This window comes from Heteronotia binoei, chromosome 1 (genome assembly GCF_032191835.1).
Source record: "Heteronotia binoei isolate CCM8104 ecotype False Entrance Well chromosome 1, APGP_CSIRO_Hbin_v1, whole genome shotgun sequence".
Classification (NCBI taxonomy): Eukaryota; Metazoa; Chordata; class Lepidosauria; order Squamata; family Gekkonidae; genus Heteronotia; species Heteronotia binoei.
Genome location: NC_083223.1, coordinates 31960254 through 32031982, shown reverse-complemented (window position 1 = coordinate 32031982; position 71729 = coordinate 31960254). Strand labels below are relative to the sequence as shown.

At 46.4% G+C, this 71729-nt stretch overlaps 1 protein-coding gene across 1 annotated transcript; it reads left to right on the top strand.

Moving 5' to 3' along the window:
• The first annotated feature begins 16844 nt into the window (after positions 1 to 16844).
• LOC132586058 (2-Hydroxyacid oxidase 1-like) lies at positions 16845 to 56493 on the top strand. Its single transcript, XM_060257999.1, has 8 exons — positions 16845 to 17086; positions 18821 to 18972; positions 25939 to 26194; positions 28073 to 28248; positions 33350 to 33441; positions 50149 to 50307; positions 54031 to 54100; positions 56312 to 56493. The coding sequence occupies exons 1-8, from the start codon at positions 16878 to 16880 to the stop codon at positions 56380 to 56382; spliced, it is 1185 nt and encodes a 394-aa protein (XP_060113982.1). The 5' UTR covers positions 16845 to 16877; the 3' UTR covers positions 56383 to 56493.
• The last annotated feature ends 15236 nt before the right edge of the window (positions 56494 to 71729 follow it).

Here is a 71729-nt window from a genome sequence, read left to right as displayed (position 1 = left end):
GTTAAGTTTTTGAACATGCGGTCCTTTGCAGTATCGTGGTGCACCTTTTTAAAAAGAAAATTTTATGTCCTGCTGTTCAGCCCTCATGAGGGACAGCAGGGAGGCTAGGGCCACCAAGTAGAAAATGCCACTCTTTACTTATATATTCCTTAGTTTTTAAAAACTGCTCATTGAAGTGATTCCTACACTGCTTAATCCTAATGACCAAAAGGCTCATTTGATCTCAGCAGGGTTCAAGAAAGCTGTTGTAGCAGTCTGATGGTTCATCATAGAATGTTCCCTAATTCATTCATGCTCCCCATGTTATCCAGTATAATATAGCTATGTCGTTGTATCTTAAGCATGGTGATAGTTCTTGGCACCTTAAATAAATGCTGTTTGCAAATGCATTGGTGTGAAATGAAGCTTACAGTGTATGAAACATTAGCACAGAAAGCTATTTCAATATTTCCATCTATTTTTGATAGCATCATTAGATAGCGAGGAGTGCAGCTTATCCAGAGTTGCAAATTAATGGCAGATCATTGTCAAGACAGTATTCATCTGTTGTAGTGGGAGTTGGTTCCACTGTATAAGCGATTGACTTAAAAAGACCCATCTCTTAAATGTTAAAGCAAACATAATTGTAGTGCTTTGTATAATGAACTTCCAGTGGCAGACACTCAACTCCTTAGCAATTCTGTTCCTTTGCAGCTAGTTACAGTAATGTTATAGACTAGGTTTTGTCGCAGTAGTTATATGCACTTGACTCCATATAAAAAAGCTTGAAACAAGCTAAACTTGCTTGCATCTTGTCAGTATTGCTCTGACTTTTGATATAAAACAGTTTTCCATGTAGAGCAAGTACATGCAATCAAATATGGAGGATCTTCTTAATGCATGTTGTGTTGCATAAATATGGACATTTGGATTGGTGATACTTGAAAGTGTTAACCAGACTTCACAATTATAACAGCACATGATTGAGAAGTCTAATTGTTAAGTGCCACGAATGCTTCAGTTGAAAATGTGTTTCACTTCCTAATTTGGTCCTGAAATTACTGAAGCAAAATGCCTTAATGCCTTGTGACTGAACTTATTTTTCAGTTCCAAGGTGGAAGATTCAAATCCTACTGTTTGATCTGTCTGTCTTTCCAACTGTCTGCTGTCCTTTGTTTTGACATATACTGTTTGTTTTAACCTGACAGTTCACGGTTGAACACAGGATTCACATCTAATTAGGGACTGTCCATGGCTGCAGCCTTTTGTGTGCATACTTGGAAGTAAGCCCCATTAAATTCAGTGGGATTCAATTCCAAGTAGACTAGTCTGTCATTGTACTGACATGTTCTAAAAGGAGGATCTGTGCACTGAACAGTTGTTGAACTTCTCATAGATGCATCTTCAGAACATTCATAACATCTTGGCTGCATCATCGGACTGCAACTTTCAGTCATTCATGGTTTCAGCTGTGTTTAGTTTCCTGCAAGTACTAGATGGCAGACATGTTGCAGATATATATATAGATTCATGCATTAGTTAGGGTTGCCAAGTCCAATTAAAGAAAAATCTGGGGACTTTGGGGGCGGAGCCAGGAGACTTTGGGGGTGGAGCCAGGAGACATTGGGGGTGGAGCCAGGAACAAGGATGTGACAAGCATAGTTGAACTCCAAGAGAGTTCTGGCCATCACATTTAAAGGGACAGCACACCTTTTAAAATGTCTTCCTTCCAAAGGAAATAATGAAGGATAGGGGCACCATCTTTTGGGGCTCATAGAATTGGACCCCCTGGTCCAATCGTTTTGAAACGTGGGGGGTATTTTGGGGAGAGGCACTAGATGCTGTACTGAAAATCTGGTGCCTCTACCTCAAAAAATAGCCCCCCCAGAGCCCCCAATACCCATGGATCAATTCCCTATTATTCCCTATGGGAATAGTTCTCCACAGGGAATAATAGAGTGCCCAGTAGACATTTCTCTCCCCCCCACGCTTTCTAAAAGGGGGGAGGGCCTCCAAACCAGGTAATCCCCTGCCCCCTCCCTCTCACACACACAAATACTTACTAGATCTTCTTCCGGAGAACTCTACTTGCTGTGAAAACGAAAGGAAAAAAAGGGAGGGGCTGTTCTCCGAAGCCCTTCCTGTTTCCTGCTTCCTGCCAGCCTTAAAGGGGCACACATTTTACAAATGACTCAGGAGCTCTACAACAATATGAAGCCTACACGTATGTTCTCCCCCCTCCCCCCCACTTCCTGATTTTTAAAAAGCGGGAGATGAGGCTGCGAACCCAAGAGTCCCCCGCCAGGGCGGGGGGGTTGGGAAGCCTAGCATTAGTGCTTAGCTGAATGACAGAAGATGACAGTCAGGCACTCTTAGGGAGATGAGGGTTGAGTTGGTGTTTAAACGTTACTGAAAATGGTAAATGCTGTGGAAAGCATTGTCATGTTATACTGAACTGTTGACCACACAGAAGTTTCCAAAATTTCTTTAGGGGTTTTACTTGCAAAGCTGCTCAATTTTTCAAGGTGCCAAGTTTTCATGGGGCAGGGCCAAGTAATTTACTTTAGAAACAGATAGCTTTTAAAAAGTTGGCTTTGGGTAATGAAGTCTTGTCCACTCTAAAGCAATGGTTGCTGTGTAATAAATTACTCTGGAAGAATACATTATATTTTATGCTTCTGGTTTAGTCAAAGTGGTTGCTTTAGCTTATGTAACTTGCAAAATGGTGATATGTTTTAAGTTAAATATGCAAAAGAATTTATACTAAAAATGCCGCTAATGTTAATTTCCTTGTTAACTATAAAGTTTTTATTTATTTCATTTTTCTGTGTCGTTTATGAAATGGTGGTATAAAATACACTGGGAAATGAGTGGGTTACTCAGTGCCTCCGTGTGTGTGTGTTTACATCTCTCGTTTAAAAATTTGAGGGAAAGCAGGTGTGGCAGTTATGAGGTGAGCTGAGTAAGGCAACTTCCTTCTATCCAACCCTCCCACTCTGGCCTCTCCTATAGATTGTGGGTGTGGGTGGGTGGGTGGTGTAGAAACAGTCTAATAAAAAAGGGACACAGGCTTTAACTTAAGTATTGGTAGTTTGTAAGCTGTGTATTCCCTAAAGGTCTCTTATTTGGAAACCTACTAGACTAAGGCTGTACTTATATGTGAGATAAACAGAGATCACTGCTTCTTAGGCTTTTGACTTGATACAAGACACAGATGACCAAAGGGTTATTTAACAGAAAATACATTATTTGTTCAGGTAAATATATATGGATAACTGAAATATATTAAGTAATGTAGGCGATCTAATAAAATAAATAATCCCTGAGAGAAGTTTTGATTCCCTTTTGTTCAGATGGGGAACCGCAACTGGTTCAAGGTTGCTCTTTTCTCTCACAGAGCATCTTACCATAGAACCTACACATATCAGGTAGGAACAATGGGCCCTTAACAGGATGCTTATTTGTCGCACAAAAATAAGCTTCCCTAACCCCACCCCAAGCCCTTACTGAAAAGCCAAATAAAAGCCTGGCTAAGCTAGTGTCCCTTCCCAGAGTGAAAAATTCCTAGTCCAAAAGAGGAAAAAACTTCTTCAGTGCTCTTAAACTGAGTCTGTCACATCCTGTCCCATCTAGTAGAGTTCCAAGGGCACTGTTTGGCTGACAGTCACTTGGATTTGCATGAGGCCTAAATTACAAGGCTTGGTTCAGAGACCTAAAGGAGAAATGGGACTTTTAAGGATAATTGCCACAATAGGTGTTGGGAGGAAATATCTGTTTCTTGTTTGAGGTCGCAGACCTTCTGCCAGTATTAATAGAGCATCCTGAACAATGTGGCAGTGCAGGGCTTTTTTTGTAGCAGGAACTCCTTTGCATATTAGACCACAGATGTAGCCAATCCTGGAGCTTACCATAGGCCCTGTACTAAGAGCCCTGTAAGCTCTTGGAGGATTGGCTACATGGGGGGGGGGTGGCCTAATATGCAAAGGAACCCCTGCTACAAAAAAGCCCTGTGGAAGTATATGATTTGATACACTTACGTTTGCTTTATGGGGACCCAGAGAGGGAGGATTCTGAGGCAACTGCCCACTGGACTGAAGAATGTCCAAACACCCCCCCTCCTATGGATTATTTAAACCCCAACCACCCACAATCAGGTAAAAAGGGGGATGCAAGCTTTGATCAAAAGATTGGTAGCATGTAAAGTATGTGATCACCTAAACCCAGGGGTGTCAAACTCATCTGTTACCTGGGCTGGATCTCACATAAATGGGACTTTTTGGGGCTGGGCCACGCATGTCATAAAATGTAATGTCAGGTAGCAGAGATATAAACTTTATACAGACAAACACAATTACTGTTCTACTTAAAATACAGACATGCTTTAAACTCTTATAATATTTTGTTTAAAATGGAAAGGTGGAATAGTTTGGCAATGCAATTTTAAAAATAAAACATCAAGAAAAAGCACAAGAATCAGCAGAAACGTAAAATATAAAATGCTCTAAGCATAGGAAAACATGAAATGGCTGGGCATTGTAAGCTTCTCCCCATCCCCTGGGCCTACTCAAATTGACAGTTACTTTCCAGTGTAATATCCCCCTTCGGTTGTGGATTCCCAGGTTAGAGTACTCACTAGGCACCAGTTCTCAGGTCCATTCAGCAGAAATAAGCTGCCTCAAAGCATCAAGCCTTTATTTGCAAGGATACAACTCCAGCAAACAACGGCTTCAACTGGCCATACAAATACAGGAAATGTGAAACAAGCTCCACTCCATTGAAATGCTTTGCAGCACAGACAGAGTTGCAAAGAAAACGGAATGGATTTTCTATTAAGGTCTCGGGGCCCTTAATGGAAAATCCATTCTGCATTTTCTTTGCAGCTTTGCAAGCCCAGAAGAGCTTCCTGCTGAATCCAGCAAAGACAAGGCAGAATGAGCTGAGGACTTTAGCAACCTTGGAGCCTTAGAGAAGGGGGGAGAAAAGAGCTATGGACCTGATTAAAGCCCTAGACGGGCTGTATGCAGCCAACAGGATGCACTTTTGACACCCCTGCCCTAAAGTCCTCCTGTCTGAAATCCTGCTAGACCAATGGGGTAAACAGACATTGCTTTTTCATACATACTTGGCAGACCAAGACAAAGCAGATAGATGTGAACAACAACAACAAAGATTTATTTAACAGGAAATAAGGTATTTAACAGGGTAAGTTCTTTGTGTCGATGGCTTTAGTTTATAGAACCTGACTTTCAACTTCACCCTTGTAGGATAGAAGCTTTCTTCAAAGAGTAACCACTTTGTAGCTGAGTCTCAGTTAATTTAAATATATCTTGAGAGATTTGATTCCCCTTTTCCAGACAGCATCCAAGGTTTCACTCAAATGTCTCCATAACAGGCAGGATCCTCTCCAGGTTCAAGATTGCTGTCTTGACATACAGAGCTGGCCACAGAACCTGTATAAATACGTTAGGAATGTCAGGCCCTTAACAGGATGCTTATTTGTCTCATTAAAACAAGATTTCTTCCCTAAATTGTCTCCAAAAGCCAAACAAAATCTTGGCTAAACTGGCACTCTTACCCCAAGCCACCAAGATCCCATCTCAGATGAAAACTTTCTCCCCCTTCTCTCTTAAACTGAGGCTGGCTCATCCCCTCCCATTCCAGTGACGTTTCATGAGCTTCCACAAAGGGAAGTCCTGCCTCACCAACCTTTTGGAGTTCTTTGAGAAAGTGGCAGGGTGGCCAGATCGTCCCGGGCTCCCGGGATTGTCCCTCCCCCGCGCCCCAAATCCCGCCTCCCGGCTTAGCTATCCCGGGACCATTAAAAGTCCCGGTTTAGCTAAAATGGATCCAATGGTGAGGGCTCACGTTAGCTGCCAGCCTGCCCAGCCACTGGGGAGCCGTCTTGAAGTGGTCTGGGGGCGTGGCAGGCAGCTAGGGGCCCTCACCATTGGTCCATGGAACGTGGCTGGCTGCCCACCCCCGCTTCCCGGCCGCGCTGCTTCTAGTAGTTTCTCTTTTTACTTTGATCTGGGCAGCAGGCAGCAGTCGAGCTGTTCGATTTGCTTTCCTTGCCCATTTCAGAGAGAGAGAGAAAGAGAGAGAAGAAGAAGAAAGAGAGAGAGGAGAGAAAGAGATTCCCCGAGACTACAGTAAGTGTGGCCCCCTTCCGCCGAAGCGCATTCTCACCTTTCTTTTCTGTGGCTCCAGTCCCGAGCCGCAGTTTGGCGCCTTCCCTCGCCACCGCAGCCGGCCTCTTCCCGGCCGCCTGTTGGCTGGCTGGGCCGGGTGGGCCCGCGCGGCGGCAGCACGGCCTCCCCTCCTCTTCCCGGCCCGCCTGCTGGCTGGCTGGGCCGGGTGAGCCCGCGCGCGGCGGCAGCGTGGCGATCCGCGGCCTCCCCTCCTCTTCCCGGCCCGCCTGCTGGCTGGCTGGGCCGGGTGGGCCCGTGCGGCGGCAGCGCGGCGGCAGCACGGCCTCCCCTCCTCTTCCCGGCCCGCCTGCTGGCTGGCTGGGCCGGGTGGGCCCGCGCACGGCGGCAGCGCGGCGATCCGCGGCCTCCCCTCCTCTTCCCGGCCCGCCTGCTGGCTGGCTGGGCCGGGTGGGCCCGCGCACGGCGGCAGCGCGGCGATCCGCGGCCTCCCCTCCTCTTCCCGGCCCGCCTGCTGGCTGGCTGGGCCGGGTGGGCCCGCACGCGGCGGCAGCGCGGCCTCCCCTCCTCTTCCCGGCCCGCCTGTTGGCTGGCTGGGCCGGGTGGGCCCGCGCGGCGGCAGCGCGGCGGCAGCACGGCCTCCCCTCCTCTTCCCGGCCCGCCTGCTGGCTGGCTGGGCCGGGTGGGCCCGCGCGCGGCGGCAGCGCGGCGATCCGCGGCCTCCCCTCCTCTTCCCGGCCCGCCTGCTGGCTGGCTGGGCCGGGTGGGCCCGCGCGCGGCGGCAGCGCGGCGATCCGCGGCCTCCCCTCCTCTTCCCGGCCCGCCTGCTGGCTGGCTGGGCCGGGTGGGCCCGCGCGGCGGCAGCGCGGCCTCCCCTCCTCTTCCCGGCCCGCGGCTGGCTGGCTGGGCCGGGTGGGCCCGCGCGGCGGCAGCGCGGCCTCCCCTCCTCTTCCCGGCCCGCCTGCTGGCTGGCTGGGCCGGGTGGGCCCGCGCGCGGCGGCAGCGCGGCGATCCGCGGCCTCCCCTCCTCTTCCCGGCCCGCCTGCTGGCTGGCTGGGCCGGGTGGGCCCGCGCGGCGGCAGCGCGGCCTCCCCTCCTCTTCCCGGCCCGCGGCTGGCTGGCTGGGCCCGCGCGGCGGCGGCCCAGCAATCCGCCGGCCTGCCCTGGCCTGAGACCATCATAGCCTGGAGCAGCTTACCATTCTGTGCCACGGGGCTCCCGAACTTTTCGTAAGGAGCTTTAGATTATCATGGAGTGTATCCCTCACTGTGAGTCACAGTACTAATTACTTCTGTTGTTATTTATACTGGTTTTTGATTTACATAAATGCACAACTCTCTCATAATATATTATTTGTTTTTTAAATTACTTGATCAATTTTCTTCTTCATACAAAATAATGTTGCTATGTTTTTCTTAATCTATCTCTTGTTTACAACCGCTTATTACTTGGTTATATTCAATAGTCTTTACAGCACTATTAATTTATTATTGTTTCTTTGTATTACTGTTTATTTTTATATTGAAAAAGTTCAATAAAAAGTTAATTACTAAAACTGCCAAAAAAATGTGGCATAGTCCAAATAGCATGAAAGTACACACCATTTCTGCACTTTCTGATAGAAAGGGAGAAGGGATTGTAAAATGTCTGAATTGCCTGCACAATCTTACCCCAATCTGTGTGTTTTGTTTTGGAATAGAAACTGGAAATTTAGCAAGGACTAGAGGTTTTGTGATATTTTCACTCTGGTAGGAATTGAGAGTATTTTTTTTTTAGTGTGCTAAGGCAAAAAAAAACGCATAGCTTAATGGGAGGAAAAAGTGCAGTCAGGGGAAGATGGCTAAATATTTAATTCAGGAAAAAGCAAAGCAGGGACATTTGGAGATTCTGCAAGGGTCCCTGAGGAACTAATGAAACAAGAGGAAGAGAAAGAGGCATTTTGGATGCAATGGGAAGCAAGTGATAAAAGGCGTACTCCATAAGCTCATTGCATAACCTAAGGAGGTAATATTTAAGGAGGATAACACATATTTTCCTGTGCTGAAATAGTTCTGTGGGGGTAGCCATTTCCCTGCTTTTGCCACTCCTTGTGTACAGGAATACTCCACATGGAGCAGCAAAACTGGAGAACTAATTCTCCACAAGTGACAGAGTTTTTATTCTGCCATAAACTTTTGGGGACTAGACCACGCTTTGTAGGCCAGAAAAGCTCACAGCAGAATAAAAACTTGCTAAGTCTCCTGTTGATTTAAATAAAGGGGTTGTTGTCCCTGCTGAAGCCAAGAGACCAAGATCTAGTTTTCTGGAAACTTTGCTTTCTGTGCTTGTTCAACATTATCAACTGTTATTTTATGTAAGTATAACGCAAGAGGAACAATCCTACTGATCTCTCATCAGGCAAGATCAGCACCAGGGCCATCATCCAAGATGGTTTTTTAAAGTAAAACATGCTTTGCTACCTCTTTTCTGCTCTGAAATCAAATGTGGCTTGTATGTTTCTGACACAACAGCGAGGGAAGCCACTGTGGTTATGCATGGCATACATTCTGGACGTAGCTGCAAACTCTTCCCCCTCCCTCCCTCCTGTGCTGTGGTAATGATTACCACAGCTGCAAGCACATTTCCTTTGTCCATCTTCTGTAAAAAGGGTAAGCACTTTGTGCTATCAAGCATGATAAATAAGATTCCTTCATTGTTTCTAAAGTAGCCATCATGCTGGGTGGCTAGAATTTTTAAGTTACCTCATGTTATTGTCCCTTTTGGTTAAACAGGTTTGTTAGTTTTTGTGTATATGTGTGTGTGTGAAAGATTACAAAAACCCTGCAAAACCAGTGAACAGAAAGATATGGTCTGAGTGTGCATAACATGGACACATTGATGCCTCTTGTTGTATCATTGGAGTAGCTAACTTTTAATTTCAAAGCGACAAGACTTTTGGGATGCAGCCAGGTTAAAACCTGACTGGGCTTTGACCTCTATAGCACTAAAGAATATAGGTCCAAAGTACACCTCCCTCTCCCTGCTGCATGCAACTTTCTCTGCCATTTCCTCCCTGGCAAAAGGAGGAGGGACCAATTTATGCCCCCATTTCTCCTGCTTTCTGTGTGGTGTATGGCATTTTATGTACCATGCTTCCTTCTCTCATTTCACAAACTATATCGGGGTGGTCAAACTTGATTAACATAACAGCTACATGGAATAAGTGTCAGATGTTTGGAGAACTGCAAGACATGAACATTAGATGTTTGAGAGCTGCAAGGGAAGGAAGGAAGGCAAATAGATGGTGGGAGGGAGATAGAGGTAGAAAGCAAGCAATTTTAAATCATTCTCCAAGCTGGCTTGGTTTGAAGAAGTTATTTAAAGAGATAAATGCCTTCTCCAAGCCAGCCAGCAAGGCATTGGGGACTTTGAGAGACACACAATTTGTGCGAAAGAGCTACAAGTGGCTCCTGAGCTGAAGTTTGGTCATCCCTGAACTGCATAAAATAGAATCGTTCAGGAGGGCATTTCTGTAAAGGTAATAAAACTGTACTATGATGAAGAACATATGAAGCTGCCTTATACTGAATCAGACCTTTGGTCCATCTAAGTCAGTATTGTCTTCTCAGACTGGCAGCGGCTCTCCAGGGTCTCAAGCTGAGGTTTTTCACACCTATTTGCCTGGACCCTTTTTTGGAGATGCCAGGGATTGAACCTGGGACCTTCTGCTTCCCAGGCAGATGCTCTACCACTGAGCCACCATCCCGATGGAATGGTTTAGGAAGGCAGTTTATAAAGGGAAAGGGGTAGTGAACTATAGAATTGTGGGTGGTAGCCTTTGCTCCCTTAGCTTGGTTGGGGGTGTGAGTGAAGTTCTGAAGAGTGGGCTGGTAAGGAAACCAGTGACTAAAATAAAGATCAATATTGAAATGTAAGCACGTGTGCTGTCCCTTTAAATGTGATGGCCAGAACTCTTATGAATAACTTTTTTTAAAAAAAATTGAAGCCTCTTAGCTCACTAATATTTGCATATTAAGGATGTCTGGCCCAATGGGAAGCTCTCCTGTTTTGCACATGGTGCTCATAGACAGATTTGACTGTACTCAGACTTTTTTTGGTGTGTGTGTGTGCGCTTCAGATCTTGCAAACTGCACTGTAGGCTTCTTTCATGCCACTGAAATCTCAGGGCCTGCAAGTATCTTTGCCTTTCTGCCCAGCACTGAGTTCTGTAGACCATTTGTCTGTGGGACCTGTAAATATCAGTTCAGTGTACTTCCTTCGCTAGACAGTTTTTACTATGTTCCCATTCTCAAAGTCCATAAATACTTGCCTGTTCCCTTTTTTGTGTTATTTTCAGCTTTGGCTTTGTGGTAATTCAAACAGTATGTTATATCCTAAGTCTTTGACAAACAAACATGCACCAGTTTTTCTTTAGCAACAACATCTTTTATTTGGCTTTGTTTCTTGCAGCACTGTGGAATCGCCCCCTGCCATTGACTGTGCACTTCTGGCTCTTTCTGTGTTATCCAAAGCTCATGAGATAGGGTTGCCAATCCCCAGGTGGGGGCAGGGGATCCCCCGTTTTGGAGGCCCTCTCCCCCGCTTCAGGGTCATCAGAAAGCGGGGGAGGCAAAGGTCTGCTGGGCTCTCCATTATTCCCTATGGTGACCGATTCCTATACGCTATAATGAAGAGCTGATATGCAGGTCTCTGGGGAGGGCGCCTGTTTTTTGAGGTAGAGGAGGTCTAATTCTATGCACCCCAAAAGGAGGTGTCCCTATCCTTCATTATTTCCAGTGGAGGGATGGCCTAACCGGGACTCGATCTGCTTTGCTTGCCCATTGCAGAGAGAGAGAGAGAGAGAGAGAGAGAGAGAAGAAGAGAGAGGGGAGAAGAGAGAGGGGAGAAGAAGAGAAAAGGATTCCCCTACAGACTACAGTAAGTGGCCTTCCCCCCTTCCCCCCATTTGCCGAGGTGCAGTGGCATCTGACCTGACCCTGAATCCCAGGCCTGCTTCCACGCGCCGGCAGCAGCACCAGGTTCCATGTGAACGTGTGAACGGGGCTCCCATTGGGCAGCCGCCCCCCCCCCCTTTACCTCTTCCATTGCACAAACACTGCCATTACACGTGTGTGTATGCCTATTGCATCAATACCCTTCATTGCAGTCTTGCATGCAGGGCTGGATTAACACATAGGCCAAGTAGGCACCGTCCCATGGGCCCCCACGCCTTTAGATGCCCCAGGCTGCCTCACCCCCCATTCCCCCCCCCCCCGCTTGCTGCCCTCCCAGCCTCCATGCATTAGGACTGGAGATAATTTGCGAGAGGAGACCCCAAGATTTCAGTTGCCTATGGGCCTCTACGGGTTTAATCCTGCCCCCGGCTGAACAAGCCCTCTCTCCCCAGCTTGGAGTCCAAGGCCCACGTCTTCCAGAAGTGGCGAGGACTTAATTATGATTCTTCTGCCCTCTTCATCTAGGCCCTTACAGCAGACCATGGCTTCAACATCAGGCGCTGGAGGTGGCAAAGGTCACCAGCCCCAGGAACCACCAAAAAAGAAGCCCAAACGTTTGGTTGTGTTCAATCCTGAATGGAAAAACACCTACCCCTGGCTAAAAGAGACAAAGGACAAGAACAAAGCATTCTGCACGATGTGTTCTAAGGAGATAGGAATTGGTCACGGTGGAGTGAATGATGTGAAAGCTCATAAGGACACCGACTCTCACAGGAGTGCGGCAAGCCAAGCTGGAACTTCAAAATCCATCACAACTTTTTTCGCCTACCAAAAAGACACCGCTGCTCAGGCCAGAATTTCGGCTGCTGAACTAGCCTTGGCATACCACAATAACAGGCATGCGTTATCATACCGGTCTCTTGATTGCGGTGTCAAATTGTGCAAAGCCGCATTTTCCGATTCCGAGACTGTGACCAAGATGACCCTTGGGAAAACAAAGGGTGCAGCTTTGATAAGCGATGTCTTGGCACCTTACTCTGTAGAACTGATTCTGTTAGATCTTGACACAGCACATTGTTTCTACAGCGTTTCCAGCGACGCATCAAATCATGGCAACAGGAAAATGTTCCCCCTATGCCTTAAATACTTCACTTTGAAGGACGGCATTTCAAATCGTCTTCTTGATTTCTATGAAGATGCCAATGAAACGGCTGAGAATGTCACACGAAGGATTTTGGATGTCTTGGCAAAATACCAGCTGGACTTAGCTCGTCTGTCTGCATACTCAGCAGACAGCGCGAATGTAAACTTTGGAAAATACCATTCTGTGTACACACTTCTGAGTAGAGGCCGTGAAGACATCGTGCCCGCCAGGTGCCCTGCACACATTGTGCACAATGCTGCCAAAAAAGGATGTGATATGCTCACCTGCGACATCGAGTCTCTCATACTGAAGGCTTTTGGTCATTTTTCTGTTTCTGCCAAACGCTCAGAGGAACTTCAGGAGATGTTTGATTTTTTGGAGATGGAGGGTGATCACCTGCTTCGACATGTACGCACAAGATGGCTATCTTTCTTGCCTGCCATAAACAAGATGTTGAAGTGTTGGCCAGCCGTTAAAGCATACTTTCAAAAGCTGGGAGAAGATCACTGTCCTACTCTGATATGGCGCCACATTGACGATGAGTCTGGAGAAAAGGACTACAGTACATCGCAAACTTACATGATGTTTCTCCAGACCACTCTGACGCCTATTGAGGAGACTGTACTGATTCTGGAGCGGGATGCACTGACAGCACCTGAATTGTTTGAGACCATGCTCAGGTTGCTAAACAGCCTTAAGCAACGCGAAGCTGACTCCTTTTTTGGAACGGAGACAGATAAGGCGCTGCGCAAAATGCCACCTTCGAAGGCAAGGAAAGCGAAGCAGGACTTCCTCAAGTTCTTTGAAAGAACCACCACCTATCTGGAAGAAAAGTTTGATTTCTCTGAGAAAAATCACCTGTGTGCTTTGACACCATTTTCTCTTAAAAAAAGTGTGACTTATGACCACCTGCGGTGTGCTGCTGAGCAGCTGAAAATGGAGAAAATAATAAACCTGGATCACCTATACAGTGAATACACTGATGCCAAGAGCCTGCTGGATGAGCAAGTGGCCTGTGTTGACCCAGAAATCACTGTGGATAAAAAGTGGGTGGCCATATTCTCTGAGATGGGAACTCGGTCTCAGAAGTGCGAAAACCTCTTGCTTCTTGTAAGCAAGATCCTGAGTATCCCATGCTCAAACGCTTTTGTGGAGAGGGTATTCAGCCTCATGTCAGCTCACTGGACGGACACCAGGAATCGTTGTAGCATAGACCTGGTGAAAGCAGAGCTGCAAGTCAGATTGAATTTTAATATGGATTGTGATCAATTTTATCACTTTATTAAGGAGAAGAAAGATATCCTCAAGGCTTCAGGGAAATCAGAGAAGTATAAATTCAGTAAAAAAGCGAAAGACTGAAACCTGTGTCGCTCCTTCCACACCACAGCCCTTCGTCCAGCGTGGGAGTCGGGATGGCCCACACCTGCGGGCCCACCGCCTGGGCCCACAGCACGCAAGTCCCATCCTACCAGCCGTGTTCTTTGTCCAGGGAGAAGTCGAGGTCCAAGAAGCTCCACTGTGCGGGCGTATGTTAATGTAAGACCAGAATTTAATAGTAATTATAAAAGGAATACAAAACAAAACTGGGGATTAGGGCTAATGGCGATACCCCCAAAAAAAAAAACGACACTAGGCAGCCACCTCCTGGGTGTGTTGGAAGAGCTGCCAAGATGCAAAGTAATTTTAAACTGCTGACAGTGTGTTTCTTTTTTTTCCAGATAAGCTCCATTCAGGAAACTAACAACCACAGACAACAGTAGATCACTTCCATCACACAACAGAAGGTAAGGAACAAATTGGCAGCTCGTTCCATCACTTTAATAATATGAAGAGAACTTGGTTTCCTTTCTCTTTTGCAATTTTTAGTATTTTGGTGACACCTTTTTCTTTTTGTGTGCTGCTTGGGGAGGACCTGCTTTTCTAGACCTGTATCCGCCTGCCTTCAGGCTGGGCTACGGGGCACAGACTGGCAGTGGTGGTTTTAGTTCTGATCTCAGTTTGATTGTACATAAGGGTTGCTTTGTTGCTTTTACTAGGCTGATCAAGACCCTTTGATATTGTGGACAGTCTTGTTGAAATGTTTGTGAGCACAAGAAGGTATCAAGGATAGTGGATTGTTTTCCTGTGAATCTGACTCAAGAGGGATTGCTGTTGGAGCCTTTTTTTCTTTAGCAGGGAACATCGTGAAGTTTCTCTTCTTTTTTAAAGTTGTATATTTTGGGGGTGGTAATATTTGGGGGAAATGACATCACAGGAAGTGCTGTCAAAGGAAGTGATGTCACTTCCTGCTTCCGGCAGGTGGCGCGGGGGAAATGATGTCACAGGAAGTGACGTCACTTCCTGCTTCCGGCAGGTGGCGCGGGGGAAATGATGTCACAGGAAGTGATGTCACTTCCTGCTTCCGGCAGGTGGCGCGGGGGAAATGATGTCACAGGAAGTGACGTCACTTCCTGCTTCCGGCAGGTGGCGCGGGGGAAATGATGTCACAGGAAGTGATGTCACTTCCTGCTTCCGGCAGGTGGCATGATGTCACCGGAAGTGACGTCACCGGAAGTGACGTCACTTCCTGTTTCCGGCGGCGCACGCGCGCTTCGCGCGCGCGCACCCCTACCTCCCCCCCCAAAAGTGTCCCTGGCTGGCCTTCAGACATTATGGCCACCCTAGAAAGTGAAGAAAAGAAAGAGAAGAAGAAGAGATTGGGTTTATACTCCACCCTTCACTCAGAATCTCAGAGCATCTCCTTTCCCTTCTCCTCCCCACAACAGACACCCTGTGAGGTAAATGGGGCTGAGAGAGCTCTCAGAGAACTGCTCTTGAGCAGAACAGTTCTGAGAGAGATGACTGACCCAAGGTCACTCAGAAGGTGCATGTGGAGGAATGGGGAATCAAACCCGGTTCTCCCAGGTAAGAGTCCGTGCATTTCACTGCTACACCAAATTGGCAGTGGTGATCCTGGCCTTTCCTGGCCTTTCAAAAGGCTTTTGACAGGTATACTGAGGACTCCTGAGTAAACTTTGCAGTCCTGGGCTAAAAGCTCTTGGAGGATTGGCTACATCAGAGGTGTCTGGCTGAATATACAAAGGAGTATATACAAAAAAGCCCTGGGGATACCATAACACAACCAGGCCAGGCCAAAAACCACAGTTTACGCCATAAGCTCATGCTGATGCTAAATGCAGGAAGCCTGAACATGACAGGAAAAGGCGGCAACAATGCACTGCAAACAAAAAGAATGCTGAGCTTCAGCATCTATGTGATCGTTGTCATGCCCTCCCTCCCGCACCTCCCCATAATTATTATTCTGACTGGCATGACTTAACTAGGCCTGGCTGCTTGCTTCTGTTCAGCAGTAGCCCCACTATGACAGCCAGTGTGATTTAGCTACCAACTCCAGGTTGGGAAATACTTAGAGATTTGAGGGGTGGAGCCTGGGAAGGGAAGGGTTTGAAGAGGGGTGGGACCTCAGGTACAATGCCATAGACTCCACCCTCCAATTCAGCCATTTCCTCCTGAATAACCATTGTGAGGTCTGGAGATCACTCAGAATTACAGCAGCTCTACAGATGGCAGAGATAAGCTCTCTCCTTGAGGTGGAGGGAAGTGAATGCCTTCACTTGGGTGGGTGGAAAAACAGCAATAGGGGAGCACTCACCCAGAATCTCTTTCTAGAGCCTGTGTATTTTTCTTCCCAATGGGCCTTATTCTTAGTATTTTAAATATATATTTTTTCATCCTTAACAGAATTCCTTTTTTGGTCCTATAACAACTTGCTTACTACCTGTTGATTGTAACAGGAACCTGTATCTACCTTACATTATTTGAGGAAGTCAAGAGTGCCTCTTGCCATTTAGCCAAAACGTTACTTTCACTTCTTGCTTAGTCAGCTCTCCTATCTCAGTGTAACAAGTGAAGCAGATTTTCAGCTTGTTCTCAGAGACAGTCAAGGTCAGGAGCTGTCTATGTTTGGTTATGTGTGCACCTGTAAGGGGCCTGGGAACTGAACTTTGGAGGGAGGGATGGCTTGCTTTGCACCTTGGGTTTGAATGCATAACGGTTTTAACATAAGTTATAAGCAGAGGGCATTTGCCCACCAAAGTCAGTTTAAGCAAGAACCATCTTGCCATGATCTATTATGTATCAAACAGCTATTCTGGCAACGGACTGTCATTGATCATTGAACTGTTGGGAACTTGACAGGCCCAATTGGGCCAAGATGCATTTGATCATAAATGTTTCCTCTTATGCATATGTCACTTTTATGATGTTTTGAGACTTGAGTTGGGCCCTTATATGTTTTTAAATGTGTCTGTAATAAATACATGCATTTTTACTTATAATAATTCTATATTGTTAATTTTGTATTGATTTTATAATGCTACTGTCTTTTAGCCTGTTATAAAGTGCCTTGAGGATCTTTGGGTAGAAAGAGAAAATGTCTTCCCTGGAGAATTGCTTAAGCTTAGGTTCTAGTAAAGCACCCCAACTTCAGATATCCTGAAGTGCATGTTCATATATTTTTTTGCTTTCTGAATTGATTGACATGCATGAGAGTTGCATCCTGATTGGGTAAATGAAAATTACATCTCAAAGTTCGAAGTAGGAGTCCAGAATGTCAATAAGTGGTTGACTCATTAATCGGGTTAATTTAAACAGTCTAAACTTTGCTGAGATTTAATGATTCACAGGCAGAAGAACCAACCTTTTCAAACAGTCCGAGAAGCAAAATTCAACAGAGGAATCCGCACCATGTCGGGAAGACCAATTTGTATTGCTGACTTTGAACTGCATGCTAAGGAAGTTCTTCCAAAATCAGTGTATGATTATTACAGGTCTGGGGCAGACGATCAGCAGACATTAGCCGAAAATGTAGATGCATTTTCCAGGTGAGCAGTGGGACAGAAATTAGTAACGGAAATTATCTATTTCAGGCACTGAGCCAGACCTATGATTGGGGTGGTAGAAGGAAGAAGCAAATTGTCCATGGGAGCTCAAATGGCTACAAAATCTGTAAATAATCATGGCCAATGAAGCTATGTCCTTTTTTCCCTGCTGTGGCAGAAAAGGGGGGTGGGGATGGTGGCTCAGTGGTAAAGCATCTGCTTGGTAAGCAGAAGGTCCCAGGTTCAATCCCCGGCATCTCCGACTAAAAAGGGTCCAGGCAAATAGGTATGAAAAACCTCAGCTTGAGACCCTGGAGAGCTGCTGCCAGTCTGAGTAGACAATACTGACTCTGATGGACTGAGGGTCTGATTCAGTATAAGGTAGCTTCATATGTTCTTATGTACCTTGGTATTCTGAGAGTTGCTATGAAATGGGATTCTGATCAAAAATTACTTTCATCTGGAACCTTGTACTGGGTCCTGTCAGCCTAACAGAAGTGTTGGTGCAAAAAGTTCTGACCATGCCCGTGAAGAGGTAACTGTACCATGAAGCTGATGCTGACTGAGCTGTGTCTTCTAGGTCCCTTTTGCTAAACAACTTTTGCTAAAAAGTTTGCAAAAAACAAGCTGTGGTTCTGAGAAACAAAAAGAAGTTTAAACTTGTTTTTGTTGTTGTTCTGTGGAGTTGGGCATTTTTCCTCACTGCCAGTAGAGTTGCCAGCCTCCAGGTGAGTCCTGAAGATCTTCCAGAATCACCAACTGATCTCTATAGATTCCTGGAGAAATTCCTGGAGATAATGACAGCTTTGGAGGGCGGGCTCCATGGCATTATACCCCACTAAGATCCCTCCATTCTCCAAACCCTCCTCAAGCTGCACCCCCAAGTCTCCAGGAATTTCTCAACTTGGAATCAGCAATCCTAGCTGCTCGCTTAGCCTATAAAATGACTTAGGGCCAATTCACATGAATCAAATTCCCACGACTGCTTTAAGGACTTTCTGTCAGACATACAACAAGAGTTCTGGTAAAAGTGGACCTGATTTTGGTCACAATTGCAATAGATGTGTAGGAGTATCAGCCTTGCATGTGAACACCCACCCACACCCTGCACAATTAATTCGTTTTTGCAATGGTGCACCTAGTAAATGATAAAATAGTGCATGGGCCGGGGCTGATGCCGGTTTTTCACATGTGCCACAATTGTGACCAAAATCAGGGCTACTTGCTTCTGGGAGGCACAGAACTGTCTGATAACAACTCCTCAGGGTGGCCACAAGGACTTTGTACCTTGTGAGTTTGTTAAAGTTACATTAGGGCATTAGGGCCCCTAGTTTGAGTTTGTTAAAGTTACATTAGGGCATTAACAGTATATTTGCAGAGCAGGAACTCTGAGTTGAGACACAGTTTATTTTCATTTTGTGTATTAGTAGGGTAGGATCCCTCTGCCCTAATGTGGATGGCCTGAGCTAGTCAGAAACTAAGCAGAGTCAGCCATGGTTAGTATTTTGGTGGGAGACCACCAAGGAAGTCCAGGATGGCTATACAGAGGCATATGGATGTCTGAGTGTCTCTAGTCTTGAAAACAATATGGAATCACCAAAGTTAAAACTGGTTTTAGCTGAACACTTGGGGCCATCACATGGTTTTGCATCATGCCTCTCACATACTGAGCAAATGTCTAATATGGTGGTCAATGGTCATCCTTTGACAGCATGGCCCCATTTCCATTTATGCCAGATTAAAACTGTATCCCCGGATGCTGAGGGACGTGTCTGCTGTGGACCTGTCAACTTCCATCTTAGGGCAACGAGTCAGCATGCCAATATGTGTTGGAGCAACTGCCATGCAGCGCCTGGCTCATGCAGATGGTGAGACAGCTACTGCCAGAGGTAAGCCGCAACAATAGAGTGTTCCTTTGAAAGGCAGAATGTGAGTCAACAATGTGTCCTTCTTGACTATTGAAATTTTATTTTCTGTGGGGTCAAGTCCATGACAAGTTTTGTCATCACTTCTTTCTGAAACATAAAAAGGAAACAAAATTGGGGGGGAATCACTCATCAAGGGCTTAGTTCAGGGGTAGCCAAACTGTGGCTCGGGAGCCACATGTGGCTCTTTTACATATATTGTGTGGCTCCCAGAGGTCGAGGAGGAACTTAATGCAGGCTTATTCTCAAGTCAGCGTGCTTAGCATTGGAACCTTAGTCAGCCTCTGAGTGGTGACCCATAGGTTGGCAACTATTTTTTCCATGTTTGAAGTGGGAAGGAGGGGGAAATAGGCAGGCTTGCAAGCTCTTCTCCTCCACCACAGAGATTGCCCAGAGACCTAGAGCAGGGAAAGAGAGCACAAGAGCCAAGGGAGCCACTGAAAGGAGGGACAGAATTAAAGAGGGCAGTGCAGAGTTCCCCCTTAGTTTCATAGCTCTTGTACAAGTTGTATTTACTAACTTTGGTATCAAGGCAAAGATAGATGCATAATGTTGCAAATAATGATCAGTGATTTATATGGTACATGTGTATCTCCTTCTCCCACTGGTGCCAAAAAACAATTCCCTAACTTTTCCCTATGCTGGTCTTATGGGGACTCTTATTCCCAGCTTTTGTTTTTTTAAAAGTCTCCTAGCATGGTTGTGTTGTAAAGCACATAGATATGTATTTTATCTTTCTGTGCAAAGAAAGCACTAAGAGTTCTAATAAAGAAGTGTGTGTAATATTTGTTCATGTCTTCTGGCTCTCAAACATCTGAAGTTTATTCTATGTGGCTCTTACATTAAGCATGTTTGGCCACCCCGGTTTAGTTACTAATAAGAAATAACATTTATTTTCTTTGTACATTCGGGGTGACAAATGGGAGGACTCACAAGAACACACTGGGTTGGGGGGCAGAAATCTCATCTTCCCATAGCTGATAGTTCTCAGGGTTTCTTCTCCCTCACAGCCTTGAGAGCATCTTCCCTTCCTCTGGTTCCTTCCTTCTCTCAAGCATCTTTCCCATGCCCTCTTTTCCATTTTTTTCTTCCTCCCCCCTTTTGCTCTGTCTTTGCTTCCCCCCCCCCCCCCCAGTATTCCTTCTTGTCTTTCCTACTTGCCTGTTCCTTCTCTACCTGCCTGTTGATAGAACACAGGACATTTTCACAGAGCATGTACAGAGAGTAATTCATAATTAGTTGTTGATATTAAGACAACCAAACCAATTTTAACATATATGCAGGGGTGGAATTCTAACAGGAGCACCTTTGCATATTAGGCCACACCCCATGATGTAGCCAATCCTCCAAGAGCTTACAAAGCTCTTTTTTGTAAGCTCTTGGAGGATTGGCTACTTCAGGGGTGTGTGACCTAATATGCAAAGGAGCTCCTGCTAGAATTCCACCCCTGCATATATGATTACATATTTACAAAGGAATTACAATTTAAATTATTTGTTAATTTGGACACTAAAAAAAGTCATACTAACCTTTCAAACCTTTTCCCTTTTTTTCTCTGACCATCTTAGTAAATATAATTTGCAAGTGGTACCTAATAAGCTGCTTTCTCATGGTCCCTCTGGTGGTCAACTGAAGCCATTGCACCAGCATTTGAGAGAGGTTTTGGGATGCTTTGAGATGCAGTTTTAAAATGAGCATAGAGTAATACCTTTTTTTTGAAATTGTAGAAGAAACTGAGAATGCTGGAGAGCAAATATTATAGCTAGTCCGTTAGAAAGTGATGTTGCTGGGAAAAAGATGGCTATTAGATTTTAAAGTACACCCCTAGATACTGATGTCAATGAGCAAGTATAATACTTTGCTACATTTGTTTCCACATTTGTGGCAGGGAGCTCCAAAGGGCAGCACACCATAGACCTGCAAGAGCTATGGCTGACCCAAGTTCATTCCAGCAGCTGCAAGTGGAGGAATGGGGAATCAAACCCAGTTCTCCCAGATAAGAGTCCGTGCACTTAACCACTACACCAAACTGGCTCTTGACTATGGCTGAATGGCAGGACCATGACTGAATGGCAGAGGACCTTGCAGGGAGAAAGTCCATTCAGTTCCTAGTATCTCCATTTAAAATGCCCAGGTAGTAGGTGGTGTGCCCTGAATTGGAGAATTACTGTAAGTCAGTCAAAATAGGCGATGCTGGGCTTGGTGGATGACCAATAGGCTGGTTCAGTCTCAAGCAGCTTCATGGACATTTTAGGAGCAGTTTATCACACAGCATGGGATGCTTCTGTTAGGAACAAATCACAAGCACTGCCCAAGTATGCAAATGGAATGCCAGTGGAATTCTTCATATTGTTGGCATAATTTCCAAACTTCCTCCTTTAGCATCATACTTGTTTAATATTAATTCCCCACATGGGAGAACATTCTACCTGGTAACCCACCCCGAAGAAGAAGATTATTATGATATTGGATTTATACCTCGCCCTATACTCTGAATCTCAGAGTCTGAGTGCCTTGCAATCTCCTTTACCTTCCTCCCCCTGTGAGGTAGGTGGGGCTGAGGGAGCTCTCCCAGAAGCTGCCCTTTCAAGGACAGCTCTGTGAGAGCTATGGCTGACACAAGGTCATTCCAGCTGCTGCAAGTGGAGGAGTGGGGAATCAAACCCGGTTCTCCCAGATAAGAGTCTGAGCACTTAACCACTGTACCAAACTGGCTCTCCCATGCCCTGACTACATAGAGCCACCCCCCTGAACCAAGCGGCTATCTAGAATGTATTTGTTAACTCTGTGCTTGGAGTTGTTTGTCTGGTGAGAAATTTTCATGTATTTTCCCTGTTTGGAGCCGTTGTCACATGGAATTATTTCTAAAGACAATCCATGTGAAGGCTGCTAGAAAAGACAGACAAAGCAACATCCATAACATATTGAGAAATGTCAAGGAGGGAAATCCATGGTCCTTCCGCAAGAGCATATATTAGGAGAAGGTTGCTATTATTGTTGATGTTCCACATGGTGGAGCTCTAAGACTTCAAGTGTCCAACACAGGGGCCCTTATAGAGGTAGAGAGATCTGATGTAATCAGCATAGCTAGATATTTTTTCCACCGTCAAAGAGGATTAAGATTCATTTTAAAATAAAAAGTATATAACTGGGAAAGTTGAAATTACTAGTAATAATGCAAGACTGGAAGAAAGTCACGGTCCCACCATCACTATGTGCATCATGTCATCATGGCAGTGGAGTGTATTGGTCAGACTTGGATCTGGGACACCCAGGTTCTAATCCTGGCTCTGCTATGGAAGGTTGCTGGGCGACCTTTGTCCAGTCCCATGGTCTTAGCACAACCTACCTCACAGGGCTGTTGTGAGGATAAAATGGACGAGAAGATTACAATGTAAACTGCTGGGGGAATAGGTGGGGTATAATGATGCAAATAAGTAGGCTTGCATATTGATAGTGCTACATTTTTAAAAAGAGGCAGCCCTGAATTAGGGGATATAGAATTCTGCGCTGAAACCTGAATGTAACTACCTGATCCTAGTGGAAAATGACTATTTAAAAAGCGGAATCCCAGGGCTTTGACTGGGATATAAAGCTTTATAAATATTTTGAAGATAAATCTAGATTTACCAATCTGAAGGCAGGAGATGGAGTTGTCCTGATTTCCTGACTATAGAGATAAGAACATAAAAGCCATTTTGGATCCAGTCCAACACTCTGTGTCACACAGTGGCCAAAAAACCAGGTGCCATCAGGAGGTCCACCAGTGAGGCCAGGACACTAGAAGCCCTCCCACTGTTGCCCCTTCCAGACAGAGAGTTCCATCTATACCTTGTAGCTAATAGCCACTGATGGACCTCCGCTCCATATGTTTATCCAATCCCCTCTTGAGGCTATCTATGCTTGTAGCTGCCACCACCTCCTGTGGCAGTGAATTCCATGTGTTAATCACCCTTTGGGTGAAGAAGTAATTCCTTTTATCCTTTCTAACCTGACTGCTCAGCAATTTCATTGAGTGCCCACAAGTTCTGCATCACCATCATCTGAGAACAAGAGAGAGCTACTTTGGCATAGTGATTAAATGCACAGACTCTAATCTGAGAGAAACAGGTTTGATTTCCCATTTTTCCACATGAAGCCAGGTGGGTGACTGTGGGTCAGCTAAAGTTCTGCAAGAACTTCTCTTGGGAGCAGTTCTCTGAGAGCTCTCTCAGCCCCACCTACCTCACAAGGGAGTCTGTTGTGGGGAAGGGAAGGAGATTTTAAGATCTTCCGAATGAAGGGAGGGGAGTATATCCAATCTCCTCCTCTGCTTTTTCTTTTTCTTCTGCTCTTTGTTTTTCTTCTTCCCCCATCTGCTGTAGCATGGTTCAGAAGGTTACTTGTTCTCCCTTTTGTGCCATCAGTGGCTGGAAACGAACTGAGACCTCACAGTATGTCAGTGCAGTCATATTGTGCTCAGGGCTTTTTTTGTAGCATGAACTCCTTTGCATTTTAGGCCACACACCCGATGAAGCCAATCCTCCTGGAGCTTACAGGGCTCTTTGTACAGGGCCTACTGTAAGCTCCAGGGGGATTGACTACATCAGGGGTGTGTGGCCTAATATGCAAAGGAGTTCCTGCTACTAAAAAAGCCCTGAATTGTGCTATCAGCACAGAGAATCCAGACTTCCCTTGGGCCCTATTTGTAGGCTTGTTAGGGAGGCAGGATTAAGGTATGGAAAGGCAGGAATAGTGGCCATTACTGCCTGAAGGATGATGAGAGGGCCTTCCTGAGGCTGTTGGTGGCAGCATTGGCCTTGGGTGCTTTGCCTGTCTGGCCAGCTTTGGCAGGCAGAACTTGGAGAAAGATTCTTCCCTTTGGTCTGCCCGGCCTGTATTTGAGGACCCTCAATACGCCATAGACCTTAAGTCAGCCTTCAGCTTTCCCCACCTCCTTCTCCCTCTGTCTGTTGTGCTCATTTATGCTTTAGGTTGTCATGGTGATTTTCCATTGCCACAATTGCATCCTGGCAGTATAAGCACTGGGCTGGATCCCTTTTGAGGGCTGAACACAGCCTGAGTGCCTGTTCCCCTCCCCCTCCAATTTAAGGGATTTGGGGGTGAGGCCTTGCTGGGAACATGCCCAGCCTTGGGGGTGTTTGCAATGGAGTCACCACCTGAAGAGCACTAAAAATAAGTAATGTATTGTTAAATTGTAAGGAAATATTTTACAGGTGTGAGATCACTACTAGTACTTGACAAGAATATGGTAGGTAGCATGAGCCATCAAGCTGGTGCTGACTTTAGGCAACCCCATGCAGTTTCCAAGGCAAGAAACATTCAGAGGTTTGCCATTGCCTGCCTCTGCATAGCAACCCTGGACTTTGTTGGTGGTTTCCAAGGAACCAGGGCTGACTTTGCTTAGCTTCTGAGATCTGATGAGATCAGTCTAGCCAGGACTATGGGGATGGTTAGAATATACTGTCCTGGTAATGCATTACATTTAAGTTGTTGTTGTTTGCAGTCAGGAAGCATCTCATTTGCTTGAATTCTGAAATAAAGAACCATTTCTTATGATAAGGAACAGATGGTACACCTGATTTACAGGCAGGGGAAATGTTGAGCCCAGAGGACTTGGCATATGTTTTCCGATTTCTCTGATGAAATGAATGCATTTAGTTTGTGACAAACAAGCAACGAAATATTGCACTAATGGTAGAAGGGAAGTTGTAAAAGAAAAGAGGAAATACCCAAAGGGGCTTTTAAAAAAAGAGAATGCCACATATTTGAGCAGACATGGTCTACTTATGACTCCTGCATTAGCAATATTTATTAACATGGAGGCAGTGTAGTGTAGTGGTTAAAGTGTCAGACTAGGATCTAGGAAACCTGAGTTTGAATCCCGTCTCTGCCATGGAAGCTTGCTGGGAGACCTTGGACACATCACACACTCCTAACCTAATCTACCTCACAGGGGAGGAAAGCAACATAAGCTGCATGTCCCCTTTGGGGAGAAAGGTGGGATATAAATAAAGTTTAAAATAATGCTAACAAATGGCTAAAAACAAGGTAAGATCAACCTGTGAGTGAGCAGTCAGTTATAGTTGTGATACCATCCCATAGCCTACACAAGAGGAACTGGCTAAACTCCCTTAACTCAGGTATGACTGTGTTTCAACGATTACAATGAGAAAGAAAGGTAGAAGCATTAAGGGATTTCTTCCATGTAATAAAACATCTGTATACCCTCTTTATTTATATATATTATATAGAAAATGTTGTTGCTGCCTCTCCAGGACATCAGCAGGTTACAAAATAAAATATAAATTAAAACTTACAACATTAAAAGTTATTAATTAAAACCCGCCATTAAAAAAAAAAAGTATGGAATGCTTCTGAGAGGTCCATGAGAACCAGCACATTGTCTGAGCAAAGGCGACCAAGGCAATTTCTGCCCCAAACCCAGGCCTGATTCTGGATGGAAATGGAAATAGACCAGGGTCCCCAATATGGCGTCCATGAGCATGATGGTGCCCACTGACACCTTTTCTGCTGCTCACTAAGAGTTTTTAGTATGTTTTTAGCCAAGAGTTTTTAGCCAGCACAGCTCCTGATTAGCCATGGGAAATTGGCTTGGCTGTGAAGAATTGTAAAGTGTTGTTTCTGTAACAGTTGCCACCACAGCACAAGGATCTTCACCACAGCACTGTCTATGCATGCAAGGAAATAAGCATCCTGTTAAACAGAGCTTCAGCCTGTAATGAAGAATTACAATTCAAGTTAGGCATAATCTGACTCTCTGATATTTTGTGGCTGGCCCTGCCTTCTGTGGCAGCCATTTTGTGGTCAGAATACCAAAGGCGCCTGCCAGCTCAAAAAGGCTGTTGAATCTAATTTATGGAGTCCTGCCTGTCATGGATGAGCGTTGATTTCCTCTCTGTTCCTCAGCTTGCCGATCAGCGGGGACAGGGATGATGGTGAGCACGTGGGCCACATCCTCCATTGAAGAAGTTGCCCAGGCAGCTCCAGAAGCCATTCGCTGGATGCAGCTTTACATCTATAAAGATCGGGAGGTCACCAGATCCCTTGTGCGGCGGGCAGAAAGAGCTGGGTACAAAGGCATTTTTCTGACTGTGGACACACCGTTCCTTGGCAAACGTTTAGATGATGTACGCAACAAGTTTCAACTCCCTCCACATCTGAGGTATGTGTTGGTACTGGTCCCTCTGCAGTATTTTTTGGTTGATGTATGCCTAATTTTGGGGTTCTACACCCAGGCATTACATCCCTGTGGTCATAGCTGGCTGTTCTCAGTATGGCTTGTATTGATGGCCAGGTGTTAAGCTGCCTTTTCCTATCTACAAGATAAGAGTGGATATTAAACCAGGATATGAAAGCCAGCATGGTGTAGTAGTTAAGACCAATGGACTCTAATCTGGAGAACCAGGTTCGATTCTGCACTCTTCCACATGAAGCCAGCTGGGTGACCTTGGGTCAGTCACAGCTCTTTCAGGGTTCTCTCGCCCAAAAGTCTAGCTTGTCACTTTTGTTGTTGTTCAGTCACTGGTGTATAACTTTAAAAGAGCTAGAACTTCAGGCTGTTAGGCAATCTTAGGATCTCCTGGCTTTAGTACACAAAATGTAACAACAACAACAGTTGTTTTGTTTTTGTTGTTGTTTTTAAAACCAGGTAAAACAGTAAAGTTCCCATAAGCAGTTGCAGATATCTTCATATTTAATCATCAAGGGTTAGCCTCTGTGTGGATCAAAAGATCTACACAATGGGATTGGCCATGGCTGTGGGGAAAGTTAGTCTGGACTTGACTCATTAAAAAAAATTAATCTGTAAGTTTGGCTCAAAGCCAGTGGCTATAAAAAACATCTTCATGAAGCAAATTATGAAAGTGAAGTGCTGTGTGAAGAATTTCTTTTTGTGTATAATGATGTAATGGGAACTTGAACCTTACAGAGTGCCTGCTCCTCGTCAAGTGAACACAGGGCACCCTTGCCTATTTGTTTTATTGATTTGTTTCAGTATTTCATGTATTTTTATTTATTTTTGGTCCACCTTTTTGCTGAGACACAAGGCAGATTGCATGCTGTACAACAGGGGTGGCCAACGGTAGCTCTTCAGATGTTTTTTGCCTACAACTCCCATCAGCCCCAGCTGTTGGCCATGCTACTGATGGCCACCCCTGCTGTACAACAATGTAATCCAGCAGTGTGAGAGATTTAATAAACAATACAATAGGGCTGGGATTACAAAAATTAAGATCAGTGCGATAAATTATCAGACAAGAGATGGTGCTTGGGGGGCTGCCACAGTGGGAGAGCTTCTAGTGTCCTGGCCCCACTGGTGGACCTCCTGATGACACCTGTTTTTTTGGCCACTGTGTGACACAGAGTGTTGGACTGGATGGGCCATTGGCCTGATCCAACATGGCTTCTCTTATGTTCTTATGAGATGTCAAATAATGCAGAAAGTGGAATTACAAATCTAGATAATACACACCTAATACATAGCATACGCAGTACCATAGACCGCAGTGCTGTTCTCTTTATATAAGTGCCTTCCTGAACCATTGTGTTGTACAACAGAGCTTTATCCAAATGTCTTCCTGAACAAGTCTGTTTTACGTAGTTTGTGCAGAATGACAGAACTGTCAGGAGCCTTCCTGAGCAACTCAGGCAGGCCACTCCTCAAGGGGGAGGGAACAATGGGCAGCTGTCAATCTTACCCACTCACCAAGTGCAGCCTTCAGAAAGCTTTGCTAAGATGAGCAGCGCTGTCATGATGGAGCAGAGCATGACAGGCAGTCCTGTAGCTACATAGGTCCAAGGCCATAAAGGGCTTTGAATGTGATAACCAGTACCTTGCACTGAACTTGGTAACTGTTAGGTAGCCAACAGAGTGGCTGTAGAATTTGTGTAATATAAATAATCCACCTAGTTCTTGATAATAACCGAATATATATATTGTTTAAAAATTGAAGATTTCACTGTAGATTATTGTGTTAATGACTGGAGCTGAATTTTAGTGGGACTTAAAAACTGTTTTGTTTTCTGAAACTTTTCTCTTCAGAATGAAAAATTTTGAAACAAACCACCTGGCATTTTCATCTGAGAAGGGCTATGAAGAAAACAGTGGCCTGTCTGTCTATGTTGCGGAGGCAATTGATCCGTCAATTAAATGGGAGGATCTGAAGTGGCTGAGGGGTCTGACAACCTTGCCAATTGTTGCTAAAGGAATCCTCAGAGGTTTGTTGGGCTGAAGTGTAACCTTTGTAGGCTATTGGAAGGGATTTTATGCTGCACAAGGTAGCTTTATTCATATTATTTATTGAAATATTGGTGTCCTGCTTTTCATTTTAAATGTGGTGCTGAAAGAGAAAGGGATGGGCACCAACTTATAAAATGCCCCAAACCAAAAGGCTCCCACCTGAACCAAGTCAGTTTGGTGAGTTCGGCTCCCTTTTTCTCCTGGCTGCGGCTTAGGGTTGCCAAGTCCCCCATGGCTGCCAGCAGGAGAATTTTCATGTGTTTGCACAGCAATGACGTCACCCAGAAGTGACACATCATGTCGGGCGCATTGTGCAGAATGCTCTAGGAATTCACTGGAAACTCTATGGTTTCGCTCTAGCAATTTGGGGAAGAACTCTATGATACCACCAGTGTGACACCATTGAGCAGGGGTAGCCAAACTTGCTTAACATAAGAGCCATATTTATTTTATTTTATTTATTTTTATTACTTTACATTTTTATCCAGCCTTCTCCACAAGTGGATGCAGGGTGTCTAACAATCAGTTATCAATAATTGCGATTTTAAACCAATAAAACACAATTTAAAAACATTTTATGGTGCACATGGAATAAACATCAGATGTTTGAGGGCCGGAAGGAAGGAAGGAAGGAAGGAAGGAAGGAAGGAAGGAAGGAAGGAAGGAAGGAAGGAAGGAAGGAAGGAAGGAGAGGTGGAAAGAAAGCAACTTTAAATGCATTCTCCAAGTTGCCAACTGGCTTGGCTTTGTGAAGGGATTTAAAGAGACAAATGCCTTTTCCTAGTCAGCCAACAGTGTGGTGGGGGCTTCAAGAGCCACACAATGTATGTGAAAGAGCCACATGCGGCTCCCAAGCCACAGTTTGGCCACCCCTGCCGTCGAGTTTTCAGCAAATTCATAGAGCATCCTGCGTGACATGCCCAGTGTGATACATCACTTCCATATGACATCATCGCACTGTGCAGGATCCCCCTGGCAGCTTCCCCCCTGCCAACAGGTTGGGGCCCACCAAATGGGGGGATCCTTCACCCCTGTTGGGAACTTGGAACCTCTACTATGGCTCACAATGGCCAGGAGAAAGGGGGGGGATTGCCTGGGAATGGTTGAATCCTGGCAGCCGGGGGGATTTTTTTGCAGCAGGAACTCCTTTGCATATTAGGTCACACACCCCCGATGTAGCCAATCCTCCTGAAGCTAGTACAGGGCCTATGTAAGCTCCAGGAAGATTGACTATATCAGGGGTGTGTGGTCTAATATGCAAAGGAGTTCCTGCTACAAAAAAAGCCCCGCAGGCAGTCATTTAACCCATCCATTTTGCTTCCCCCTGCTTCAAAGCAGAGGGGAAGTGAAAATGACTGGTGAAATGGCTCACAGCCATTTCAACCTAACAGTGGGCTGGGTGAGGCTGTCAGCTGTTAGGCTGAAATACCTGGCAGCCATTTCACCCATCCATTTTGCTCCCCTTTGCTTTGAAGTGGGGGAAGTGAATCCATCCGGTGAAATGGCTTGCAGACATTTAAAACTTAACAGGTCAGCTGCAGTTCCGCGCCACTCAGCAGTCAGGTTTAAATGGCCTCACACAGCCAAACTGAACAGGACAAAAGTCCAGTAAATGTTTGGGGAAGGCACCTTCCCTGAACTTTGGTTTGGGGGCTCTAAACTAGCCCAAGTTTGTGCTGAATTTTGGTTCATGAGCTAGTTCATGCCCGTCCCCTAGAGGTGAGTTTTACAAACACTGCGGACTGCCGAAACCAGAAATAGATGGGTTCTAGATCAAATCAAGCCTGAACTCTCCCTAGAAACTAAATTGACTGAGGCTATCATACTTGGTCAAATTAAGAGAGGAACAGTCACTGGAAAAGACAATAATGCTAGGAATAGTTGAAGGCAGCAGGAAAGGAGGAAGAGCTAACATGATATAGATTGACTCAGTCAAGGAAGCCATGATCCTCAATTTGCAAGACTTGAACAAGGCCGTTAATGAGAGGATGTTTCGGAAGACCTTAATTCATAGGGTCACCATAAGTCAGAATCTATTTGACAGCACATAATACACACACACACATTCTGCTTTTCATTATGGGAAGTACCCTTTGAGCAATTTGCAGCAACGTATACCTTCCAGTTCATTAAAAAATTAAATTGAAGTCCTGCTCATGAAAACTGATACAATTACCGTAGAATATTTTTGGCTAAAGAAAATTTTCTAGCATTGCCCCTGGTGCCCTCAGGGTTGGTGAAAGCGAAAAGGAAAGTTGTGGTTCAGTACATTTCAGTGTCTCTCAGAATCCATGAAGTTTCCTTACATGGTTGATCAAAATGAATAATATCTACTCAGACTGGCAGCTGCTCTCCAGGTTCTCAGGCTGTCTTTTGCAGCACCAACCACATGATCCTTTCAACTGGAAATGCCAGGGATTGAACCTGGGACCTTCTGCATGCCAAGCAGATGCTCTACCACTGATCCACAGCCTCTCCTAAGTTGTGTATTCCCCATGTATATGGTGGGAGAAGGATGTGATCAAAATAGAGGGAAAAACTACAGCCCATTTGTGTAGTAGCTAGGTATGGGCATAGACCAGACCACAGACCAAATTTTTCCATGGATCAGGGCCCAATTTGTGGTCTGTGAGCCTGGTCCATGTACCCACCAACACAGACCTCCATGGACTGTCCCAGGAGATCTGAGAGCAGGGCTTGTAAAAGCTGTCCAGCATGCAAGTGAAGGCTGAGGTGGGTGAATTTCCAGGTGGGTGAACTTGCTGCTTAGTTTTCACTTACACATTGCCCAGCTTTGAAAAATCCATTTAAATTTTAAAAGACTTTTACAAAGAGGCCAAGCAACATGTGAGTGAAGGCCGAGTGTTGAGCCACCACTCAGCCTTCACTCACATGCTATGTGGCTCTGCAAAGCTGGGGAGCATGTGATTGAAGGCCAAGCAAGTTCACTTTTTGGGGTGGGTGAACTTGCAGCCTAGCCTTCACTTGTGTTCTGTGCAGCTTTGCAAAGGCCATCTAAAATTTAAATGGCTTTTGCAAAGAGGCCAAGCAGTGACTTTACCCACTTCTGGTTCACCTGGAAGTGAACTGGAAGTGGATGAATGGACCAAACAGACCAAGGTCTGATCTGTAAAAACTGTGAGATCTGTGAACCCCATGGGCCATAGACCTCCATGAACTGTTTTTTTTTTTTTTTGCTGGATCATGCCCATCCCTAATAGTGACTGTACACGTGGATACATATGTTTTTGAGTATTTCAGCAGTATAGACTTCAGCAGATAGAAGCTTCCATGGGTCTAAAGAGAGATCTAATTCTAAAGTATGCTAGCTCATTTCCTATAGCTTTTGAATGTCAATGCTGTTCTTTGCTGAGTGCATTCCTCCGTGTAACTATAACTCACACAAAGGACTATCCGGTGTTGTTAAGCCAAATATAACAATATATACCAAATATAGAACCATCAAATGCTCAATGTACAGTGTACATTCTCAAATGTCAATGTGCAGGGCAAAAAATTATTTATATTGTAAAACGCTCCAGGTCCGTGGTTGGAGATCCAGTTAGAAGTATTGATTATTCTCATTGGTTCCGTTGTAAGCAGAAGGAAATAGAAGCAAGTTGAGTCCACAGTATTAAATATTTATTGTTCTTATTGTTTCCATTATAAGCAGCAAGGAACAGAAGCAAGCTGATGAAGTATTTTTAAATGAAACCACTGTATATCCAGAAAGGTTTGTCCTGCTCCAGCAGCTTATATAAGAAGAATTTCATGCACATCTGATAAGATCATCAATTGTACCAATACTGTATATTTGTACCTAGCAGTTACTCATCTGGAAACAACCTCTTGTCAACTGGAACAAGATTTGGTTGCCATATTCTGTGCTCAACTGTCTGGAATTGACTGTTAAAAGTAATACATGGTTGGCTTTTTAATGTATTTTGTATGAAGTATATAGCAAGTGAGAAATGCTTTTGCACTGTACATTGGCGTTTGAGAATTATGTTATAGATGACATTTGATGGTTCTATATTTGGTATATATTATTTAGAGCGCATTTCTCCAGCACTAGATGACCTTCTCTTGCAAAACCAGCTTCTTCTGGTGAGCAGAAAGCACTTACAGCCAGAGAAATGTGCTCTGGAATGGAGAAGAGTTGCGCAAACAGTAGGAAAGTATAGGATCCATACTAAAATGACTGTTTCTAAAGAGTGGTCTCTTGTGTTGGCTCTCTGTGTTGACGCATGTATATATACTAGTATGAAATTCCATGTAAGATTCAACCAAAACCCATAAATGTACATTTTTGTTTACAACTACACAGACCACACAATCTCTTTTAAGAGTTGTTTGAACCACTTGGAAAGTAATGGACATTAATTAAACTTAATGGCAGATGTGACAAGGAGTAGCAATGCTGTAAATTTGTCAATGTGTTGTGTGCACAGGCTACATAAGAACATAAGAGAAGCCATGTTGGATCAGACCAGTGGCCCATCCAGTCCAACACTGTATCACATGGTGGCCAAAAACCCCAAGTGCCATCAGGAGGTCCACCAGTGGGGCCAGGACACTAGAAGCCCTCCCACTGTTGCCCCCCCCAGCACCAAGTTCTTCTCTGGACTGCATGTATGTGGAATCAGGATGTTTCTTCAAATTGCTGTAATAAATCAAAACCCATTTGAAACTCATGAAATGATTATATTAAAATGTGACAGTGATTCTCGTAGACATATAAATTTGTCTACAAGAAACATCTCTCAGCAGGAGGTGGAATTAAACACCAGTGATATCACATATCAGACCTTTAGATAAGAGTCCCAGGGATATTGACAGAGCTGGGAGATGGTGCCTTTGGGTGTGGGATATAATGGAATGGTAAACCTGAATTTGATTCACTGTGTGTCATTACTCAGACCTTAGCTCTGAACAGAGCTGCGTGAGAAATGTTCCTCTAAAAAGCTGAAAACTTGGCATTGTTTATTAACTGAAGAGTTTTTATGGATTTCATAGCCATCATATTGACACGAGTTACAACTTATAAATGTTAATTCCTTTTTTTTTAAAACTTCCCAGCTGATGATGCAAGGGAAGCAGTGAAGCATGGTGTAAATGGAATCCTGGTGTCAAACCATGGGGCACGCCAGTTGGATGGGGTTCCAGCCACGGTGCGTATTGAAGGAACCTTTCACTGAGGCTGGCCAATTCTCAGTAGAACTCAAGCCACAGCAGAAGTGGCTTTCATGGGTGTTTGAGTGTTTAATATTTGTATGCATATGTGAGTAGCCTTTGATTGGCTTAGTTTTCAGAAACTAGCTCAAAGCAGAGGAACTTAAGTGTTATTGGCTTTTACTGCTTGAGCCAACAACTGTAGACTTTTTAGGATTTCTTTCCAGAGGAAAGTAAAGAGAAAGAAAAGTAGACCTTGGGGATTTGTTAGTGCTGTTTGGAATTAGTCTACACCAGAAGGTAATAAGCTTTTCTAGCATGATAGCTGTAAGGAATAAAGCAGGAAGGATTGAAGTCAGGCCCCAGAGGAAATCTTTTGGTAGTCCTGAGTTGCATCTGGCTGCTGCATCAACTATGGTGCAATAGATGGTGATTTAACAACAAAAGCAAAGTTAGATTTAGTCATTATTTTTGTATTGGTTAATTACTCTTTCTGATGTGATATGGAGGGCAACCAGTGCAGTCGACAAGCAATTTCCTGTTGCCTACATTTCTCACACCCAGGGACGGCTGTCCTGCTAGGCAAACTAGGTGGGGGTGCAAAATTGGGCTCCCCAACCCCCTCTCGGTACCCCAGGCAAGTACCTAGTTTGCCTTTGTCCCCCGCCCCCCCATTCCCTTCCCTCCCTTTACCTTCCCCCCCTGCGGCTCCACAACTCCCCCCTCTCCGCCACGGCTCTGTGTCCGCCTCCCCGTGCCTCCCTGCCGTGCCTCCTCCTCCCTCCCTTCGGACCCTTTCCCAGCCCGGTGTGTCAATTTCAACACTAGAACTGGCTCTAGCGCCGAGTTCCAGCTCTCTAAAGCCCCCCTCCCCGAACACTCGAATTGCGGGTAAAACCACGCTGCGGGGCCGGGCTGCGCTCACCGTCTCTCTGCAACAGTGTCCTGAAAGGGGGTCGCCCTTTCACAAAATGGCTGGTGGTGGTGGTGAAGGCTACCATCAGCACATCTCTCCTTACCAACAAGGTAGGAGGAGTGACTTCACTCCCTTTCATCTCCTCAGCACAGTCCTAGGCCTTAGTTAGGGTCAGCAGAAAATTCCTGGAGATTTAAGGGCAGTGCCTGGGGAGGAAGCTTAGTGAGGATGGAATTCCTTTGAGTCTACCCTCCAAAGCAGCCATTTTCTTCAGGGGAACTAATCTCTGTAGTCTTGAGATCAGTTGTCATTCTGGGAGAATTCCAGGCTCCACCTGGAGGCTGGTAACTCTAGCCTCAAACCATGTGGTTTTGTCTACATGGGTCCTGAAACCTGGGAAATCCAGGGCTTTTTTTGAGCAGGAACACACAGGAATGCAGTTCCAGCCGACTTGGCATCAGGGGGTGTGACCTAATATGCAAATGAGTTCCTGCTGGGCATTTTTAACAAAGCACTCTGTCTGAAACAATGGTGATGTCAGGGGATGTGGCCTAATATGCAAATGAGTCTGTGCTGGGCTATTTCTACAAAAAATGCCCTGGGGAAATCCATTTTCCCAGGTTGAAAAGGACTGTTGGGAGGAGAACCAGGAAAAAACTGCATCTTTCAGGGCCATCTGTAGCTAGCTGAATCCAACCTATATTTCTGAAAAGGGTAATGAATGCAGTGAATGGCAGCTCTCAATGTCTCCAGTGGTCATGTGCCTAAATGAAGCTGCCAGTTTGGTGTAGTGGTTAAGTGTGTGGACTGGGAGAACCGGGTTTGATTCCCCACTCCTCCACTTGCACCTGCTGGAATGGCCTTGGGTCAGCCATAGCTCTGGCAGAGGTTGTCCTTGAAAGGGCAGCTGCTGTTAAGAATCCTCTCAGCCCCACCCACCTCACAGGGTGTCTGTTGTGGGGGAGGAAGATAAAGGAGATTGTGAGCTGCTCTGAGACTCTTGAGTGGAGGGCGGAATATAAATCCAATGTCTTCTTTATTCTGAGTCGGATCATTGGTCCATCTAAGCCAGTGCTGTCAACTCTGACAGGCATTAGCTCTTCAAAGCCCAAGGTTGGTCTCAATCCTCCTCCCCAAGATCCTTTTAACTTGGGAACCAATATCTGGGACCTGATACATGCTCTAATACTGAGCTATGTCCCTTTGCCAAGATTCATAATAGAAAAGTAACTGTTTAGAGCCTGATAGGAGCATTTTATGTTCTTGAAACCTGACAATATGCTTTAGCTTATTTGGTTTTGAGAACAAGTTGAGTCCAAACTGGTGAACATTTCCGAGTGTCTGGTTACAACTTGATGAAATGTGTGCTTTAATTATGGCTTGTGTCACACTCAAATAACAGCACTTGGCACCGTTTGCCTGGATGTAAAAATGAGCATATATATGCGGAAGTGGACCCAAGTATTTTTGGCAACAAAACAAAGCCTTAAGGAGGAAAAACAAGCCCTTTCATTGTTTGCCAGATGACTAGGGAAAACCTCAATCGGAATATACAAGCAAATTGAAGCTGTGAATTCTTATAGCCTCTGGCCACTGCGCTTCACCTTCAAAGCAACTATTCCTGCCATGACTTGTCTCATAAGAGCATTGTTTTTCAGGGTATGGCACATCAGTTTATATTCACATGTATTCCCTTGGCCCTCTCTTACATCAACACTTTGGAAGAATTGTGGTTAGCTGATTTAAGACTTGGAGTTCATCTCACTTAGTTTTTCTGCATCCCTGTTGTGGGCTTGAGCAAATAGCTGAGTTGGTTGGTATTTCATCTGTCGATCGTCTGGTTTTCTTGGTCTGCTGAAAGAATTCAAAATGCCTTGTCTGCTAAGAGCTGATATTTTGGGCTGCTCAGGACTGTGGTTCCAGAAACATCTTAATCAGCTTTTTCAAAACACAAAGATACTTAATTTCAGAATGAGAGGTTGCTCCCCAATGTGTATAGTAGTTACACAACACTGTTTTTCATGCTGCCTCCATGCAGGCCTTAGACTTGGTGTCTTCCATAGCGGCACTGGGACTCTACCAAATTATATCAGTCCCTAAACACCAAGCAGGCTGCTGCCTGGATTTGATCTTTGGCATGGGGATGAATGTGGATCAAACCTCAAAAAAAGAGGTGCCGTGGTTGGACCACTAGGTCTTGAAGGCCCAGCTGGATGTGCCTACCCCTCCCTGTCTAGGTGGTGAACTAATTTATGCTTGCCCAAGGGGACTAATGTGTCAAGTACTGTACAGTCTTCATTAATGATGAGCTCTATGTTTGTTTAATCATAGAAAGCTTTATTCATTTAACAAAGCTGTTTCAGGCAAGACTTCATCTTGATAGAACTGAAGAGCCAAGGATAAACAAACAGATGTATAGGTTGGTTCAGGCCATTATTTCCTTTGAGTAAAAGCACCTTTTCCCCTACCAATGAAGCAGCACCCATACCCCCCTTTTCATTCCAGTTGCAACTAGCCGCAGACAGCAAAAGTCTCTGAGAGTACGACCTTGAATACCCAAGTGTACCAATTACGTCAGGGTAAGAAAAAAGATACTTGTAAATTTCATAGACACGATAGGTGTGATTTGCCAGCCATCTGCATGTACAAGCACAATAGCACAGTTACAGAATCTGAACCAACATGGAAGTGCTTATGGCAAGGAAACACCTTGACATAATGGACCCAATTGGGTTCCAGAATGTTCTGTGGGGTCTGAAGCCTGCTACCACCTCATTGGATGAGCTGATAGGAGACTGGAACACCCATCTCACTGAAACGATTGATGAGGTTGTTCTTCAATGCCCTCTACACGCCCATAGAAAATAATCTCCCTGGTATCCAGAGAAACTTAGGGGGATGAAAAAGGAGCTTAGACAACTAGAGCAAGATGACTGGCAGCCTACACATGATGAAGCAACAAGAACATTTTATAGGAAGTTTATGAAATCCTATGAGATGGTGGTGAAGGCTATAAAGAAGGAATTCTACTCAGCCTCCATTGCGTCTGCTAGCTCCTGCCCACCACAATTATTTAGGGTGATTAGGTCTCATGGCGAGGAACCCAAGTGTCAGGCAATGCTTCATTGAAGTTATTGATGCTTTATGATCATGTTTATTCTATGCTTATTAACACTATTGCTGAATAAAATACTATGCCACTAATACCTGTGCCCTGCAAGAGAAGGAGGAGGGGTGGGAATGGAAGTTGCCAAAACTCCAAAGGCCAGCAAAGCCTTTGAAGTGCAGAGTGCCAAGCTCGCCTCTCTGGTGCCTCCCGAGCGAAGCAAGGACATCACCAGGGGGCAGAATGCAACCATCACCGGTAACAGATAAGCAGGCATGTGAAAGAGTTACTTGCAGGGCCAACTGTAGTTTTATTATGAGAAGTAGTTTAAAGCCCAAGCCTTTGAAGTGTATTCATAAATGCCAATGGTTCCAGCTACTCGTTATCAGTTTCAATGAATCCATGTAGAGCGTAACATTGTTGTAATCAATAAATGAAACTTAGTTTTTGAACAAAGACAAGTCTGATCATTTTGAAACTTCAATGAACCCTTTGCTGACACCCAAGTAGACATAGGAATTTGACCATTAGCTTGGAGGCATTTATGAGTGTTTGTGGACAAAGTCATGTTGCTCTGCCACAACCTATCTGCCAATTTTGATACAGTTAACAAACTGGGGACCCCTTGGTTGTCTTTGGGTTCAACTTGTAATTCTTTCAACCTACTTTCTTCTTCTGATGTTGGCAGGGTTCTGAGTGCTGTTAGTGCTGTGCCTACTTGACCCATGTTTCTCCTGGCTGGTTAAGACTAGTGATGAGAGGATTTGGGGCCCTATGAAGGATATCATCAACCTGTCCTTGGAGATGAGCATGTTTCCAGAGAGTCTTAAAAAGGCAGTTGTTGTACAACTCTTGAAAAAGCTATCTTTGAACCCTTAGATCCTTTAGATCCAACAAATTACTGCCCAGTCTCAAATTTACAATTTTTGGGTAAGGTAATTGAGAGAGCAGTTGCCGAGCAGCTCCAGGGTTTCCTGGAGGACACATCGGTGCTAGACATATTCCAATCTGGCTTCTACCCTGGCCATGGGATGGAGTCTGTGCTGGTCTCCCTGACTGACGATCTTCATGGTCTCCCTGACTGACGATCTTCAGCTGGACCATGGTGGGTCAGCATGGCTGTTGTTGCTTGATCTCACAGAACCATTCAACTGATGACTCACTACCTCAACGATGTGGGAATACGAGGGGTAGCCCTTCAGTAGCTTTCCTCCTTTCTCCATGGCTAGGGACAGAGGGTGGCATAGGGTGAGGATGTGTCCAGTATTCACCCTTGTTATGTGTTTATGTTTATGTTTAATTCAATTTATACCCCGCCCTCCCCGCTGAGGTGAGCTCAGGCGGCTTACATCAAATCATAGTATACTATGATTGCAATCAAAAAATCAATAAAACCATTAAACAGTACAAGTTAAAACAATCTACAGTTGGTGCTAACAAATCAGATATTGCTCATATTCTCAGGATGACAGAATTCATCTAGAATTCTCCTACGGTCGACTGAAGGCTTGCCAGAAGAGAGTGGTCCTACAGGCCTTGCGGAACTGAGTGAGGTCCCACAAGGCCCTAACCTCTTCTGGCACTTGATTCCACCAGGAGGGGGCTGCCACTGAAAAAGCCTGATCCCTGGTGGTCTTTCACTAGGGTTGTTTTCGCACTAGCATTTACTCCGGCGTAGCACCCCATTTACCTCCGGATCTTTTCCTGGATTTCGCACGTGTTGCTCCGGGGCTGCGGTTTGCTCCGGCGCTTCAAGGGTTTCACGCCGGAGTATGTTTTTCAACATGCTTCCGGAGTTTTTGAAAACCTCTGGATCCACTCCCCGGAGTTTGCTGTGGGAAATCCATCCACGCCGGATCGACTGCTTTGTGGGCGTCACCCTCTCCCTTTCCGTCCTCCCACCCCATCCACCCGCTTGGCCAATCATCCGTCCTCCCACCCCATCCACCCGCTTGGCCAATCATCAGCCGTTCGCGGCGCTTCCCAAAAGTGCCCGCACGGCCATTTTTTTTTTAAACTTCATATTTCTTGCGTAATAGCGATATTTCGAAATAAACAAATAATAGAACCCCCCCCCCCCTCCTGGAATAGCCTCAATTGCCATTTCACTGTAGTTGTAGTTTCACGCTGTTCCTATAGTGTTACGCTAAGACAAAACCATTTCTAAATTGGTTTCGTTTGAATTTTTTATTATTATTATTGACTGTAGTTGTGTTATTTCGCTGCGGCAGCGGGTGATTTTCGTTTTCCCGCTGTTGCGTTATTTCGTAACTACGGAATTGCATTATACATAATACATTATACATTATACATTATGGTTGATACATTATGGTTGATAGGGTGTTTGGTCTCACGAGAATCTCGTGGGTGTTATGGCGAGGGTCTCGCGAGAATTGCGACTGCTGTACGAGGATCAGGGAATCGCCCGCATCACTGTTAATTAGCCAATGCTTGGAGGCTGCCAATGCTAGTGGCCAATCATGAGGCGAGTAGCAGCTATCGTCACAATTTGCATGAGCCGAACAGAACACTGGGAGGAAGAAGGGACAGATATTGCTGGCCGCCATTGAGCAGCTTACTCCCGCCACCGCACAGCAGCTATGTGCAATGCCATCCAGCAGCAGGCCAATGGGGGCTCGTGGTGTTTCGTGGCGGGAGAGCGAAACAGAAGCCTTGCTGTCCATTTGGATTGAGGAAAAGATCCAGAAGGTGCTGGCCTCTAACCGCAAAAACATCTATGTCTAAGAGGATATATCTAAGGCAATGCATGCCATGGGGCACAAGAGGTCGGCGCTTGAGTGCCGCACAAAGACCAAGGGCTTGCGTGCGGACTATCGAAGATGCGTTAGCCACAATGAAAAGACTGGAGCATCCCCAGTTTACTGTGCTCACTATGATGTGCTGCACCGCATCCTTAAGAACGATAAGTCCGCGCGCCCCCCCCTCATGAAGAGAAGCTGGACGGTGCAATATTACAAGGCAAATAAGGAAAACATCCCGATTCAAGGATCAGATAACATCTCTTCCGCTGACCTCCAAACAATCAACGCTGCTGATCTCCGGACGCACACCACTGAATCACCTCCTGGTGAGTATCCAGGCGATGCAGTGCCCCTCAGCTGTGTAATTTTTATGGTTTGGGGTCCCTTCTCACCCATAAGGAAACCCATGTAAAGGGTTCCTTAGTTTTTTAAAACTTTTATCGCAATAGCGATACTTCGAACTAACGAAACTACAAAACGTAAGTGGTTGCTGTGGGTTGGCCGGTGATAGGGAGCCATGGGGAAAACCTTAATGAAACCGCCCCTTAATGAAGGGAGACGTGGATGTTTGCCTTACTATACTCGGCACTTATTATACTCGCAACACTCCTCTGCCTTCTGCCTCCCCCCTCCAGCTAGCGTAATACAGTTGATTTTTCTGCATTGCTATAGGCTCAGGCAGCATGAACCCAAGCGATGCGTTACAGGAACAGAGCCAGGATTTTACTGATGAACATCCAGGCGAGGAGTCATTTCGGGGTAAGTGCGGCCTACAGTGCTTCTGATAAGTCTTATGTGGAATGTGAAAGCTTTCAGTGGAACTTAGATGCATTGCCCAGCTTACAACTGCTGAACCATTGACCCTGCGTTTCCTGCTTCATGTATGAGCAGAACTGCTCCTGAAGACATGTTATAGTAAAGATTTTTAAGGTAAGCATGGGCTTTGCAGCACTAACCAGGTTGAGGAATGAGTGTTGTGTCAATTTCAATTTCAGGTGACTTTGAGGAGGAAGAAGGGTGCAGTATCCAAAGGGGAGGACCTGGAGATGCTGTCCTCTCGGAACAGGAAGGAGAGGAAGGAGGTATGCTCGTGGGCTTTCTGCTTAATCTACAGCAGCGATGGCAATGTCTGCAGTCGAGTAGTGCATCTCAGTAATGGGAGCTTGTACCCTAGCTCAAACAAGGGGTGTATTGCCAGAGTTTTCCAGGGAATGTAATCTTTCCATCCTTCTTCTTTGAGATGCTTCAGGAGATCAGCTGCCGGTATCATCAGCACAGCAAAGAAAGGAGGAGAGTGTGCAGAACGAAGCTCAACGTCAGTGAAGGGTTGCCATGCTGAATACTGTAGCTGAAAAGATGATGAATCAAAGCCGTCAGGATCATGATGACGCGATGGAGCGCTTTGACAGAATGCTAGCTTCTGAAGAACGCAGGTTCTCTTTGCAGGGGGAGCGTGACACACATGACAGGCAGGCTTTGGTAAAGGCTTTCGAACAGGCCACAAGGGAGACTGTGGATGTTATGAGGGCAGCTGTTGATATGCTAGGCAGTATTGCCCAAATTTTTAGGGAAGGTAGGACACAGGGAAGGGTAGGTGAGGCACCAGCCAATGCAACATCTCCACCACATGCAGCATCTCCACCATCCGTCACACATAGGCAGCTGCACCTCAATTGTGACTGCAGCGAAAGTCGGGGACCACTGCCTTCAGATATAGCTTACCCGGTTTTGGCAGAAGACTCTATGCCTGAGAGTCAGAGCCTCCTGTCTCCTGCACCCTGCTCAAGTGGCAGTGTGGCGGCTTCCCGTAGGGGCAAGAAAAGATCCTGCACAGGGAAGCAGAGGGTGTATTTTGAGCCCTAAAACCATTTCATTACTGGTTGGCTGCTTCTGACATGCAATGCTGTCTATGACAGAAGCAGGTACTGCTGCTCTGCCTTTTTATTTTGCTGTGTTTTTCAGCACTGTCCCATTCATGGGTACCAGAATCAATGCCCATCAAGGGAGGCAGTGAGTTGCAGGCATTGTTTACATGTTGTGCATGTTGTTATTGATGATGTTATTTCATTGTTTACATGTTGTGCATGTTGTTATTGATTATGTTATTTCATTGCTTATACCTGCACGGGCAGGCTGTTCCTACCTTAGAGATTAATACGCAGCAGCTGTACAGCTGATGTTGTGTTCTTGTCAGGTTAACGCACTTTTAATAAAGTTATGTTTTGCACAGGTCCCAGTTCGGTGTTTAGGTAAAGAAAAACGATATCTTAAGGTTTCAACATTAACACTAATTTATTACAACTGACAAACAAAGCAACACTGAAACTTTATTCCCCAAACCCCCCCACCCCTCTCATTGGCCCGCTCAAGTCTTCGGAACTGCCGCTCGAGGGCGTCGATCCTGCGCGTGAAGGCGCTCACTGCAATTTAGAAAAGAAGCAAGTAAGTGCAACGCCCTCAGTAATGTACGCACAGCACTCAGTCACTCACAAGAACTACCCATCATGCAAAATACTGAGCACTCACATGTTGAGCGGCAGAGGGCCTCCAGCCGGGCAACGGCTTCCACCAGTGGCTCCTGTTCTGGGCGCTGCTCGATGGCCTCAATCCGGCGCGTGAGGGCCTCCAGCCGGGCAACGGCTTCCACCTGTGGCTCTTGTTCTGGGCGCCGCTCGATGGCCTCGATCCGGTGCGTGAGGGCCTCCAGCTGGGCAACGGCTTCCACCTGTGGCTCCTGTTCTGGGCACCGCTCGATGGCCTCGATACGGCGCGTGAGGGCCTCCAGCCGGGCAACGGCTTCCACCTGTGGCTCCTGTTCTGGGCGCCGCTCGATGGCTTCGATACGGCGCGTGAGGGCCTCCAGCCGGGCAACGGCTTCCACCTGTGGCTCCTGTTCTGGGCGCCGCTCGATGGCTTCGATCCGGCGCGTGAGGGCCTCCAGCCGGGCAACGGCTTCCACTTGCCCCTCCCGACGGCCTGAAATGCAAGCACACCATGCATGCACATTAGAAAATTATAGGCATGTGTGCATTGTATAGCAACGTTAGTGCGCAGTGCCCTGAGAGGCAGCTCAGCAAACCCACCTGCCTCCTCGGTGGCCTCTCTGGCAGGATCAGCGCCCTCCTCCCGCGGGACTTCTGGGCTCCCACCGCCTAAGATTTGCAAAAGTAATCATTAATTTACTTTACTGAACGCCCTGCGCACATGGCTTTTTAATGCCTCTAGTGTGCAGTAACCCAGAGGTGGCCCTGAAATGCAAGCACACCATGCATGCACATTAGAAAATTATAGGCATGTGTGCATTGTATAGCAACGTTAGTGCGCAGTGCCCTGAGAGGCAGCTCAGCAAACCCACCTGCCTCCTCGGCGGCCTCTCTGGCAGGATCAGCGCCCTCCTCCCGCGGGACTTCTGGGCTCCCACCGCCTAAGATTTGCAAAAGTAATCATTAGTTTACTTTACTGAACGCCCTGCGCACATGGCTTTTTAATGCCTCTAGTGTGCAGTAACCCAGAGGTGGCCCTGAAATGCAAGCACACCATGCATGCACATTAGAAAATTATAGGCATGTGTGCATTGTATAGCAACGTTAGTGCGCAGTGCCCTGAGAGGCAGCTCAGCAAACCCACCTGCCTCCTCGGCGGCCTCTCTGGCAGGATCAGCGCCCTCCTCCCACAGGACTTCTGGGCTCCCACCGCCTAAGATTTGCAAAAGTAATCATTAAATTATTTTACTGAACGCCCTGCGCACATGGCTTTTTAATGCCTCTAATGTGCAGTAACCCATAGGTGGCTGCTTTGTCAGGTAATGTACCTTCTTGCTCCTCCGCACCCTGCTGCTCATCCTCCTCTCCCCCCAAGGGTGAGCCTGGCCGCTCTGCCACGCCTCGTGGACGGGTGTCAACTGTGGCATGATATAGAAAAAAACCAAGCAATGAAACTCATACATGCAATTAATGCGAATGAAAGCACACAACATATGTGAAAACTGCATATCAGACCATAGAAGGGGGGGGGGTTGTGGGATCTAATGAATAAGGTTTCTTTGATCACCTTCGTGTTGGGGCCAGCAGCTTTAGGAGGTTAGAAGTGGAGAAGGGGCAGAAAGGGAGTACTTAACCCTTTCCCTTCTTCACACCAAATCTCTTCCCAAATCACTTATTCCCACATATGATTCTTCTGTCTTTACCCTCATAATAATGCATTGGGGCAAAGGAGCTGGGGTGTGTGTGAGGAGAGAGAGGGAGAAGCAGCAAAGGGAGAAAGGGCTGAGCGACAGGTCCACCCTGCTGCCTCTTTTATCCAACCCAATTTTCTACTCCAGAGTCCTCCCCCAAGCCTTCTTTGTCTATCCATGTACTGCTAGTCTTGCCAACCTCCAGGTAGCACCTGGGGATCTCCCACTGTCATGATGTATTAAGGTTGCCAGGTCTGTGTTGGAAAATATCTGAAGACTTTGGGGGTGGATTCAGGAGAGGGTGATGTTTGGGGAGGGGATGGGCCTTGCTGCGGTACAATGTCATAGCGTCCACCCGTCAAAGCAGCCATTTTCTCCTGGGAAGCTGATCTCTGCCAGCTGGAGATCAGTTGCAAAAATAGGAGATCTCCAGTCCCCCCATCTGGAGGTTGGCAACCCTACAACTGATCTCCAGAAGACCTAAGATCAGTTCCTCTGGAAGAAAATGGCTGCTTTGGAGGGTGGACTCGATGACATTATACCCTGCTGAGATCCGTCCCTTTCCCCAAACCTCACCCTCCCCAAACTCCACTCCCAACACTGGAAGAGCATGAGTTCAGTTTAGCTGCATGTACATGGGCTTACTTACTTGGGCTTCAACTGCACATATCTATTCTTACTTATTTTAATAGAGCATTTCCTAGGGAAAACAGCTCTGAAGACTTTTGTTACTCACACATGGGTATAGCTCTGTGATCACCCATGGTGCCCTCCCCCCTGCCCCACATCCCACCAGGAAGGCATAGCAGAACATAGAAGGGTGGTGGTGGATCTTGTACTGTACTGCCATGAAGCAGTAATAAAGAAGGAAGGGGTGTGTGTGGCGTTTCTGTGTTGTGTGTGTGTGTGGTGTTACTCACAATCATGATGACGGTCCTCCCAACGGGGCCGCCCCGCCAACTCCCAAAGACGCACCATGGCATTGTGGTAGGGCGTCCTGCCTGAAGCCCTGGGGATACCGCTCCATGCCTGCAGGCTTGCCATGAAGCTGCAGCGGAGGCGTTTGAATTTCGACCGGCACTGCGCAGCAGTCCAGTGAAACCCCCTCCGCTGCAGCCTCCTGGCTATCGCCTCATAGATGTGGCTTGTGGTGAGGTGGGTACTGGACATTAGTGCCCAAGCGTGGCCGCTCCTCTCCGCAATGTCCAGCATTGCCAAAACCACATCACGCTGCCAGAAAGTCCCTCTCCTTCCCCTGGCCACCATTTTGAAATAGCGCACTTTCGATTTAGCGAAATAGCAACCTCCCCTTTTTGCTTTGATTTATCCAATCATGGGGAAGGCATATCCTGATCGACAAGGCAAAAACAGAGCCAGGACAGAAGCACGTGTAAGACCCCTGGTAAAACGAAATATAACCCCACCCCCACCCCCAACCACCACCAAACTAAATGAAAGCAATGCAGTTTATAATGCCCAAAACTTTATTCGCTGTAACGGGAAGCAGTCTAAACAAACGCAGGGATAATTTTAAGAAATATGCAGGTTTACAGGGCGGAAGCGGAAAATAGCGAGCATAAAAAGGCAGTTATACAAGGAACAGTTGAAATAGCGTAACTTCACAACTACGAAACAGCAGTCGGCGGCAGCAGGAAACATGGTGGACAGACAGCCGCAGAATCATCTCCTCCTTTGATAAATATATTCTGCGACAGCATCCCGCACAATCCTCCCCCTCTCTAACTGCCTCCTGTTAATAACCCTAAAGTCTGGCTCTTCTGGGTCTGGGAGGAGTGTTATCTCCTTATCAGGAATATCCAGTGTGACCGCATGTCCCTTTTCCTCACAAATATTGTGCAGAGTCACAGATGCGGTCACGATGGAGAACACACTCTGGTACTGTGCGTTCATTCGCGTTAGCAGGACACGCCAGCGAGCCTTAAGTCTCCCGAAAGCACGCTCCACCACGTTCCTGGCCCTGGCGTGCTTCTTGTTAAAGTGCTTCTGCACGGGCCCAATGGGTTTCCTGTACGGGGACAACAGCCACGGCCTAAGGGGGTACGCTCCGTCGCCCAATACAAGCGCGGGGATGGTTACATTTCCAAAAGTCACCGTAGGGTTCCCTGGAACCCAGAGCCCTGCATCATGGCCGGCGCAGAGATGGCTGTTTGCGAAAACAAAGGCATCGTTGGTCCTGCCGCTGAAGCCAAACTCTGCATTCAGGAAGCGTCCTGTGTGATCAACCGTGCCTTGGAGGATCACCGAACAGAACATCTTCCGGTTGCAGAACTCCTCAGTTCTCCCCCCAGGCGCCCATATCGGGATGTGCGTTCCGTCCAGAGCCGCCACCGTATGCGGCATACCGAGTTTACCGAAACCATCCATAATCTGTTGAGAAATGGAGTACAATGGATCAGGTCAAGGTTAATGCAACGTCCACTATATTAGCAATAGAGAATCACATCATGGTCTTATATATCGATATTGCGTTCTAACGCAAAACTAGGAAGGGGGGGGGAAAATATACACACGGTTCCAATGTCGTCACCGAGGCACACGACTTTTGAAAACAAACGGGTCTCAATGGCTTCGCAGACCTCCATCACAATCCCATGGACGGTGGACACGCTGATCCCGAACTGCCAGCTGACTTCCCGATAGGCCCTTCCGGTTGCGAGGTACCATAGCGCTACCGCGAGCCGCTTCTCAGGGTGGACCGGAGACCTCATCCGTGTGGTTTGTTTTTCCAGCTTGTCCTTCACAACGGCATAAATTTCCAGGAAGGTCCCTCTGGTCATCCGGAAGTTGTGAAGCCATTGCTCATCACCCCAGAACACAAGCACAAAGTTCTCCCACCAGCGCAGTTCACGGGGGAACACCCAATACCTGGGCGAGAACCGCATCCCGGCAAGATAGTGCCATCTACGTTCCTGGCGGCGAGTGCCACCTCTAAGCAGTCGAAGCCGGACGTCAGCCTTTCTAGAGGAGATCAGAGGATTCCGTGATCTAAATGCATAATGTTTGAGAAGTTTTTCTCCGGTGCAGAGGACTTGGCGTCCGGCGCAGAGGCACAGAAAAACAACCTCCAATGCTGAATAAAGCAACGCCTTAGTCTCGTCATCAGGATTCTCCATTGTGAATGCTTCTGACGATACAAGGCAGTATGGAGGATGCTGCTGCTGCAGCCAATACTCAACCAGAAGCATCACGTGATGGTTTGCCCGCGAAAGGGGGATTCTCTATTACGCTGTTACGCTGTTACGTTGTTACGCAATTACGCAACTGGAATTGCGCTTAAAAAAAAAGATTGACATGGCATCGAAGTCAATTCGATGCCAGTGGGAAAACTATTTGAGCCGGGGCTTCATGGAAAGCGACTCCGCAAAAGACTCCACGTGCGAAAACGAGGAAAATGAGCCGGACATAATTGCGCCGCGGAATAAGGGGAGCAAATGCTAAGTGCGAAAACGACCTAGGAGTTATGTTCCATCATTCCTGTTGAGATCCAGATCTTAGTACTCTCTGGGGAACGTGTGGGGACACACAGTCCCTTAGGTAAATGTGGGGTCCTCAAGGGGCACTCCTCTCCCTAATGCTGTTTAACAGTTATATGCATCCCTTGTCCAGCTGACAAGGAGTTTCAGGTTTGAGTGTCATCAATATGCCAATGACACCCAGCTATATCTGTTGTTGGGTGACCAGCCAGCCAGTATCCCACAAAATCTGGCCGATGGATTGGAGGCTGTGGTGGGTTGGCTAAGGAAGAGCAGGTTGAAGTTGAACCCTCAAAGATATTCTTTGGCTGGGGGGATGAGACTGGAATTGGAAGTTAGGTTACCTCTTGACAGGGTGCCTTTAATACCAGTGCTGACTATCAAGAGTCTTGGTGTGATACTGGACACCTCCTTTTCAGTGGAATCTCAGGTCAAGCATATTGACCTGAGCTCAGGTCACCAAATTTGGCAACTGGCTCCCCTCTTATTATGCTCTGACCTGGCCACTGTAATCCATTTGATGCTCACCTTCGGACTGTAACTCACTCTACCCCTGAGGCTGAACTGGAAACTTGAGAGGATCCAGAATGTGGCAGCGTGCATCCAGCGTGCATCTTTCCTGGTATGTCCCTGGAAGAGCTCTGCATTCCACTGGTAACAACGTTTTGGTAATCCCTTGCCTTAGGACAGTCCGGCTGTTCTTGACAAGGGCCAGGGCCTTTTCGGTGCTGGCTCTGACCTGGTGGAACTCTCTGCCAGGTGACATCAGGGCCCTGCAGGATCTTATGCAATTCCACAGGGCCTGCAAGGCAGAGATGTTCTGCCAGGCTTTTAGTTGAGGGAAGCAAAAGTTTATTATCCAGCTGGCATCTCCTTTTCTTAACCCCCACCCTGCTGTCTTGTAAGTTCTCCCCTCCCCCCAAGCAGGACACCCAAGTAGTCGGGATAAAGGAAGAAAAAAACCTATGGGATACCATCTGAGTTTTATAGTTTTAACTATGCTGTTTTAATTGTATATTATTGTTTGATTACTTATGTTGTAAATCACTGACCTTCCAAAAGCTGTTCCTGCAAATTGGGGGAACATCCTGAGTTGGGGAGGAGGAATCAGTTATGTCCCATCATTCCTGTGGTGAAGTGCTTGTCATATTGACATGTGATTGCTTTACACACTGTATTTCTCTCCATTTAACATTTGAACTTGCCTACATGAAATGTAGCGTGGCGCAGAGTGGTAAAGCTGCAGTACTGCAGTCGGAGCCCTCTGCTCATGACCTGAGTTCGATCCCAGCGGAAGCTGGTTAAGGTAGACGGCTCCAGGTTGACTCAGCCTTCCATCCTTCCGAGGTCGCTAAAATGAGTGTAGATGACTGGGGAAGACAATGGCAAACCACCCCATAAAAAGTCTGTTGTGAAAACATTGTGAAAGCAATGTCATGCAGAGTCAAAAATGACTGGTGCTTGCACAGGGGACTACCTTTACCTTTTTACATGAAATACATGTATTGTATTGTATTGTATTGTATTGTATTGTATTGTATTGTATTGTATTGTATTGTATTGTATTGTAATGTAGTGTTTATGAGGATGTGGAATGGTATGGTGTAGCCCAGTCTCATTAGAGCTCAGAAGCTAAGCATGGTCAATAGTATTTGGATAAGGGACCACCAAGGAAAGCCCTGCAAAAGAAAGCAATGGCAAACCTGTTTCTCACTTGCCTTGAGAGCTCCTTGCCGGGGTCATCATGAATCAGTTGTGACTTGATGACACATACATACATAATGTAGTGTGTATAGACCTTTAGATGAGGCCCTGGGTTCTCTCAGAATTACAACTGATCTAATGACAATGGAGATAAGGTCACAAATCCCCAGGAGAAAATGGCAACTTCAGAGGGCAGTTGGGGAAAGTGTATTGGGGAACAATTTCACCTAGAATCTATGATATCATAGATTCTAGGTGAAATTGCTCCCCAATACACTTTCCCCAACTGCCCTCTGAAGTTGCCATTTTCTCCTGGGGATTTGTGACCTATGATATACCATAGATTCTAGGTGAAATTGCTCCCCAAACCCTCCCTTCCTCAGGCCCCACCTCAAAATCTCCAGGAATTTTGAATGCTGAAGTTGGCAACCAAGTGTTCAAACAAAATGCACGTGGGTGTTCTTGCTTGTTTGCAAAAAGCAGACTTTGTGATATTTTGGAAAACTTGGAACAGACTGTTGTGGCAACATTGATGTTCTTTCTTTTTCAGATTGAGGTGCTGCCTGAAATAATAGAAGCTGTGGAGGGGAAGGTTGAAGTGTTCCTTGATGGTGGCATAAGGAAAGGCTCAGACGTTCTCAAGGCCCTGGCCCTAGGAGCCAAAGCAGTGTTTGTGGGTAGGCCTGTGGTCTGGGGTCTTGTCTACAAGGTAATGTTAAAACAGAACTAACTCAAGGTGGGGTCTCAAAAGGCAGGTCTGCACACTTCTTCCTCAACCACAATGTAGTGGTTAGAGTTTCAGATTAGGATCTGGGAGACTCAAATCCCACATTGCCAGTTGCCATGGAAACTCTCTGGGTGGCCATGGGCCAGCTGCACACTCTCAACCTAACCCACCTCACAGAGTTGTTGTGAGGATAAAACAAAGGAGAGGAGAAAGACGTAAACTGCTTTGCGGCTCAATTGTGGAGAAAGGCAGAGTATCTGTGCAACCCTTTGCTGAATAAATCCCTTCCTTGTACCCATTTCAGGTGCTAGCTAACCCCAGGGGAAAAGTTCACAACCTTTTGATATGCCATTGCTTCTTTAAAGGAAGGGATATGCAGCGGAGTCCCTCCTCCCTTTGCCTGCAGTGTGCATTGTTGGGCACATTATTGGGCATTGTTTTGTCATGCTTAGGAACGTTTCCCCACACCCAAATGTTAATTTGGATGTTGCAAATTAAATCTATCTAGGAAGATGGTTGGTTGAGGACCAGGGAGGCCCTGTTCAAATCCCTGCTCAACTGTGACCTTAATGGCATGACATTAGGCCAGTCCCTGTTTCTCAATATAATCTCATCTTGTAGGGTGTGAGGATAAAATAGAAGGGTTACCAACCTCAACTGAGACCTCAGAATTACAGCTGATCTCCAGACAATTGATCAGTTCTTCTAGAGAAAATGGCTGCTTTAGAGGGTCAATTCTATAGCATTATACCCCACGGAGGCCCCCTACTCTCCCTAAACCTGTCCCTCTGCAAGCTCTAACCCCCCCCCCCCCCAATCTACAGGGATTCCCCAACTCAGAGTGACAGCCCTGGGAGGGGAAACCTGTATTTGGCTGCTAGATCCAAAGAACTATGCACTTTCCAAGATATTAATGAAAGGGAAAACACGCAACTGCAGAACAAATCTTTATGTTTGATATAGTTGATGGAATGACCAGCTACTGTTGAAAAAACTGAGAAAGAGTGTGGATTCCAACTTTCCTCTAAGAGGCCTTCCTCCAATGTAAGTGGCTCTTCCTTGAGTGCAAGAACCACTGATGTTGGAGGTGAGCTCCTTAGACTGGAGTAAGGCACCAAACTTTGCTCAGCAGAACAGAATAGGGATCTACCCCAACACAGCAGAACTCACTGAGTGTCCCTGATCATATTTTAAATCACAATTGAAGCTGCCTCCAGATACCTGAATATCCCACCATATATTTTTCTTACATGTTTAGCCTTCCTGGTCAGTCTAGTGATGATTCCACATCAGCGGTTAGCCAAAAGCTTTGTCACTAAAGCTGAATTTGTTTTAGGTTCTGGTTTCAGTTAAGGTACGGCATAGACATTCTTCTATGGTTCCTGTCCTGGGTTGGGAAAAAGAAATAAAGGCTGTGTCCAAATTTTTGGTTAGGGCTTGGTTTGACTTTCAGACATAGGGATAACACTCACACTCAGATTTTCCATTCTTGCCCACCCATTACATGGAAGCCAAACAAACATAAACTCTACTGTGGGTATCGTTCTTTGGTTTTTACTGCCTTTCTTACAGCATTCCTATGCATTGGGATGGTGCTAGTCTATTGAGGTGGAGGATGCTTCCACAGAGATTTCCCCCCCTCCACACAGAAAGCAGGAAGACCCCACATTAATGGTGACCATCCACCAGACAATTGTGTCGATTCTGGCCATCATTCATGCCATTTCTGGATCTTCCCCCTTTATTAATAAATAAACCCCCAGCAAAAAAGAAGAACCTCCAGGGTGAATAATGTGGACATTCAACTGTTGCCACTATAGAGGAGCTGAGTAAGTTAAGCTTTGCTTTCAGAATGGCATGTGCTGCCCTACACCTTTTTTTGTAGAAAATGTCCAACAGGAGCTCATTTGCACATGAGGCCACACCCCCTGAAACCACCATTGTTTCACACAGGGCTTTTTTGTAGAAAAAGTCCAGCAGGAACTTATTTGCATATTAAGCCATTGACATCAACCAGCTGGAACTGCATTTGTGTGCGTTCCTGCTCAAAAAAAGGCCCTGCCCATAGCCCTTTAAAGGGCCAGTTTCCCTTTCCCCACCAAACCCAGCTGAAGCACTACAGTACAGGTTAGTGGGGAAAGGGCAGTGGCAGTTCCGGGCTGTGAGGGGTCTTAATGCTATCACCACTTTGTACTTACATGCAGACACAGTGGAGAAACACAGGAACTAGTGGGGGTGTTTGCATTGAGCAATACATGAATGGGGGTATGGATGTAGGCAGGGGTTGTTTTGTAGAAAAATAGGTGGTGGAGCTCATCCAGGGATTGTTATGCAGCTGCACCTACTATTCAATGGACAAGGGAGTGGAACTCTCAGAAGGAGGAGGTGGAACTCTCAGAAAGGTTCAGGAGCTGTGCTCTTGTGAGCTCCCACTGAATCTGAGGCCTGGATGTAGGTCTCATCTGTCCCCATACTGATTGCTGCTGCTGTTGCTTTGGCAGCATTGTATTTTGGTACCCTCCATCGGGAACCAGCTGCAGTGTGGGGTAGTGGCCATTTGTGGTCTCCGCTCAACCTCCTAGGGTGATCTTGGACCCAGGCACTCACTCTCAACCTAATCTAGTTCCTAGGGAGGTTGTGAGGATAAAATAAAAGAGTCTAGAACAGGGGTGGCCCAACTGTGGCTTGGGAGCCATATGTAGCTCTTTCATACATATTGTGTGGCTCTCAAAGCCTCCACTGCCCTGTCGGCTGGCTTGGAGAAGGCATTTATCTATTTAAATCTCTTCTCCAAGCCAAGCCAGCTAGCAGCTTGGAGAATGCATTTAAAGTTAAGGTTGCTTTCTTTCCACCTTGCCTCTCTCCCCATCTTCCTTCCTTCCTTCACTTGACATTCATTTCTTGCAGCTCTCAAACATCTGGCATTTATTCTATGTGGCTCTTACTATAAGCAAGTTTGGCCACCCTTGGTCTAGAGCTTCTCTAAGTCCTGTAGTGGGGGCATGAAAATATGATAGATCATAATCTATATGTACCAAAGTGTGGCAATGAGGTTGGTGATACTTTGTCTATGTTAAGTAATGCCAGTGAATAAGATCAGTCACTGTGCCTAGGTCTATTAAAACTGCATCCTGATGTGCTGGCATACCCACTGCAGGAACTCCCGCGCGCATGCATGATTAGAGCATGGTAGAGCAAGCATGCTGCTAATATTGCCCCTCCCCTAGCACCATACCCAACTCCCTGGGGTGATCTGAGCTCTCAGAGTTTTGTACAAGGAGCCCTTCCCTCTCTTGGAGTTCCTGTTTTGGTTACTCCCTAGGATATACTGAGTTGAAGAAGAAGAATTGCAGATTTATACCCCGCCCTTCTCTCTGAATCAGACTCAGAGCGGCTCACAATCTCCTTTATCTTCTCCCCCCACAACAGACACCCTGTGAGGTGGGTGGGGCTGAGAGGGCTCTCACAGCAGCTGCCCTTTCAAGGACAACCTCTGCCAGAGCTATGGCTGACCCAAGGCCATTCCAGAACTGGCAGATATGGCCTGGTTGCCCATTCATGGCCTGAGAAAGTAGCAAGTAAAGATGTTGGTGGGCTGAACTGCGGGTGGAAAATCTATTTTCTCCAGTTGGTGCTTTCCAGGAAAACTGATGCCTCATGATAACCTTAAGGTGATTTATTATGCAGTGTGTCTAACTTAATCAGGGTGAAGAGGGTGTGAAGGAAGTTCTCCAGATACTGAAAGAAGAGTTCCAGTTGGCAATGGCACTTTCTGGTAAGATGCACAATATGAAAGAACTGGGATGTCTCCTTTCATATGTTATATTGGGATATATGCTAAAGTGAGAGCCACAAAGTAGAATTAAGAATCTTGTACACGTGCATGTTGGTTGTATACCCATACACTGTTCACACACTTCTGTGGTTGAAGCTTACTTGCTTGGAAAGGAGTGCTTGACTTGTCATGAAATAAAGGGTTTAGAAGGAAGCATGTTGTTTTTCTTTCTTGAGGTGCTCTACAGACCTCTTCTGTGAGGCATTGCAATTATTATGCTGCTTCACATTCTAGCATTCACAGAAGTGACAAAGCCTCCCTTCAAGAATACAACTCCAGGTCATCCTTGGAAACCAAGTCTGAGGCTCATAAACTACTAGGGTTGTTGAGTGGAACTTTCACTGCTTGAAATGAATGAATATTCATTGCCTAGGCTTCTCACGGAAGTAATTGATTCTATGCTAATTCACAGAGGTGTGGGCCAGCAAATGAAGTCAGTAGATGGTGCTACCACTGAGGGCTGGTTGGCAAAGGTCTGGAACACTTATGAATCAGGTTTTGGAGAGTAAAACAGCCCTATGAAACACAGAGCATATTCTGAGAACAGGCACCTCGAAGATAGAATGGGTGGTTGTTGTTTTCATTTGTAGTCTACCTTTCCCACTGTGACTCAAAGTGGATTGCAAGTGGGGCTTTTTTTGTAGCAGGAACTCCTTTGCATATTAGGCCCCACCCCCTGATGTAGTCAATCCTCCAAGAGCTTACAGGGCTCTTAGTACAGGGCTTACTGTAAGCTCTTGGAGGATTGGCTACATCAAGGGTGTGTGGCCTAATATGCAAAGGAGTTCCTGCTACAAAAAAAGCACTGATCGCAAGTATTATAGAAAATGTTTCAGTCAGCCAGTACATGTAGTATGCAAACATCCCTGTTTAAGGCAAAAAGATGGTGTAGGAAAAATTTTATCCCTAATAAGAGCTTAATGTTTATGGCTCAGCTTTGCTGCTTATACAAGAATGCCCTCTTGAATGACTGTTTTTCACATTTTGCAAAATCAGAGAAGCATTCTAAAAGCCTCAGGCAGACCCGCCCCATAATGCAGGAGTCACTATAGAGAATGCGCACGCACAGGCAGTTGCCAGTTATTCCTGTTCACGGGGTGGCACCTTCAGAAGGCTTTGCTCGGGTGAGCAGAGCTGTTGCAGTGCAACACAGTAGGAGCTGCAGTCCTGGGTCTATAACCTATTTACAGTAACTCATTTTCCTTGAAGGAACACATCTACCTTAAGATGCATTTTAGGTGCTGAAATTTTGTCACTCGGTCTTTGTAATACAGTAGAACAGGTTGGATCCACCAGCCTCTTGGCTCAGTTCTTCTTCCTAGGACAGCCACTGTCCCCGCCAGTGTTCCCTCTACTGAGTTAGCATGAGCTAGCTCACAGATTTTTAGCCTCGAGCTCGCACACTAATCTAGGCAGTAGCTCACAACTTTAATGCCAGTAGCTCAAAAGACCATGCAGTTTAGAGAGAACATTGGTTCCCACATGTCTTTTGTCCAAGAAGTTCCCATCATCCTCAGCACAGACCATTTGAATGATCCTCTTTTTTAACCAGTGAAAAGTTGGCTGGCTCCAAACAATGTATGTTTTCCCCAAACATCCTTGTTCGAATGCATTTTGTCAGTAACAGCAAAATAACAAGAATGATTTTGAGCAGGAAAATAGATGTGTGGGAACAGTTTTATTGCTCCTCCCCTTTTGTTGTATTTCCTAGTATCTAGTTGAATACAAAGAGCCCAGTGGCACAGCTGCCGTACTGCAGTCCGAGCTCTCTGCTCACGACCTGAGTTTGATCCCGGCAGAAGCTGGGCTCAGGTAGCTGGCTCAAGGTTGACTCAGCCTTCCATCCTTCCAAGGTCGGTAAAATGAGTACCTGGCTTGCTGGGGTAAAGTGTAGATGACTGGGGAAGGCAATGGCAAACCACCCTGTAATGAAGTCTTCCAAGAAAACATTGTGATGTGATGTCACCTCATGGGTCGGTAACGACTTGGTGTTTACACAGGGAACTATGTTTACCTTTTAGTTGAATACGAGTCACAGTTGTAGAAGAATAGACATGAACTGCTTAGTTCTGTTAACATATAAGATTACAGCTCATTTGGGGATGGAGCACATGATTAGTAGGCTAACATTCTTAACTCTCCTGTTTCCAGGCTGTCAAAGTGTGGAAGAGATAGATGGAACACTGGTTCGGAGAGACCAGCAGGCAACCTCCAAACTCTAGCTGTGTTCTCTGCCTTTTGGGAAGCTGTCAAGCTGATTGCAAATGGGTTGCAGTACCTTACCAAGAAAAGAGAAATGCAAAATATGTTCTGCGTTAAAACAATTTTATTTGGTAACATATGGTAACAAATTATATTTCTTGTATAATTAATAACTTATCTATCCCATATATTACTTTCTACCCACCCCTCCCCCCGTTACTTGACCCCCCGCCGGTGTTATTTACTTAAAGTACTAATGTTTAAAGGTACCCTTAACTAATAAAAACAAAAATTAATATTTTTTTTTCTAAGACTTAATCATTATCAAAAATTGTCCAATGTCCTTTTATTTTCCACTCTTTTTCTACATATCTTCTGAACTTTTTCCACTCCATCTTAAAAACTTCTAAATCATAGTCTCTTAAAATTCTTGTTAATTTGTCCATTTCACTCCATGTCATAACTTTTACAATCCATTTCTCTGGTATTTTTTCTTGCTTCCACAACTGCGCATATAATGTCCTAGCAGCTGAAAGCAAGTACCAAATTTTCCATTTGTAATCCCAACAGAAAAGTCTCTGCAACTTTCTTAAATTCATATCCCAAGATCCTAGAAATTTCTTGTTGAATCATCTGCCAATACTTTTTTGCTCTTTCACAAGTCCACCACATATGGTAGAAAGAACCTTCATGTTTTTTACATTTCCAACATCTGTCTGGCATCTTATTATTCATCTTTGCCAATTTCTTAGGAGTCATATACCATCTATACATCATTTTAAAACAGTTCTCTTTAATACTACAACACGTCGAAAGCTTCATAGAGTTCTTCCACAAATATTCCCAAGTTTCCATCTGTATTTCTTTATTTACATTAATAGCCCACTTAATCATTTGAGAAATGCAAATATGTTCTGATGGATCACAGTGAAATGTCAGTTCAGTTGCTGAAATTCAGATTCTCTAGAAATATATTAAGGTATCTTTTTTAATAGTGTTCTTTTGGGAAGGGGAATTTCTGTTTCCAAAATTCATTATTTTAATATAACCCAGAGGTATTGAATGTGCAGCCTGAGGGCCGAATCAGGCCTGCGAGCAAATTCACTGATCTGCTTACTTCTTTCTCTTTTGCTTCCTTCTGTATCACAGCTTGCTTTGTTAGGCTTGCTTATTCACACAGGAGCTACAGAGCAAAGCCTCTATTTTCTTCATTGGCTGACCAGCACATGAAGCAGCCTATGTACAAAAGTTTGCGATGCCCAGCCATTTCATGTTTTCCCCTGGATCTTAGGCTCAAAGCATTGACCATGAGTTTTCTGTAATGAATGCCCATAAATCAAAAGTAGATTTGGAACTTACAGACACACACCCAAACAATACCTGAACATCATACTCAAGATTGCTACAGCACAGACATTGTCTCCAGATTTTGATGCAAAAATTCAGAACAAGAGGTAGCAGTTATCAAAAACTGTTAAATAAACAAAATATTGCAATGCCAATCTTTTAAGCATATTTTATTTTAAGTTTTAAATAAATCTTTAATAGTTTTTTTTTGTGTCCTTTATGAAGTTTCTGTCTCCGCTACCTGGTATTACATTTTATGACACACATGGCTCAGTTTGACAAGGTCTCATTTATGTCAGATCCACCAGTCATGAGTTCGACACCCCTGTTATAACTATGCATTCAACTTATTCTCTTTTTAAGGAGGGATTTATCTTCGATTTGTGTTCCCTTTATTATGTTACATACCACAGAGTGGTGTCCTTATAGAGGTCTAGAAAGGTTTGGGAAGACTTTGCCTGCCTGTGAGCATCTACAGAGTGAAATTCTGTGGAACTTCCCTTTCTTCCCCTCCTTTCTTCAGATTTCTCTTTGTTAAAAAAGAAGTTTGTCATCCACCTCAAATCCTAAAAAGAAAGGAGGAAACTTTTTTTTTTTTTTAATTTCAGGGATAAGTTGGGTAAAGAGAAATTAAGAATTTTGCTTCACAATCCAATTTTAAGTCTTGTGGTGAAAGCTCAGGAAAATACTACTTTAACAGATGTGAGCTGTCATTTTCTCTTTAGTGTTTGACTTGAAAGAATATGGTAAATTCTGATTTATTTGTTTGGATTTCTATTCCACATAAGCAGCCTCAGGGCAGATCACAACAAGAGTACAGAGCAATAATTAATTCGATAATTAAAACAATTAAAAGCAATCTAATTTAAAAGCAGAGAGGGACGCTGGCTCAGTGGTAGAGCATCTGCTTGGTAAGCAGAAGGTCCCAGATTCAATCCCTGACATTTCCAACTAAAAAGGATCCAGGCAAATAGGCATGAAAAACTTCAGCTTGAGACCCTGAAGAGTCACTGCGAGTCTGAGTAGACAATACTGACTTTGATGGACCGAGGGTCTGATTCAGTAGAGTGCAGCTTCATATCTTGCACCAAATATGTCAGTGAAAATTGAAACAGCAAGTCAAATAAGTGGATTATCAAGTAATTTCATAGATCGTTTAAGGCACACCTGAGAACTTTTACATACTTCATTAAACCTCACTGCTCATTTTGCCCTGCATTATAATGCAATGACATTATTAAGTTTTTAAAAAATCTGCATTATAACACATCCAAAACCAGTGCTGGAAAGGGTCTAAAAATATTGGTTGCCAGGAGAAATAGGGGACCCACCCACAACTATAAGTCTATCATTTTAATTTTTGCAAAAAATAAGTAACATTTTGAAAAAATACTTAAGTGGGAAAAAGTACAATTAAAACTTTTGCAAAATAAATAAATACATTATAGTAATAACAGTGTACATACATTGTACATATCACTGGGAGTATACAGTTGATACTAAATGTAAATGCAGATGGCATTTTCGGCAGGGGAGCCAATCCCTGCCAGCTGAAAATCAGTTGTAAAAATGGAAATCCCCAGATACCACCTGGAGGCTGGCAACCCTAAATACGACGTAATCCTTGGCTGAGTGGAGAACGCCAAGCAGAAGCGAAAGAAGGGTAGGAGGGGCGAGAATTTGCTCACCCGCCTTAAATGCTGTGACTTTCGATGGATTGCACGCGCAATTCACCCCAACCCCACCCTGGAAAGCAAACCTGCAAAGCAAACACTGGGTAAGCAGAGATGGCTCCTGAGCTTCCCTGCGCCGGCAGCCTACAGGCTTCTCCGCTGCCTTCAGTCGGTCAACATCAACCGGCGGCTGTCAGCCCGCAATCACCTGCTTCGATCTATGAACCTCCACTAGTTCCCGATTCGACCCCTCTTCTTCTTTTTTATGAACGGAAGACTCCCCTCAAAAAGCGGAATCAAACTTGATCACGGTCGCAAACCACTCCCCCCCCCTTTTTGCAAATAGAAACCCACCCCTCAGAAGGAGGAGGAGGAAAAGGAGAAGGGTGCTTGCGCGTAGGGTTGCCAAAGAATAAAAAGCCAGATTAGGCAAACGCAGTCCTCAAAAAAACCTCTTCCAGCTGCCTCTTAAAAGTTTAAAACGAGGGGGCGAGACACACCTTCATGGAGAGGACATTCCCTAACCTTGGGGGCTGCTGCCTGAAAGGTCCTCTCTAGTGTTCCCAGCGGATGAAGTTGCTTGCTTAGAGGGACAGTCCAAAAGTCAGTCTTGTGGCTGGCTGTTTTCAAATAATATGCCCATTTGTACACAGGCAGATCTTCAAGGCTTGGCATGCCCACCAAATGCAACCCAAAACAGTTCCCAGGGAGCGGTGTGCGAGTGAGGGGGAGAGGAGAGATCCATTTTCATTGGAACTTCAGAGGGTCCAACCGCTTCCATTCTAGACTGAGCGGATTTTGAAGGCAAGGGCCAGGGTTTCAAAGGAACTAATTGCTAAAGAACCCAGGAATCCCGAAAGAATCTTTGGAATTGAAGCCCAAATTTAGCCCAGCCGGAGGACACAGGATGGCATCTGACTAGAAGGAAATAGCCAAAGAAGAGACTCCTAAGGAGAAGGTCCATGGATTGGTGCTGCCGGTGCGAGATCAAGAGAAGATGAACTGTTTTGAAGGGGAAAGGCTAGGGGCCTACTGGGCTACCGTTTGGCGGACCACTTAATACACCTCCAGCTCCCTGGATCAGGGGAAGCATTTGCAGCTCTCTAATGAGGCTTGTTCCTTCCTCCTCTTTCTCTTTGTCTGACCAGTCCAGCTTGCCGGAATGCCCCTGATGCGGCCATCCTTCCCAGCCGGAAGGTCACGAGGCCTCCTTGGCTGAGTGGCAGAATGGGGAGCAGGAGAGAAAGAAGGGAAGGAGGGGCGGGACTTTGCTCACCTGCCTGGAACGTCGTGACTCTCTCGATGGCTTGCATGCGCACCTCACCCAAAATCCACCCTGGGAGGCAAACCTGCAAGGTAAACACCGGGTAAGCAGGGACGGCTCCTGAGCTTCCCTCCGCCGGAAGCCTCCAGGCTCCGCCGCTGCCTTCAGTCGGCCAACATCAACTGGCGGCTGTCAGCCCGCATCCACCTGCTTCGATCTATGAACCTCCACTAGTTCCCGATTCGACCCATCGCATTCACACACGCATTCACTGCTCCATTCAGCCCACCCCCTACAGATGGGCACGAACCAGGGAAACGTGGCCCTGTCTGTGGCTGACCTATGAACTCAACCACAGATAGAATGGTCCGTCGGGAGCAGAAGGCAGGGTTTTAATAGAGGAAGGGGAGAGGGAGGAGAAGAAAGAGGAGAAGGTGAAGTAAGAAGAGGAGGAGGAGGCGGAGAAGGAGGAGAAGGAAAAGGGAAAGGAGAACTAGGAGGAGGAGGAGAAGTAGGAGGACAGTAAAAAGAGGAGGAGGAGAAAGACAAGGCGGAGGTGGTTAAGTACGAAGAGGAGGAGAAGAGGCAATGGAGGAGAAGGAGCAAGAGGAGGAGGAGTAGAGAAGGAGGAGGAGGAAAAGGTGGTGGAGGAGAAGTAGACGGAGAAGTAGAAAGAGGAGGAGGAGGAAAAGGGGGTGGAGGAGAAGTAGGGGGAGAAGTAGAAAGAGAGGAGGACAAGGAGAAGGAGATTGGATTCACGACCCGAAGGAGTCTCCGAGCGGCTCACAATCTCCTTCTCCTCCCCACATCAGACACCCTGTGAGGTAGGTGGAGCTGAGAGAGCTCTAACAGGAACTGCTCTTGAGAGGAACAGCTCTGCGAGAACTTGTGACTGACTCAAGGTCACATCAGCAGGTGCGTGTGCAAGAGTGGGGAATCAAACCCGGTTTTCCCAGAGAAGAGTCCGCGCACTCATCGCTACACCAAACTGGCTCTCCGACTCGGAGTATTTTTCACGCCGTGCCTTCTGGTCCCTGCCAAAGCCGAAGGGCAGGGAGCAGACTGAAGAGCCTCTGAGTTGCATTAAACCCCTGCTTTCTGCTCTAAAGACAAACCGCCACAGACTCTGGAAAGTTCCTGAAAGCTGGTGACGGCAGGCTGCCACCCACTTCGGCTCGTCAAGCAGGAACCCGCTAAAATTAGCCATGAAGCCGAGTCTGGAGCCGCGTCGGGCCCACCCCTACACACGCGCGGTCCATCGGTAGGAACGGAATGGGCAGCCCAGCCCTGTCCCCTTGAAGGTCTGGGCAACTGAGCACCCGCCCTGTCCCTTTGAAAGGATGGGCATCCTCGCTCCAGAGAGGAGAGGAGAGATCCATTTTCATTGGAACTTCAGAGGGTCCAACCGCTTCCATTCTAGTCTGAGCGGATTTTGAAGGCAAGGGCCAGGGTTTCAAATGAACTAATTGCTAAAGAACCCAGGAATCCCGAAAGAATCTTTGGAATTGAAGCCCAAATTTAGCCCAGCCGGAGGAAGGCGCAAGGACACAGGATGGCATCTGACAAGAGGGAAATAGCCAAAGAAGAGACTCCTAAGGAGAAGGTCCATGGATTGGTGCTGCCGGTGCGAAATCAAGAGAAGATGAACTGTTTGGAAGGGGAAAAGCTAGGGGCCTACTGGGCTACCGTTTGGCGGACCACTTAATACACCTCCAGCTCCCTGGATCAGGGGAAGCATTCGCAGCTCTCTAATGAGGCTTGTTCCTTCCTCCTCCTTCTCTTTGTCTGACCAGTCCAGCTTGCCGGAATGCCCCTGATGCGGCCATCCTCTCCAGCAGGCAGGTCACGAAGCCTCCTTGGCTGAGTGGCAGAATGGGGAGCAGGAGAGAAAGAAGGGAAGGAGGGGCGGGACTTTGCTCACCTGCCTGGAATGTCGTGACTCTCTCGATGGCTTGCATGCGCACCTCACCCAAAATCCACCCTGGGAGGCAAACCTGCAAGGTAAACACCGGGTAAGCAGGGACGGCTCCTGAGCTTCCCTCCGCCGGCAGCCTCCAGGCTCCTCCGCTGCCTTCAGTCGGCCAACATCAACTGGCGGCTGTCAGCCCGCATCCACCTGCTTCGATCTATGAACCTCCACTAGTTCCCGATTCGACCCATCGCATTCACACACGCATTCACTGCTCCATTCAGCCCACCCCCTACAGATGGGCACGAACCAGGGAAACGTGGCCCTGTCTGTGGCTGACCTATGAACTCAACCACAGATAGAATGGTCCGTCGGGAGCAGAAGGCAGGGTTTTAATAGAGGAAGGGGAGAGGGAGGAGAAGAAAGAGGAGAAGGTGAATTAAGAAGAAGAGGAGGAGGAGGCGGAGAAGGAGGAGAAGGAAAAGGGAAAGGAGAACTAGGAGGAGGAGGAGAAGTAGGAGGACAGTAAAAAGAGGAGGAGGCGGAAGACAAGGTGGAGGTGGTGAAGTATGAAGAGGAGGAGAAGAAGAGGCGATGGAGGAGAAGGAGCAAGAGGAGGAGGAGTAGAGAAGGAGGAGGAGGAAAAGGGGGTGGAGGAGAAGTAGGGGGAGAAGTAGAAAGAGGAGGAGGAGGACAAGGGGGAGGCGGAGGAGGTGAAGTAGGAAGAGGACGGGAAGATGTAGGCGAAGGAGCAACGGGAGGAGGAGGAAAAGGGGGTGGAGGAGAAGTAGGGGGAGAAGTAGAAAGAGGAGGAGGACAAGGAGAAGGAGATTGGATTCACTACCCGAAGGAGTCTCCGAGCGGCTCACAATCTCCTTCTCCTCCCCACATCAGACACCCTGTGAGGTAAGTGGAGCTGAGAGAGCTCTAACAGGAACTGCTCTTGAGAGGAACAGCTCTGCGAGAACTTGTGACTGACTCAAGGTCACATCAGCAGGTGCGTGTGCAAGAGTGGGGAATCAAACCCGGTTTTCCCAGAGAAGAGTCCGCGCACTCATCGCTACACCAAACTGGCTCTCCGACTCGGAGTACTTTTCACGCCGTGCCTTCTGGTCCCTGCCAAAGCCGAAGGGCAGGGAGCAGACTGAAGAGCCTCTGAGTTGCATTAAACCCCTGCTTTCTGCTCTAAAGATAAACCGCCACAGACTCTGGAAAGTTCCTGAAAGCTGGTGACGGCAGGCTGCCACCCACTTCGGCTCGTCAAGCAGGAACCCGCTAAAATTAGCCATGAAGCCGAGTCTGGAGCCGCGTCGGGCCCACCCCTACACACGCGCGGTCCATCGGTAGGAACGGAATGGGCAGCCCAGCCCTGTCCCCTTGAAGGTCTGGGCACCTGAGCACCCGCCCTGTCCCTTTGAAGGGATGGGCATCCTCGCTCCACGGACCTAATGGACCCTAATGCACCCGGGGCTCTCGCCGTCTCAAGCGACGGGCCTTCGGGATTCCATTCGCTCACGCTTTCACTCCCCTCCCCCTAGCTGCCCGCTACACACCCCGCTCCCGCTAGCCGACTGCTGCCAGCTTCTGCCAGCCGACCTCATCAGGAGGTTCGGGGCCTGGCGTCCTGCCAGGCTTCAAGAAGCCAGGTACCCCCTGCTTACACTGCAAGCCCTCCCGCTTTCGCGGAAGAACTTGCCTGCTGGAGCCTCTCCCGTCCTTCCGCAAGCCTTTGGATCAGCTCTCCTCCTCCTCTCTCCTGGGCCTTTTTTCTGCCACCTTGCCTCAGTCTGGTGGAGAAACGAAAAGGAGGACTTCAAGGCCACACGGAGAACTCTGGGCCCTTTTTCCCTCAGCCCACCGGGGGACTCCTTCGCTCCCATTCCCACGCTCTGGAAGAGTAGAGCGTAGGGATACTAAATCCACAGAAAACTTCCTAGTCCAGTGGATTGCAGCTCTCTCCTCCCCCTTTTTTGCAAAATGCATCTAGAGTCTTCCTCCTCTTCCTCCTCTTCTTCTTGTTTTATGAACGGAAGACTCCCCTCAAAAAGCGGAATCAAACTTGACCACGGTCGCAAACCCCTCCCCCCCCTTTTGCAAATAGAAACCCACCCCTCAGAAGGAGGAGGAGAAGGGTGCTTGCGCGTAGGGTTGCCAATGAATAAGAAGCCAGATTAGGCAAACGCAGTCCTCAAAAAAACCTCTTCTAGCTGCCTCTTAAAAGTTCAAAACGAGGGGGCGAGACACACCTTCGTGGAGAGGACATTCCCTAACCTTGGGGACTGCTGCCCGAAAGGTCCTCTCTAGTGTTCCCAGCGGATGAAGTCGCTTGCTTAGAGGGACAGGCCAAAAGTCAGTCTTGTGGCTGGCTGTTTTCAAATAATATGCCCATTTGTACACAGGCAGATCTTCAAGGCTTGGCATGCCCACCAAATGCAACCCAAAACGGTTCCCGGGGAGCGGTGTGCGAGTGAGGGGGAGAAGAGAGATCCATTTTCATTGGAACTTCAGAGGGTCCAACCGCTTCCATTCTAGACTGAGCGGATTTTGAAGGCAAGGGCCAGGGTTTCAAAGGAACTAATTGCTAAAGAACCCAGGAATCCCGAAAGAATCTTTGGAATTGAAGTCCAAATTTAGCCCAGCCGGAGGAAGGCGCAAGGACACAGGATGGGATCTGACTAGAAGGAAATAGCCAAAGAAAAGACTCCTAAGGAGAAGGTCCATGGATTGGTGCTGCCGGTGCGAGATCAAGAGAAGGTGAACTGTTTGGAAGGGGAAAAGCTAGGGGCCTACTGGGCTACCGTTTGGCGGACCACTTAATACACCTCCAGCTCCCTGGATCAGGGGAAGCATTCACAGCTCTCTAATGAGGCTTGTTCCTTCCTCCTCCTTCTCTTTGTCTGACCAGTCCAGCTTGCCGGAATGCCCCTGATGCGGCCATCCTCTCCAGCCGACAGGTCACGAGGCCTCCTTGGCTGAGTGGCAGAATAGGGAGCAGGAGAGAAAGAAGGGAAGGAGGGGCGGGACTTTGCTCACCTGCCTGGAACGTCATGACTCTCTCGATGGCTTGCATGCGCACCTCACCCAAAATCCACCCTGGGAGGCAAACCTGCAAGGTAAACACCGGGTAAGCAGGGACGGCTCCTGAGCTTCCCTCCGCCGGCAGCCTCCAGGCTCCTCCGCTGCCTTCAGTCGGCCAACATCAACCGGCGGCTGTCAGCCCGCATCCACCTGCTTCGATCGATGAACCTCCACTAGTTCCCGATTCGACCCATCGCATTCACACACGCATTCACTGATCCATTCAGCCCACCCCCTACAGATGGGCACGAACCAGGGAAACGTGGCCCTGTCTGTGGCTGACCTATGAACTCGACCACAGATAGAATGGTCCGTCGGGAGCAGAAGGCAGGGTTTTAATAGAGGAAGGGGAGAGGGAGGAGAAGAAAGAGGAGAAGGTGAAGTAAGAAGAAGAGGAGGAGGAGGCGGAGAAGGAGGAGATGGAAAAGGGAAAGGAGAACTAGGAGGAGGAGGAGAAGTAGGGGGACAGTAAAAAGAGGAGGAGGAGGAAGACAAGGTGGAGGTGGTGAAGTACGAAGAGGAGGAGAAGAAGAGGCGATGGAGGAGAAGGAGCAAAAGGAGGAGGAGTAGAGAAGGAGGAGGAGGAAAAGGGGGTGGAGGAGAAGTAGGGGGAGAAGTAGAAAGAGGAGGAGGAGGACAAGGGGGAGGCGGAGGAGGTGAAGTAGGAAGAGTTTGGGAAGATGTAGGCGAAGGAGCAACGGGAGGAGGAGGAAAAGGGGGTGGAGGAGAAGTAGGGGGAGAAGTAGAAAGAGGAGGAGGACAAGGAGAAGGAGATTGGATTCACTACCCGAAGGAGTCTCCGAGCGACTCACAATCTCCTTCTCCTCCCCACATCAGACACCCTGTGAGGTAGGTGGAGCTGAGAGAGCTCTAACAGGAACTGCTCTTGAGAGGAACAGCTCTGCGAGAACTTGTGACTGACTCAAGGTCACATCAGCAGGTGCGTGTGCAAGAGTGGGGAATCAAACCCGGTTTTCCCAGAGAAGAGTCCGCGCACTCATCGCTACACCAAACTGGCTCTCCGACTCGGAGTACATTTCACGCCGTGCCTTCGCAAGTAATAAATCCATCTGGCCCAAAAATGTTTATGCTACAGCCTTGCTTGTACCACTTTCAAGTCGCCTCTCCCACAGGTTCACACAGACAATCCTTATCTTCTGCTAGAGAAGTGTGAGAATGGGAGATGTTTTTAGTAGCCTAAATTCTTTAGTAATAAAAGTGTTTAGCAAGCTTTGAACCCGTGGCTCAAGTATGCATCTGTAATGTAACCTTTGAAGATATCCTATATAGCAACTGTATAACTCTGTATACGCCATTACTCCCAAGGCTTGTGTCCTTGGTACAGCTTCTGAATTTCTTAAATAAAATAGCTTTGATTTAAAACAAAAGACTGCTTATTAAGAAATATCGACGCTTGACACTATCATTTAATTATTGTAAGAAATAAATACAGTTTTCAAAAAATACATAAGTGGGAATAAAGTACAATTAAAACTTTTGCAAAATAAATATATATATATTAGTAATTACAGTGTATCTACATTGTACACATCACTGGCAGTATACAGTAGATACTAAATGTAAATTCAGATTGGATTTTCTCCAAGGGAGCTGATCTCTGCCAGCTGGAGATCAGTTGTAAAAGCGGGAGATTCCCCAGGCCCCACCTGGAGGCTGGCAACCCTAAATACAACTGGTGAGGCTTATGGGTGAGGCAGCGGGCGTCCCATTATTCCAGCAGTTAGCCTCCCTGGTGATATTGTGCCCTACTTCAGTGCTATCTTATTACTACTAAACATTACTGAATGTGGGCCTATAGCTTCTTACCTTATATGATGTGCCCTTCCTGCCGGTGGTGCATTCTTTTTACTGCTTCATTGTTTTACTGTTTAATTTTAATGTAGTGTTTTAAGTTTGGTCTGTAGGTTTTAACTTTTATTTTATAAGTTGTGATCTGCCCTGAGCCCGTTTTTGGGAAAGGGCAGAATATAAGCCTACTAAACAAACAAACAAATATTAGTTGCATTACTGTAATAATACTGGCACTTCTATTATATTTTCAAGCGACTAAAAGGTCATTAACATTTTAAACACATTGCCTAATTTTTAAGGGGGCTCGCTTCATCAGGGGCCTATAGGGGCCACCTGCCATCGGACAAGCTGACACCCTGGCCAGTCCGCCACTGGGAGGAGGAGAAGAGAAGGAGGAGGAGGGGGAGGAGGAGGAGACATATGGGGAGAAGTAGAAAGAGGAGGAGGAGAAGGAGGAGGTGAAGTAGGAAGAGGAGGAGGGGAGATAGAGGCGAAGGAGCAAGGGGAGGAGGAGAAGAGGAGGAGGAGGGGGAGGAGGTGGACAAGGAGAAGGAGATTGTATTTATACCCCACCCTTCACTACCTGAAGGAGTCTCCGAGCGGCTGGCAATCTCCTTCTCCTCCCCACATCAGACACCCTGTGAGGTAGGTGGAGCTGTGAGAGCTCTAACAGGAACTGCTCTTGAGAGGAACTGCTCTGCGAGGACTTGTGACTGACTCAAGGTCACATCAGCAGGTGCAAGTGCAAGAGTGCAGAATCAAACCCGGTTTTCCCAAATAAGAGTCTGAGCACTCAACCACTACACCAAACTGGCTTTCAGACTTGGAGTACTTTTGGCAATCTCCTGGGCCTTTTTCTGCCACCTTGCCTCAGTGTGGTGGAGAAACGAAAAGGAGGACTTCAAGGTCAATCTGAGAACTCAGGGCCCTTTCTCACTCAGAAAGTTGCTTGATTAGAGGGATAGTCCAAAAGTCAGTCTTGTGGCTAGTTGTTTTCAAATAATATGCCCATTTTTACCCAGGCAGATCTTCAAGGCTTGGCATGCCCACCAAATCCAACTTCCAAATGGTCCCCTGTAATTTTGGTGCAATGTGACCCTTAGGAAACAGGGAGTGCACCTTTTTGTGACATGCCTCAAGCTGTAGCCATGGAAACTGCCTGGATTAGTAGGCCTACAAGTGGCAACCAGCCATGATGACTAAACAGATCCTAATATGCAAATGAGTGCCTGCTGGGGGTTTTTCTACAAAAGTCCTGTGTGTAACAATGGTGATGTCATGGAGTGTGGCCTAATAGCCAAATGAGTTCCTGCTGGGTCTTTTCTACCAAAAAAGCATTGTGTCCTGTAATAAAGCCATGCTTGGCAATGCTAGCAAACACTAACAAGGGACCTGTTGTAGTATAGAAATGGAGCTGCAGGGGAACCCTTTGAAGGCAAAAAAAAGGATGAGGAAATGAAGACTGTATTCAGGTGAACTGCACTGCTGTATTTTTATTTATTTATTTATTTTAGGGAGTGGGAAAGTCTCCAGGCTCCTCCTCCAAAGTCCCCAATTATTTCCTGAGTTGGACCTGGCAATCCTGTCTTGATGTAGGTTCCTTTTTTGTGCCCGTGTATGAATAAATTCCCATAGAAATTTGGGATAAACTGGTTTGTGCAAATAAGTGAGTAGACAGTGCCAAGACAAAGCAGTGTGGATCTGTCCATTGGGGTACACTTCACAAACAGTGGAATTTGTGTCAGCAAAATCAGTAAACCTTCCCACCATCAGCTAGTGGCTGGTAAATGTGAATCTCAGCCCATATAGAGCAGAGCTGGGAGGGGACAGATAGATACAATGTATGCAACTTTCGAAAGGGGGGGGGAATAGTGCAATAAGCAGATTTCTCCTCTTATGCCAATTTCATTATGGGTAGGGTTGCCATCCTATTATTCCAATTGTTCTCCAAACAACTGAGGTCAGTTCCCCTGGAGAAAATGGCTGTTTTGGAGGGTAGACACTATGGCATTGTACCCCGCTGTGCTCCATCCCCTCCCCAAACTCCACCCCTAAAATCTCCAGGTATTTCCCAACCCAAAGCTGGCAACCCTAGTTATGGATACTAGTATCTATTGGTTAGCATCCATGCCAACACTGACAAATGAAAAAACCAAAACCCACCATGCAAATCAAAACAAAGCACTATAACAATATGGCTGTGTGATGATTTTTTAGATTTTTATAATTTTGTATATAATAACTATACCATAGAAAAATATCTTTCCTACATATATAGCCCAAGAGTATACAAATGGCCTTTTTCAAAACCACACTGCTATTAAAGAGATATACAGCCATGACTCCACACAAATCCAAAAGCACATACTGTCCCAGTCCAGTTACACAATGTCCATATACTGCTGATATATCGATTTTAGTTGCCTAGGATAGCCAGGTCGGTGTTGGAAAATACCTGGAGATTTTGGGGGTGGATCTGGGGGAGGACGAGATTTGGGGAGGAGAGGGGCCTCAGAATGGTACAATACCATACAGTCCACCCTTCAACTGGAGATCAGTTGTAAAAGCAGGTTATCTCTAGGCCCCACCTGGAGGTTGGCAACCCTAGCACAATGCAGTCATTTCATATAAATTCAGGCCTCATTTTAGGCAGGAGCTCACAGGAGCGGAGGTCCGGAACCTCTAAATCTTATTGTGCTTTCTTTCTTACCTGCCCATTACCCGCCTTGCTTCTGAGCTCCATTGTTCAAACTCCCTGTGAGAATTTTGTGAGCTTTAAGATTGGAAAAGGGTAAAAGTCGGATCTACACGGATCTTCATGAATTCATAGGATTTTTACATTGAAATGAAATCAAACCACTTTAATCCTATAGATCCTGTCTTAGACTATAGGCAGGACCACAAAAATCATGCCTCCACGAATTCGCGGCGCCTCAGCAATGCAAAAACTGGCTTCCAAAGCACGGATCCTCATGAATTCATATGATTTTTATGGTGAAATGAAATCAAACCACCATCATGTTGTAGATCCTCTCTTAGACTATAAGCAGTACCAGAAAAATCATGCCTGCATGAATTTTTGACGCCACAGCACTGAAAAAACATGTTTCCAAACCACGGATCCTCATGGAACCTCATGATTTTTGCTTTGGGCCACCCCAAGATAACCAGCCAATCACATATCATGTCCATGGGCAGATGTTGCACCGCAGAAATCGTGGATCCACGGCTTCGTGGCAGCGCCAGGGACCAAAAACTTGCTTTTGGACCACGGATCCTCATGGATCCACGTGATTTTTGCCTTGGATCCCCCCAAGCTTTCCATCCAGTCACATATCATGTCCCTGGGCAGAATTTCCACCACAGAAATCGTGGATCCATGGCTTCGTGGCAGTGCCAGGGACCAAAAACTTGCTTTTGGACCACGGATCCTCATGGATCCACGTGATTTTTGCTTTGGATCCCCCCAAGCCCTCCATCCAGTCACATATCATGTCCATGGGCACAGTTTACACCACAGAAATCATGGATCCATGGTTTTGTGGCAGCGCCAGGGACCAAAAACTTGCTTTTGAACCACGGATCCTCATGGATCCACATGATTTCTGCTTCGGATCCCCCCAAGCCCTCAATCCAATCACATATCATGTCCATGAGCAGAGTCTGCGCCACAGAAATCGTAGATCCATGGCTTCATGGCAGCACCATGGACCAAAAACTTGCTTTTGGACCACAGATCCTCATGGATCCACATAATTTCTGCTTGGGATCCCTTCAAGCCCTCCATCCAGTCACATATCATGTCCATGGGCAGATGTTGCACCACAGAAATCGTGGATCCACGGCTTCGTGGCAGCGCCAGGGACCAAAAACTTGCTTTTGGACCACGGATCCTCATGGATCCACGTGATTTTTGCCTTGGATCCCCCCAAGCTTTCTATCCAGTCACATATCATGTCCCTGGGCAGAATTTCCACAACAGAAATCGTGGACCCATGGCTTCGTGGCAGTGCCAGGGACCAAAAACTTGCTTTTGGACCACGGATCCTAATGGATCCACGTGATTTTTGCTTCGGATCCCCCCAAGCCCTCCATCCAGTCACATATCAAGTCCATGGGCACAGTTTACACCACAGAAATCATGGATCCACGGTTTTGTGGCAGCGCCAGGGTCCAAAAACTTGCTTTTGAACCACGGATCCTCATGGATCCACATGATTTCTGCTTCGGATCCCCTCAAGCCCTCAATCCAATCACATATCATGTCCATGAGTAGAGTCTGCG

What these genes read in the sequence shown, in the direction of transcription:
- LOC132586058 (XM_060257999.1), top strand. Translation starts at nt 16,878, where the DNA reads ATGATTCACAGGCAGAAGAACCAACCTTTTCAAACAGTCCGAGAAGCA. An exon ending in TGCTAAAGGAATCCTCAGAG is followed by an intron (nt 28,249 to 33,349) that starts GTTTGTTGGGCT and finishes AAAACTTCCCAG; the next exon opens with CTGATGATGCAAGGGAAGCA. An exon ending in GTTGGCAATGGCACTTTCTG is followed by an intron (nt 54,101 to 56,311) that starts GTAAGATGCACA and finishes TCCTGTTTCCAG; the next exon opens with GCTGTCAAAGTGTGGAAGAG.